The 71,178-nt window shown below is 38.1% G+C and overlaps 4 protein-coding genes and 1 non-coding gene across 7 annotated transcripts; 1 reads left to right on the forward strand and 4 right to left on the reverse strand.

Moving 5' to 3' along the window:
• Nucleotides 1-6,332: 6,332 nt before the first annotated feature.
• On the reverse strand, nucleotides 6,333-12,030 carry ATP5MG (ATP synthase membrane subunit g). The gene is made up of 3 exons (XM_006912757.3): nucleotides 11,740-12,030; nucleotides 7,852-8,012; nucleotides 6,333-6,564 (listed from the first exon to the last, which is right to left on the reverse strand). Exons 1-3 carry the CDS (start codon nucleotides 11,789-11,791, stop codon nucleotides 6,466-6,468), a joined length of 312 nt encoding a protein of 103 aa, XP_006912819.1. The 5' UTR covers nucleotides 11,792-12,030; the 3' UTR covers nucleotides 6,333-6,465.
• Nucleotides 12,031-13,684: 1,654 nt separating this feature from the next.
• UBE4A (ubiquitination factor E4A) lies at nucleotides 13,685-44,684 on the reverse strand. Of its 2 annotated transcripts, none has more exons than XM_006912758.3 (20): nucleotides 44,553-44,684; nucleotides 39,929-40,091; nucleotides 35,965-36,135; nucleotides 35,063-35,175; nucleotides 34,134-34,286; nucleotides 33,187-33,346; nucleotides 32,751-32,953; nucleotides 32,357-32,548; nucleotides 31,109-31,442; nucleotides 29,850-29,970; nucleotides 27,970-28,274; nucleotides 26,798-26,930; nucleotides 25,577-25,764; nucleotides 24,032-24,132; nucleotides 23,804-23,917; nucleotides 22,248-22,422; nucleotides 20,051-20,231; nucleotides 19,469-19,616; nucleotides 17,756-17,913; nucleotides 13,685-16,539 (listed from the first exon to the last, which is right to left on the reverse strand). In XM_006912758.3, the coding sequence occupies exons 2-20, from the start codon at nucleotides 40,047-40,049 to the stop codon at nucleotides 16,413-16,415; spliced, it is 3,198 nt and encodes a 1,065-aa protein (XP_006912820.1). In that variant the 5' UTR covers nucleotides 40,050-40,091; nucleotides 44,553-44,684; the 3' UTR covers nucleotides 13,685-16,412. The 2 variants fall into 2 exon arrangements, with proteins under 2 accessions (XP_006912820.1, XP_024903204.1); XM_025047436.1 differs by lacking the exon at nucleotides 13,685-16,539 and adding an exon at nucleotides 16,646-16,858.
• TRNAE-UUC lies at nucleotides 18,945-19,017 on the reverse strand. The gene has a single exon. It is a non-coding gene; the product is annotated as a tRNA-Glu (tRNA).
• Nucleotides 44,685-53,704: 9,020 nt separating the features above from the next.
• On the reverse strand, nucleotides 53,705-61,116 carry CD3G (CD3g molecule). 2 transcript variants are annotated; one of them, XM_015590104.1, is made up of 7 exons: nucleotides 61,031-61,116; nucleotides 57,135-57,158; nucleotides 56,472-56,705; nucleotides 55,739-55,870; nucleotides 55,039-55,082; nucleotides 54,566-54,645; nucleotides 53,705-53,957 (listed from the first exon to the last, which is right to left on the reverse strand). In XM_015590104.1, exons 1-6 carry the CDS (start codon nucleotides 61,083-61,085, stop codon nucleotides 54,580-54,582), a joined length of 555 nt encoding a protein of 184 aa, XP_015445590.1. In that variant the 5' UTR covers nucleotides 61,086-61,116; the 3' UTR covers nucleotides 53,705-53,957; nucleotides 54,566-54,579. The 2 variants fall into 2 exon arrangements, with proteins under 2 accessions (XP_015445590.1, XP_006912821.1); XM_006912759.1 differs by having other exon boundaries at nucleotides 54,562-54,645.
• Nucleotides 61,117-64,202: 3,086 nt separating this feature from the next.
• On the forward strand, nucleotides 64,203-69,315 carry CD3D (CD3d molecule). The gene is made up of 5 exons (XM_006912760.1): nucleotides 64,203-64,397; nucleotides 65,797-66,015; nucleotides 66,462-66,593; nucleotides 66,905-66,948; nucleotides 67,167-69,315. The coding sequence occupies exons 1-5, from the start codon at nucleotides 64,343-64,345 to the stop codon at nucleotides 67,230-67,232; spliced, it is 516 nt and encodes a 171-aa protein (XP_006912822.1). The 5' UTR covers nucleotides 64,203-64,342; the 3' UTR covers nucleotides 67,233-69,315.
• Nucleotides 69,316-71,178: the final 1,863 nt, after the last annotated feature.

Raw genomic sequence — 71,178 nt, forward strand, 5'->3', positions numbered from 1 at the left:
GTCCCAAACCAAGGGCCATTTGGTGTCAGTGTTTACCCTCAGAGCAGTGGAGATAAAATTTGGAGACTTGGGTGAAGTGGACATTAGTTTCCCTCATGTAGTAGTAATGTGGGTATCATATAATAAAGCATACTGCTACTAGCATATTCAAGGCAGATAAAACCATAACAGGGTTCGAGGTAAAGCACTGATGCTCAAAATATCATTCCTGACTTTGTATTAATTTGGTGAGCAATACTTTTTAAATTTTAAACTAATCCTGAGCATACATGGCTTTCTTTCCAATACTCTCTCTGAAGGTCATTAAAATCAGTAACCATTTTTCTATTACCTTTGAATTCACTGTTATTGCAGAATTATAGTTATTCATTTGTTCTATCAAGTTCCCTACCCTCTTGAGATCCAGAGTGAGATGACATCAAGGTAAAAATGCAGGCTCTCCTTAGAGGAAACAATAGCTATTTTAACAAGCAGGCTATAATTCAAAAATATACAACAGTGTTTTAATTGTTTTTGGATTTGACAATGCTGGAATGTATTTAAAAACATAGAGTCTCTAAAGACAACCTTTCTTACTTTGTGCAAGAAGTCCAATATGTAATTCTTATAAAAACCCATCCAAAGATTGTATGGGGTAAATCCTATGAGGAAAAGTATGGTACTATAAACCTATATATGATGTGCTTATTTTGGCTCTATTAAGAATATAAATCTTGAAGTCTGGGCTTGGCAAAGAAAGGAGTTACAACGATCAGTTCCTAAGGAATTTCTGGGATTTTCAGATTTCAGGCTAAGTCTTCTATGAAGGATCTTCTTTTGCCAACCCTCTTGTTTTTCCCTCTTAAGGCCTTATGTAAAGGCAGCCCTGTACAAGCCTTGCTAGGTAGGGAAGGGCTGCTAATCAGGAATCCAAATGTTTTAGAGTTAGAGGTTGAGATGCAGGAGTGACTCAACGGGCATCAGCTTTGTAAGCAGTTGAAGCCTGCGGGCCTTCTACACTCTGCTGTTTATCAACCCAGTACCAAGCACAGTAAGAAGAGTTTGTTGTTTCATTGTTTGAAAATATACTATATACAAGCCAGATAATGTGATAGGCTAGAATTACAAAGGTGATTTAGATACTGTACCTTCCTTAAAAAGCTCACAGTTTAGTAGGGAAATAAATAAATGTAAATATATTATTAGAGTGCAATTATGTGTGCTGTAACAAGCCCAACAGGAGGGCAAAAGCAGTTTGGGAAAATCAGAAGACTTTTCAAAAGATATCATTAATAGGTTTTGAAAGAGGAACAGAGACGTGCCAGGTAGAAAGGGCTGGGATGAAGGCAAAGGGAACAGTATTTACAAAGGTATGGATTCATTAATGGATAAATTAATTTATTCATCACATCTGTATTGAATAACCTCTATGTGCTTGGGGCTTGGGATTTATCAGTGAACAAAACAGATTTTAAAAAATGTCTGCCTTTGTGGGGCTTGCATTTATTTTAGCAAGGTAAAACAAACAATAAACATAATAAAGCAATAAATAATATAGAATGCGAATTGACATTTGGGGGAAAAGAAATAAGGTAAGGAAAAGAATATGTGGCAAGAGGTTTCTTGCCATTGTAATTTGGGTGATTGGGAAAGCCCACACTGAAAACATTGAGTGAAGTGAAGGAGCCAGTCCTGGGAATAACTTGGAGAAGAGCATTTGAAGCTGAGCAACCAGGAGTTGTCTGGTGTTTTGAGGAAGAGCAAGAGGGCCAGTGAAGCAACGTGAGAAAGGGGAACAGTGGCAGGGGATGAGTTCAGAGATGTAATAGAAAGCCAAATCTCATTGGGTCTTGTAGTCCACTGTGAGAATTTTAGCTTTGAGTCAGAGTGAGGTGGGAGCCATTGAAGGGCTCTGAGCAGAAGATCGATGTGAAGAATAGACTGTAGACAGGCATGTGTGAAAGCAGTCTATTTAAGAGGCCATTTCAGCAATCCTAGTGAGAGATGATAGTGCCTTGGTGTTAGCTGAGGTGGTAAGAAGTGGTCAGATTCTGAATATATTTTGAAGGTAGAACCAAAGAAGACTTTTTCATGGATTGATATGGAATATAAGAGATAGAAAAGTCAGGATGACTCCAAAGGTTTTAGCCTGAGCAACTGAAGGATGGAGTTGACGTCAGTTGAGAGGGAGAAAACTGTGAAACAGGTTTAAGGTGGGGATGGGGAAGAAAATCAGTTTAATATTGGGTGTGTTAATTTTGAAATGTCTATTAAAAACCCAAGTGGAGGTATCAAATAGGCAGTGGCATATATTTCTAGAGTTCAGAGTAGAGGTATGGACTAGAGATAAAATTAAGTATCATCAGCATATAGATGTTAATTAAAACCATGAGACTGGATGAGATCACCAATGAAATGAGTACAGACAGAGGAAGTAGTGAGCCTTATCTTTGGGATATTCCAAAGACAGAAGTCCAGGGAAAGGAGGAATCAAAAAGGAAAACTGAGATGTGAACAAAAAAGTAAGGAAGAAGAAAGGCTAAAGGAAAGTTGTGCAAGTTAAATATATCAAAAAGTACATCGAACAGGAGGAAATGCGCAGCTGAGTCAAATACTGCTGAAAGGGCAAATTAAATGAGGACTGAGAAGTGACTTGACAATGTGTAAAAAGGCAGTTTCAGAGGAGTGGCAGGAATGAACGCCTTATGGGAGTGGATTTACGAGAGCAGGAATTGGAGGCAGTGAGTATCGATAACTTTAGAGGTGTTGTGCTGCAAAAGCTGATTTTGCAAAAGATGAGCTAGATAATGATCATGGTTCAAAGAAATACAGTATGAGTGTCAGATAGTATTAAGTGCTTTCTTAAGGTTCTGATCATCAATATAGTGAGATGAGCCACCTTGTTTTCTCCAGCTATATTCAGCTGAGTCCAAGTGCAGAGCAGGGATGTAGTTTTGGCAAATGAGTACAATGGAGTGAGAGGCAAGTCGAGGGTATATTCAAAGAGAGTGATCATGATTGATACATAAATAAGCTGAGTAAGGAAGGAAAACTGATCGAGGAGGTGAGGGAGATGGTAATATTTCTAAGATTCCCAGTGCTGCTGCTGCTGCAGTCCAAGGACTGCATACTTTGAAAACTACTGATCCATGTGTGTGTTGAAATTGCCAAGAATTAAGTATTTTGGACAGTGACAGTGAGCCCGGAGGAAAAAAACTTTCAAGAGTAGCCTGGCAATTGGTAGAAAACAATCAGGGGCAGTGAGCATAAAACCTGATGACGAGATTTAATTAAGTCAGAGTTTTTATGGGGACTGGTTAGAAATTGTGCAGCTGAAACAACGGTTGGTAGCAAAATGAGATTAAGGCAACATTAAAGGCAGATTGTTAAGGGCCTTGCAGGTCAGTATTTTATTAGTATCAGGGTCTTTTATTTGGTAGGCAGGTCTAGTGTAAATTCCTTGCTAAGGGAATCTCTGGTAGAATCACTACTGTATTCACCTCACGTGATCACAATCGTACCAATTGATGTTCTGGTAGAAATAAAACCACACTAATTAAGAAATATTAAGTTCTACAAAGCTAGATGTTGCTATGTAAGATTAGGTGGCCTGACATCTGATGAGACAATGAAGCTGAACAAGCTTGACAAGCCTGAGAATATACAGAAAGTAATACAGAACGAAACTGTGACAATACAAAGTAGCGAAGTCTAGAAGGTGGTCAGGAGTAAAGTCAGGGTAGACTATATAACATGGGATCATCACCTGGGCCCAATTCGTGGTTCCATCGCTTATAATTCATGGGATCCCAGCCAATTCATGCAACATTTCTGCTTAGTTTCTGACTTGTTAAATGGGTCTATCATTTATGCCATGTGCCTCAAAGGAAATTTGAGGGCTAAATGAGGTAGTCAGTGCAAGTGCTTTGAAAAGGTACAGTGCAATATAAATATAAAATATTTAAAAAGTGTTGTGCCATCTTTAGAAATACTGAGATACTTAGGTATGAGAAAAGTGGAGAAGAAACATCCAAAAACAATGCCGAGGTGTATAGAACAAAAGATCAAATATGTAATGTGGAGTTTCACATTCAACGTGGTCTTAAAGCCTCATAGAGGCTTTGCTGTTTGACATCTATGTTGAAGCTTATTTTCATATAGCAGTGTCCTTAGGAAGCATACCTTTGGACCACAGTGACTGATATTTGTCTAACTGGCTTGAACTTCAACAACTATAATCTCCCGTCACGAAGCTTACTATCTGTATTTCTACAATGAGTAAAATGCAGGACCACATGCAGTCTCACATGTACCTAGTGCACGTTTCTATCCTAGCTTTACCTGGAATTGATATTGCTGGCTGATGATACACTACAAACTGAGGGCAGGGATGGTGCCCTGTCAAAATCTTTCGATGGTTTTACATTCAGTCTTTAAGATAGTCCCATCCTTAATATGGCATAAAATGTACTTCATGATCTGGTCCCCTTTACTTTTGGTTTTACCTTACCATCCTCTGTACCTGGTGATTCAGCCATACATAAATTCTTTCAGAACCTCCAATGTGCCAGACTTTTGCTGACTTAATAGCTTTTGCACAGGCTGTTCCACCTGCCCAATGTGCCTTGTTCCTTTCTTCTTGGCTAATTCTTAAGTGTTCTGGTTTACTTTAGATATTAATTCTTCTGACAGCCTCCCTTGAACTCTCTTCTCAAGTCTGGGTTAGACTCTTTCAAGCATTACCTTCCACTCCTCTCATTATCACACTTCCCACATTTTTGTAACTGCATGCTTAATTACCTCTCAGCTGACCAAACTCTTGTGAAACAGGTATACAGTCTTGTTCATGAATGTTTCTACCATTTAGCACAGGGCCAGATTTATAAGGTACGCAATAAATATCTAAGGTAAATGAAATTGTTAATGGTAAACACTTGGCACACACAAATTCAGTGAAAGATAGCCTAAATAGTTTTCTATTATAAGACATTGGGGTTTAGGAGGGCAAAAAGTAACAGGCCTGGTGAAGTGGTCACTTCAAGGAACCCACTGCTATTTTAACTTACAAATATTTTGTACATGCACTATTAGCCACCATACATATATCAGAGATGTACTGTATGGCAGAGGAGGAGGAGGTAGTAGTGAAGTGAGTAGTAAATGTTTATTTTGAGAACTTTCTGGGGTGACCATGTGGTTAAAATCACATTACAGATCATAAAAAGTTTTTGGTTAATTTTAATACTCACTGCATGAAATAGAGAAACTCATAAAGATCACCATTACTGTAGTAATATCTTTTTCAGTCTTCTGCTATGCATTTTTTAAGTTACTGAATGCTTTTTGAAAGGAGGTAGTTTCAGTTTTGACCAACTGTTTATGCAGAGGCAGTATTAGGAATAACTTCATATTTCAGAAGAGTAGCAGTCTCTACAGAGACTTTCTTGTATCTCACTTAGAAAAGCTGTGCCCTTTTTAAAGCTAAAGCAGCAGTGCTCTAAATGCAGTGAGTAAATCTGGGACTGATTGTATAAAAGTTCAATACGATTAAAGGATTAATACTATTAATACTATATTGTGAGCCATGATGCTTTTCCAATATGCAATCATCTTCTGGTTATCATCAGCTGGTACTGCATGTTTTGCAATGGCTACGAGAGAGTTACAAAGGATTCAACAAGTACCGATGAGCCATTCATAGACGGTAAGATGCCCAGAAAAGCCAATGAATAATTAAGTCTCTCCTACTCCTCAATAAAATGGCTCAAGAAAACTACTGATAACCAAACACTTCTATTTATTTCAGGACATAATATACTTTTTAGACCCCTGGATGATACTGAGTTATAACCCTGTATAAATAGCCACAGGGCATTTTATTTTTGTAAAGATAGGTTCTAAAAATCATAAAACCAGATAGACTAATAATACAAATATAAAAATTAGATTAAAAATGTAGGTCACAGCTCTTATTCACTCTGTCCTGGAATTAAAGATGTTACAAAGATACATACTTAGAACACCAACAAATATCCCAATATTTAGACATAGGTGTTATCACCAAAAAGGTCTTTCTCTAATTTTAGCAAAGAGAAACCATCCAAATTTTATTCTTTATACTACTGACATGATTTGACTTTGGTACATGGTATTACTATTTCTCCTAGCAAGTTCTAGTTTTCTCAAGGCCTTTTGCAGAAATAAAATATATTTTCAACCTTCAAATTAAAATGTTATCTTCATAAATATATTGTACCAGGTTAGTATATTCACATATTCTTTCCAATTTCAGGCTAAGCAAAAACAGGCAAAGCAAAAGACAATCTAACTTAATTTCAAGAGAAACCATAACATTTCATCCAGTGTTTTATATAGAAAACATTGATTTTGACATTTCTTATTTTATTCAAATACCAGTCTGCTCATACATGATCCAAGAACATGCAAATAATAAACCAAAAAGAAACAGATGTTAAAGATTGATCTTCAAACATTATAGCCAATGATGCCACGCTTCCCTATGATCTCGCCAACATAAAACCACATCCACACCTCGGTGGCCACCAAACCATTCAGCAGAGCTTCCTGAAAAAAAGCATAAACTTTAATGTACATTTTTCCTTACATATTTAAAACTGTTCTTTTCCAGGATTAAGTGACAGAATATGAAGATGCTATTCAAATTAGAGGGCAGTTTTAGTCAAAGTCAAGAATTACTGATGTTAACTTTGTTCAACTGCTGAGAACCCTTGAACTTTCAATTATGTAAGGTAAGTAATCCAGAGCTTATAAATTCTTTCAAAGCATTCTTTAAAGATCTGAACTGACTTAACACTTTCATTATTAGTTTATGAGACATTTTATGAGCCCTAACAACAACCCACATCCTGGAAATAGCTAACACATTAAGACGGGCATTCATATGAATGGATGGCTATGCTATGGGAAGGCAAGTCTCTGAATAGATATTTCTGTCTGGCCAAAATAATCAAAAGACAAAGGGCTCTGGCTTCTCCTTTAGACATCATTTTTATTAATTTATTATCTGGCTTAATTAACCCTTTCCAAGTATTCAGTTATTACTCAGTTTCACAGATCAACGTTCCATTGCCCTGAAGAGAAAAAGTACACACGTAGTTCCAGACAAGTTACACAAAAGCGCAAATATGGTAAAAAAATATACCTTTCTACAACAAAATTGAGCCTTTTCCTTTTAGTACCTGGAAGTGAATTTTCCCCTTCAAATTAGACCAGAAATATTGGAAGTTTCCTGAAAAATAACCATACTGTCCAAGATATAGGCACTAAATAATTAAACAATAATTTAGTTATTTAGGGTTTTTTATTCTATGCTTGGACCACAAAGCAAACATAAAATACAAGTTCCAATTCTTAAACTCTAAATTTTATCTTCACACAATTCAATATTATATGCTTGCTAGGTTTTGGTATTTTTATCTTTCATATGAGTGTTAGCTGCCTGACTATGATATATTCTAAGAGATCTTTGGACCAAATTGGGAATAGTTACTACAGATGGAAAAAAAAAAGTACAGAATCAGCAAGTAAGCCATCCTATTTTAATATACTAACCAAAATAGGATGGGAAAAAAAAGTTGCTCAATAAAAATGCTCACTTCTTTGTTATAAGATTAATAGGAAACTAGGATATATAATAGCCCAATTATTACAACCCAGATAACAAAATTAGAGACGTAAATATCTTTCTTGGCAGTCAAGAAAGAGATTATTTCTCATTATGTTGGTTTCAGCCTCACTGGAAAACATATACATTAATCAAAATGATCAGAAAAATCCCAAGGGAAGACATTTTCTGTTATGTACATACGTTTTCATTTAGCCCATAGTTACCTTAACTGTGAGCTGTTTGAAGCTACCAGTTTGAGCGCTATTGACTATTTTTCTCAAGCTCTGAATAGCTGTAGGGATCTCAGCAGGGGTTGGAGGAACCAGTTCAACCTTGGCATAGTGCCAAAATGTGGCCAATCGTGGCTTTGAGTAAGTCACAGCAGCTGGAAAACAAAACAAAACAAAACACCAGGATGAACTCACTAGAGACCGAAAGAAGCAGATGTGTGGGCTGGACACAAATATTTATTCATGCATCACATTCATTCACCACTTGTACTAAATGTGCACCCGGTGTGAAAAGTCAAAGCTGCTCCCTGGTAACAAGAGGCTTTTAAAGATGAAGAACACCTGTGTCACAGGGCAGTTCTATCACCCAGGAAGCTATAAGCACATTAAATTATGCCAGAACTTTACCAGTGAGCAGCTAGAACTGTTACTTCATTTATGACTGGCAAATCTAGTTAACTGGAAAGTCACTATAAGTGACTTTCAAAACCAAGAAAACAGCAGCAGTGTAACTATATTTTCTTGGTAGAGAGACCAGAAAATTTGAAAGAAGAGGTACAGAAAGGGAGGGAAGGAGCTATGTAGAATGGTATACTTAAGAATAAGATTAAATTTTGTCACAATATTGGCCACAAATCCAGATGGAATTATATCAGCTAAGTATCCACTTTTAGTGTCCTCATCAATGTGTACTGGATTAAATATTTCTTTAACAAAAGCACAGTTGATCATCCTTCAAAACACCTTAAATAATAAAAATAAAACCTACACGTATTGTTAAGGGTAGCCAAAACTTGAATCTATTACTAAGCTGAAATTCCTCAAAGTATTTACCATTTCAGGAAAAAAAAGAAAAAAAAGATTTTTAACAACTACTATAGATGTGAGACTATGGTAGTGATTTCAGCAAGAGAAAGGCATTTTATTAAAAAAAATTACAAAAGTAATAAAAACACAAATGCGTGAACATTCATACAGTGTCCACTGTTCAAAGATGGATCCAAGGCTCTTGGTACTTTTCCTATTATTAGTTTCACTACTCTTAGAATTATGATCTCCATTATCCTCTGTGCTTAGGGCCATGGGTCAATCTTTAAGCAGACATAAAGCTCTAAGAAATAGTGCTAAATCGAATTGCGAAAGCCTGAAGACTGGACTATCAAAAAGTATCTCCCTAAGACATACAAATGGCCAACAAATATATGAAAAGATGTTCAACATAGCTAGCTATTAGGGAAATGCAAATCAAAACCACAATGAGATACCATCTCACACTTGTTAGAATAGCTATAATCAACAGGACAAGTAATAACAAATGCTGGAGAGGATGTGGAGAAATAGGAACCCTCATACATTGCTGGTGGGAATGCAAATTAGTGCAGCCACTATGGAAAACAGTATGGAGGTTCCTCAAAATACTAAGAATTGCTCTACCATATGATCCAGCATGGATCATAGTTATTTGCTTCTTAGTATTTTGGAGAAATGGCTGACTCTAAGGCTAGGGCAGGGAAAGTAAGAGTCTGAAGCATCTTGTAGTGCCAGGAAGTAAGGGGGTATGCCAGAGGGACACAGGTGCAAAAGTTGAGAGTTCTCACCAAGAATGCAACAAATTGAGCAACAAAATAAATAACATACTCTTGGAGGTATGGAGTATGAAATAAATGTACATGAGTCCATACAATAAATGACTGAATAAATAAACGGGGAAGAGGTAAATCTTTCTTATAGAAGAATTCCATTTAAATGTATGTAGACACTCCTTCCTACAGGAGATGGAACCTCTGCTGCTGGCTGCATCTACCCTTCTCCCCTCACCCCCTATTCCATACATTGTGGGTTAGACTTAGTTATTTGCTTCTAAAGAAGAGTTAGGAAAGGGAAAAACAGTGAGTGACTCTACAGTGGAGAAACCTAGCAAACATTATCTTAACCAAGTGATGAAAACTAATTTCACCAGCGACATTATATGGGTATCATGTACGATCTGATATGTGTGTGACTGGAGCACTTTACTTTGTGGTATTCTTTCTCAAAATCCATACTGCCAGATTAATCATGAGAAAAACACCACACAAAGCTAGATTGGGAAACATCTTTATAGGACACTCAGGTACCTACATAGATACCTTAAGACTGTCAGGGTCATGAAAGATAAGGAAAGATTGGGAAACTGTCACAAACCAGAGACTAAGGAGACTGACAACTCAATGCAATGTGGCACCCTGATTTGGTTCCTGGAACAAAAAGCAGAAAAACTGGTGAAATCCAAATAAAGTCTCAAGTTTAGTAAATACAAAAAAAAAAAATCATACTCTATGAACTTTCTGAAGAAGTTTGATGATAAAACACTTATCTGTAAGATTCTTTGTCCACCAGGGGAATTAAGAGATAGTGAATTTTGTTAGATATTTAACATTCACATTTAATACACTGAGTTATGTTATCAAGCAAAATATAATTCCACTTTAATATTCTGGCCCCAGTTGAGTTCTCCTTTCTGAGTGCTTTTGGAAGAAAACAAAACCATTATCTTTCAATTAATCTTAATAATAGAGGGAAAAATTTGGCTACTTTGTAATAAAGTTACTTTTGTATTACTTCTATTTTTGGGATTTCATTATTAAAATTAGTTTACAATTCCCCAACACATGCCACCTAAAATATGTGAAAGCCGTGGGAAGAAAAAAACCTACTTGAAACTTAGAATGAAGCTACTATTCCTTCTCTTTTTATTTCTGAAAAATTGTAAATTATTGTTGTAACAGATACAGCCACTTATTATCTTAGTAAAGTTGCAAACTTAAGTTCTTTGGTAAAATGTCTAAACTAGTAGACTGTGGGGTTTTGTAGGAGGGGAAAATGGAATATTTATAGGATCTACCACTGTAAGGCCTTCGATAACACATTGTCTGGCTGCAGCTGGAGAAAATAAATAAGAAAATACCAATACTGCAAAAGTTTCAAAAATATTACAGGTATTTAAAAAGTTCCATTCGCATTTCATAATCAAATTTGAGCGAAAGCTACTTAAGAATTTTGCACTTCAATCACTTACTAGAATATCGTACATCTAGAGAAGAAGCTTCCATCAATTTAACTTATCTCACCTCTGGAATAAAATGAACAGCTTGCTACCCAGCAGACAACTGAAATATTTACTCACAGAGCATACCACTACTCGGGGCTGACTATTCAGGGTTGTTCCTGAAATACAGCTGTCTACCAGTAAAGCTTCAACTTTTTCAAACGTTAAAACCCCATTAATACTAAGCCGTAATAACAGATTACTGTTTACACACGTGCCTTTCTGTATTTACTGGAACAGGGAGGGATACTCTTCCCTGAAGCCCAACTCACCTAAAAATTCCCTCAGAATCTAGCCAGGACAGAGAGCAAACTCAACATTCAAAAACTCATCCTACCTTAAAATTTTCTGTAGACTTTCAAATACTCCATTGAGAACGAGACAACCCGATGAGGCCTAATTTATGTCCTTTCACATATCGCTGCATCCTCCCACCCGCTTCCCTAGCTCTTCCAGCAGAGCCTTGTGCTCCACATTCCTGTTCTTAGAGATCTACGGGGGAATGTAATGGCGGCAGCCGCTGGGCAATGTCAGGCTTACCGCACACTACCTCCCTTCACTGTGGTAGTTAGAATTCAGAACTTCTAGGGTCTATAGAGAACTCTTACTGCAGGCCAGGGAAGTAGAAAGCTAGAGAAGCCGAAAACCTGCCTCCTGCTCTCCCCATCTTCAAGTCGTTCCCGCCCCGGCTTCCGCAGACACCGCAGGGTCCCACGGCCCGCGTCTTCCTCTCAGGCTCTAGGCATCCCGTCATACCCTCTACCTTGCTCGGCAGTCTGACGCCGCGAGCTCACCGTTTACCAGCGCCGGGGCCTTCTCCGCGAGGTTACGGACAAACTGGGCCATAGTTCTAGGATGCGAAGTCCGTAGCCTCCAACGGCCGATTGAATGTCACCCCCCGAAAGGACCCATCGAAGGACCTCGTTCCACTTCCAAGGTCGGACCTCCTCTTTCCGTGCCGGTCCAAGATATTTAGGCGTCCTACTGTCTCTTCCGGAATTAAGCTAGTTAATTTTGCTTCTTTAGTCACAGAGGAAAAAGTGGATACGAAAAGATGGAGCAGAATACACATGGAGAACAATAGGATTGCACAGAGAAACAGGCATTTCTTGGGGCAGCCGCGAATGGAGGCCTCCGAGGCCGGCGAATGGAGGAAAAGCGCATGCGCCCTGAGCCTTCCTTGCTTTCGGTGACGCCGACCTGAGTTTTTGCCGAAGATGCTTTGGCCCTTTCTGAGAACGTGGGGAGTTAGGGCTGGAATGCACCGCTGAGCTTTTACTGGACCAACACGATCATTTTACAAAGGCAGAGAGGGTCCTAGGACAAACATGTGAAAGTTGGGGAACCCGACTCAGCCTTTCTTTGGCTGATTTTTTGTAGTCCCGGTTTTCCCAGCATCCTCTATCAGGATTGGAATCCAATTCCCCTAATTCCCTAACCAGCCACAAGGAACTATTGCAGATATGAAGAACAGAGTCACATTTACTGAGGGCTTCCAGTATGCCAGACATTTTGGAATTTAAAGAAAACCTGTATATTAGTGTCCCCATTTAACACGGGTTTTGACAAAAAGCCACAGTTAGCGGCAGAGTTGGGGGATCTGAAGAGGTTGCAATCTGAACAGAAGGGACATCATTCTCAGATTAGACATGGTGATCTGGGAAGATTTCCTAGAGAAGGAGATCTCTGAGTTGATGTAAAACAACAGCTATATACCTCAGAGTTGAAACTTTATAATTTAACATGACTGTAAAAAAAGATGTTAGGAAAGTGGCATTTGATGAGAAAAACAGAATTAATGTACCCTGGGGAAGCCTGAGCAGAAGTAAAACTGACTGATGTAATGGTTAGAGGGAAAGAAAAACTAGTAGCCGAGAGCAGCATTTTTCTCAAGAGAAGTCAATTAAGGATGAGAAAGTCGATTTGGAACTATGGAAGCATTAGCTAGACCAGTTTCAAAAAATAGAAGCCTGAGGAATGAATGAATATGGCTATAAAGGAAAACAAGTCAGAAAACCAAATAGGAATGTGGAACTCAAGGGAGATTGAAGATAGAGAAGGGGATTGACAAAATCTCTGATGAGGCAGGAAAGAAGGCTGGAGGAATTGGAGCAGCCCTGGAATGGTGGGGCCTTTTCCACAGATGGGATGATGAGAGAATTTTGAAAGTGGAAATTCTGTTACCTTTCCAGTGAAGTAGAAGATCATCTGAGTGTAAAGGATAAGTGGGAGAGTGGGAAAGAATTGGAGTTTCTTCAAATAGCTGGACTAGCTGTTAGGGACACGCAGAAGGGTTATTGGGCAACGTTAGAAACCACAAGTTTGTGGCCGCATCACTCTAAAGATTGTGTCATTTTTCTCCAGTAGTAGTCTGTAGCTTGAATATTAAAGCAGAGGGGATGGCTTGGTTAATTTAGGCTGAGGTCTTACGTGGCAGAGGTACAGCAACAAGGGGCAAGAAAGGGAATGTGACAGTAAATGATTAAAATGAAAGATCTGGGGTTTAGGCCAGATGAAACTGAAGCCAAAAGTTAACTGATAAAACATGCCCAAGACTCATCTTCTGAAGGTAACTCCAGGGTCCAGAAATTATCTGATGTGGTAAGGCAGGTTAGGTCAGCCATGTCACAATTTGAAACTACCTTTAACAAAAGTGAAGGTCAGAGTCTTCTAAGTTTCCAGAGGGATTTCTGAAAATTGCTAGTAGCCTTTAATATTGTAATAAAGTGATAACAAAGGTAAGTCAGGTGTTCATTTATTAAATACAGGCTTTTACCAAATACCCCCAGGCGAGTTTGACAAGAAATTACTTTCCTGGAATGTTTCAAAATACAGCTATGTTGATCAAGTTTTATTTCATTCAAACTTTTTGTTGTTCTTCATTTTCTTTGTTTCTAGGGTGTTTTCCTGTTTAGCAGTTAGAGCATGTGCATTATTTCCATCAACAGGGCAGCATCAGCCTCTAGTTGGTAAAGGTACCCAGTAGACTTCTGCTCTGTGCAATGGCTGCTTAGCAACCAGTATCACATAAAGTAATGAAGCTTTTGTAGAGTGTGATACCAAACAGCAACTGGCACTTGCACTTGCACTATTAAAAAACCTTTAAAATTTCTTTCAGTTTTTACTGAATATCCATTAAAAAACCATATTAAAAAAACAAACCCAGATTGCTTGATAAAACCTAATTTTCCAAGTTTAGTATTACCCTCTTAGCAATATTAGAGCTGATTAGAGTCTTCATTTTCCTATCATATTCCAGCAAAGCCAACACATAAAACTAAATGTCAGGAAGTCTGCCCTAATAGCTTTAGGGCTGCTTCTGAGTTCAAGATAACAAAATACCTCTTTATAAGCTTCTAAGTGCATATACACATTGTGTTTTATGAAGATGATAAATTTTTAGTCTCATTTTTGGGATGTTTTTAAATTACTTCAAACAAAGAAAAAAGGCACAGAGGACACTTGGTTTCTTACCAATAGTGGCCTTAAGCCACACACTTGCCTTCGTGATGAGTTTAAAGATATATTCAGCAGCAATAATGGTGCCATAGCCATTCATAAAAAGTTCCAGGAAAAGGGTTTAAAAGAAAAAAAGCTTACCAGAAAAGGCTTACAATCTGAAGACTAAATACAGAAGTAGAATACAGACACAGATACAAGAGGCAGCATAGAGGTTATTAACTAGAAAGCTGCTGGGAACAGCTTGCCTTCTGAGGTTTCGTGGCCATTTCTCCTCTAATTTTCTCCTATAAAACTCTGGTCTTTTCCTCACTTCTTTTAAAAATGAAAACATCCTATTAGATTGGGTTTGGAAGATAAATCCAAAAAGGTAGAAGCTTAGTTTATAAACAGTTCATCCTCAGAGAAGTAAAGGAGAATAAAAAATATGTCATGAAGCTCATTTTAAGAAAACAAAAAAATTCTCCCAACCTATGCCTTAAAGGCTCAGGGAGCACACTGAATTAATATCTTATTCTCTGGCATCTGTAAGATTCACAGACTTCTTTTTTCATTTACATGCACAGCAATAGGCAACATCTTTATATCTAGTGTGGGATGCCCTCTAATTTGTGACTTTCCAGATGATACCATCAAAAACACATCAAGGAATGTTTACAGAACCTTGGAGTATCACAAAACTGCCATCTTATTTAAAAGATGTCATGGTTAATGATAATGTCCTCTTAATGAAGCGATGACCCCTGTTTCTAGATCATACCACTTTTCTTGTCACTTATATCTTTGGGCTTAGTGGAACAGCATGTTAAGCTGAACAAATGAGTAGGGAACCCAAGCTCAACTTGTAAAAGTGGGGTCTAGCCACCTACTAACTACTAAGTGGGTATTTAAAATGGTTTGTGGACAAGGTTGTGCTCAAATTCCTACTTTGTTAATTGATGACGTAAGAGTGAGTTAGAAGCAGCTCTTAGAATTAAGGTTAAAAGCCCAAACATTAACTATATATATTTTATAGTCTCAGAATTTTGTCTAGAATAAGTGTGTTAGTGGTCACACACTGTATACATCTTACCATGAAAGAGATAAAGTGGCAGTTTACACTAGACCGATATGAAAAAAGCACATGGTGTGTGTGTGTATACGTATACAGACACACATATATACTGTTGATAGTAATGTTTTAAAATAGCATTTTTTTCCTGCTCACAATATTTGTTGCCCAATTTTTCAACTCAAGCAACAGATTTCCATAAGCTAAAAAGGGTCCAACAACCTCCTTTATTCTTTCACCTCAGAATTTTTTGAATAAAGTGTCAAAACTGCAAGTTTGTCTTGTTAATCCCCCTAAAAATATTGCAGAACTAAGTTTTCTGCAGTAATGACAACCCCATGGGAGTGTCCTCCAAGGTATCTTTTGAGTTATGAGATAATTAAAATTAAGAACTATCAACACAATTGTGTAAGATTCCTTTTTTTCATTTCAACTATCATCATATTCAAAGTCTACTCAAACATCAAGGTATCTGCTTTTATGTAAAAGGTTGTTCTGTAACACTGCAGAACTGTAACAAGGAAAAGAGCTGAAGTCCAGGTCATGCAGACTGATAAATACCTTGATAACACAGGACTTTATGATATCAGCTGTCACTGAAATAGGTGACATCACAGACTTACAAGCAGTGCTCACCAAAGATGTTTGAGTAGTTACTGAAGAGAAATAGTAAGGTGGCAGGAAGTTTTAGTATTTGAAGTTAATATAATGTAAGGTAGGAAAAGGAAGAAGAATAGGAAAAGAGCAAACAAAGGATAAAAATTAGTGATTTCTAAACTTGGTGATGCTATAACTATAATTGTAAAGTTCTTAGGAAACTTAATTATCATAATTTGAGCAAGAGCAGTTTTCTAATTTAGTAAAGAAAGACAAAAAGGAACAGAACCAGAGAGAAATCACAAACAACTGTTTATCTACACTCTGGGGTTAGTTTTTGGTTTGCTTAGGTCACAGTATTTATTCAAGTTGCTCCTTTTGTTGTTTCCTCTCTGCGAGCCACCGTTGGATTTTTTCTTTTAGTTCTGTGTTTGGCCGGATCTGGTCCATGGTGAGGGGACTACGGTTAAAGGGATCTGTTTGGTCACTAGGACAAAAAGAGAAAGAAAAATGGGTTATTTCCATAAGTTCTAACATCTTAAGCAAAAACAGAACACTTGGAGAATCTCACTTTGAGAATGAAACTAGAGTGCATTATAACTTTGAATCAAGTGCTGACTTGAGGTTAGAGAGAATGAGATGAGAGAGAATGATTCAGATTTTTTTTTTTTTTTTTGCAGATTATTTAGCTACTTTGTCTTTTTGCTTCTTAACAAACTTTATCTCAACATTGTTGTTCAGATGATAAGTGATTCGATTTTCCTCAGGCAGAGACCCTGTACACTCATGCCAGCATGAAGAGCTGTCTGTATTAAAAAAAAAAAAAAGAAAAAATAAGAGCTGCCTGTAGTTTCGGTGACAAACTCTCAAAATAGAAATAAATTAACTGTTAAAGGATAAAGCCTTATAAATTGACACTATTCGGTAAGCTGATTACTATACAAGTAAATGAAGATTATGGTTTCCTGACAGTCAAGGTTTACAACATACTTTAAGGGCTAATATATTTCCTTTTTTTAAATTCTGAGGCCACAATAAAATATAATTTTTCACTGACACTTTGAAAAAGACATACCACCTAGCACAGCATCATGCATGTAGTGAATGTTTAATATCAAATATCATGAAGTAGAAAATCCTTTTTTCCCTAATATTTTAAAAATAGTATTTCTTTGAATTTGGGTCAACTTACATAACTTAATTTTAAATAGGTAGAGTCTCTTTGTACCTATTTCTACATAATGCTGCACTTAAAGCAGGCATGCTGGGGAAGATTCTGGACACCATGGCTGAGTACAACAGCAGTAGTAGAATGTGGATTAACCCATTTGATGAATATAGTGTGAAACCTGAATTTTAAAAAACCTGTCTTTTATATTTTTATAACTAAAATAAAATTAAGACAATTTTCAAGTCAACTGATACTCCAGGTTGACATATTTTATAACATATGTTGACAGAAATTATTTCCTTAAAGAAGGAGATAAGGTTAGCATCAGCGTTTCTCAACAGAGTGTCTTGTTTTGGATGTTTTAAATCCTTAACAATCAAGTGATACAACTCTACCAATGCCACCCCAATACATTAATCAACAATATGGGGTACCTACTGTGTACTGTACTGTATTAGAAATCTGAGAGAAAAAATGACAGCAAACGATCACACATCTGTACTCTTCAGGCTGCTTTTTTGGGCTGGCATACCTGAGCAAATGTCTGGCAATGGTGGATCTATCCACAGTGACTCTGGAAGATGGCAGCACCACAGGATCAGACATCAGTGTGCTCATGATGGGATCCAGAAACTCATCACAGGCATCTGCATAGGTCTCCTCTTCCTGTTGTTGGAGGTCTGCTAGAGACTGAGCACAAACACCTGGTAGTTGAGGTGAATTCAGAGAGCAGCTGAATTCAAACTGCTCAACGATCATATCTTAAAGCAGCAGTTCCCAACCCTTTTGGCACCGAGGACTGGTATGCCATGAGAATCTAATGCCTGATGATCTGAGGTGGAGCTGAGGTGGTGATGACAGCACTGGGGAGCAGCTGCAAACACAGATGAAGCTTCACTCACTCACCCGCTACTTACTCCTGCTGTGTGGCCCAGTTCCTAACAGGCCACGGACCGATACCGGTCTGAAGCCCAGGGGCTGGGGGTCCCCTGCCTTTAAGGGTCAGTAATAACTATTTATAGTGATGGTGACAAGTCTCAGCTTTATTTTCTAAACAAGCCAAGATAGATATTACAGGAGCAAATTTAGCATTCAGCCCCCAACTCTGAAACTTCAATTTGGCTCAGTGGCTAGCAGTTTTGACTAAAAATGGGTTCAAGTGTTAACAAGAAAAGAAACACATCACATACATCTTTCTGGCAACAATCCTGTTGTAATTGTCATAATTCAAAAGGGCAGGGGATAAAGGGTTATTATTTGAATAATTACAGAGTCACTCATGCAGTCTGTGTATGAAAAGCAGTTTCCGGTTTTAGATACAAACAGGTATAGGAATTTAAAAGTGGCTTTAACGTTTGATTACTTCATGACTCTAGTTCCTCAGGGCCCCACATGGCTAAGCTCTATGCAAAGATAAAGCCCAATTCAATAAATAACTCAATGAAGGGAAGATTGATATTAACAAGGAAGGTTTTCTATTAGACTCTGTGCCATGATTTTCCCTTCTTCATAACTAATAAAGCTCTGTCACACTCCAGCCAAAAGAATTAGCTAAAAATATATTATTTTAACCTTTATTTTATTTTATTATTATTTATGCCTACAGCATCTGGTCTTCCTAGGTGGTCTCCCATGCAAGTACTAACCAGGCCCGACCCTGCTTAGCTTCTGAGATTAGACATCAGGCTTGTTCAGGGTTGCATGGCCATAACCATGGATTGTGGCTCCACTGGGGCGTGAACTCAGGACCTTCTGCGTGAAAAGCAGATGTGCTAACCGCTACCCTATGGAACCACGTCCTAATCTTTAAAATATATGGCTATTCCCATATAAACCAACTACTAAACTACAGAGAACAGAGAAAAATCATTAAAAAACAATGACTAAAAACCACTCATCTTGAATTTTATTCTAAAAAGTTCTTCTGTATTAACGTCATAGATTTTAAAATCCAATGGTAACACTGCAGAAAAGTTTTCATGAAAATAGACAACAAAATCTGTACATTCTTCTCTTCTTAGTAGAAGCTTCTTAAATCAATTTTCTGTTCCTACCCTCATGCTGAAAACAGTAGTATTACAAATATGGTAGTTCTAGTTATTGACTGACCAGGAAGAATCATGTTTATATTTTCTCAAGGCAATGCTTCTCCACTGCCCGCGAAATAGGGTAAAAAGCAGAATAGCTGAATAGACAATGTGATTTTTATTGAACATGTTAATAAACAAATTATCCTCCTTCTCACCTTGATTCTCTCTGCTAAGTTGCTGAAAGCCACAATCATATTTCCAGGCTTATTTATTTTCTTTAGGACTCTGACTGTCTGTGCAAAGAGAGTTGGGGAATAGGAACGCCCATCCTTGGGCACCGTGGCACAGAAATTTTCCTCATCCCTGGAAGAATCAGCATCAGAAATAAACAGAGTATCAGAGGGTAGGTCAATGAGGGAGATAACAAGCTGACTGAGAAATGAGGTTCCCCATCACTTATATGCCGTGAATATTCTCTTGATATAGAAAGATTTCTTCTAACTTTTAGGAAAGAAGCCTATCAAGTTCTGTGGCCTTAAAAGAATACTGATTTTCCAAACAACCAGCAGAATACCTTTGCACAGATCAAGGCAGAATGTTGGAAATTCTAAACAATGCCCCACAGATCATACAAAATCTCATTACTTAAAACTATAGAGGATTCTTTCATCGATCAACTAGAAATGAATGATTTCTTTTCTATTTCCACATAATTACCAACCAGTCATTCCATTATCAAAACCCCAAATTAAAACATTAACACCCCCTCTGGCTTGCCCAATTTAAATCTCGGATACCCAAGATTTAAGTAGATAGTGCATATATCTGATACGAGCTGTTGGGGTTTGAAGTCAAATTCACTGAAGTCCTTGACTTTTAAGGCCCCCATTTTGGGGCCAACCAGGTGCTGCAGGAAGTAGTTCAGCATTGAAATGATGCGCTCAGCCAGAAAAGGATGCACGAAGAGTGATTTAATCTCTGGAAAAAAAGCCAAAATCAATGAAAACTCAATTTATAAGCAATCATTTACTTATGTCTTAGAATTTTACTTGGAGACCTCTTGGGACTACTTTTTTAAAACTGATATAAATAATAAATTTTTATTGCAGTAATATTAGAAATTATAGACTAGCAAAAGCAAACAAAATAAAATACAAAAACTACCACCAAGAAATAAACACTGGTAACATTTTGCTAATACACTTGGCCCTTGAACACAGGTTTGAACTGTGTGGATCCACTTATATGCAGATTTTTTTCAATAAATACTGTAAATGTTCTCTTCTTCACGATTTACTTAATAACATTTTCTTTTCTCTAGCTTACTTTATTATAAGAATACAACATATAACATATATTACATACAAAATACGTGTTAATCAACTGTTTACATTATCAGTAAAGCTTGCAGTCAACAGGGGGCCATTTAGTAGTTAAGTTTTGGGGAGTCAAAAGTTATATGTGGGTTTCTGACTGCAAGAGGGGGTACCCCTAACCCCCATGTTGTTCAAGGGTCAACTGTATATATTTTAACATAATTTTGTGAGTTTGTTTGCTTATTTTCAGAGAACCTATCACTAAATCTTTCTAAACTCTCCACCAGAAATGTAAAATTCTCATAAGATCATTTCTAGCAGTTTTGCACTTTTGGAAATGTTCTTTCTGGAAGCTTCCATCTATCACTCTAATCTGGACTCCTTGCTTTATAGGTCTGCTGTATGGTGGTCACACACAAGCTCCTTCTACCAGAATTCTGGGAACTTCCTTTGCATCTCTCTCATGGGATTCCACCTTCCTCTTTTGGGTTTATTCCCTCATTATGATGGAGCGTATCTCTCTGTAGCTGCTCAAGAGAGATTAAACTGGAAATAAATTTGATACTTTCATGTCTGAAAATGTTCTTATATTCTACCCTCTAACAGAATTGATAGTTTGGTTGGCTATAGTATTCTAAGCTGAAAAAAATATTTCCCATCAGGAATGTATTCCAACTTCAAATGTCATCGTAAAATTCAAAGATATTCTGATACTTAAATCATTGTACATGACCTGACTTTTCCTCTGAGACCTTTTAGGATCATCTCTTTACCCTGATTTTCTGAAATGTCACAATGATATACCTTAGTGTGGGGTTTAAAAAATTCCCTGCACTGGACACTTGGTGGCTCTTTCCAATTTAGAGGGTTTTAATCTTTGGTGATTTTTTAGTGTTATTTCCTTGATAATTTCCTCCCTTCTAATTTTCTCTTTTGAGACTTCCAAATTGATCTGTTATTTTCTTATCCTTTCTCTTCTAATTTCTCTTTCTGTTCTACTTGCATTGAAGAGTTCCTTGAATTTATCTTCTGACACTTCTACCGACATGCTGTATCTTCTTAACACTCCGAGATTATAAAGCTTTAATTTTTCATTTATTATCTGTGTTTCACAGTAGAGGATTTCTCAAATGTGTGGTGATCCTTGGTTATTTCATGTGTAATCAACATAAAAAATTATTAATGAGAAATAATTCTTTTTAAAATACTAGTCCTGCAGTGTGTACTTACTTATAACACACTTTAATTCAGACTAGCTACATTTTAAATGCTTAATAGCCACATGTAGCAAGTGGCTAAGTGGACAGTGCTGCCCTAAGGGAATGGAAATAAATATCTCTGTTTGATCTACTGCATTTAACAAGAGTTAAAAATATTTTTCTGCTTAATAATTCTCCCAATCTCCCCAGAAATATTTATATTGCTAACTTGTCCTTAAGAAAAATGATACCAACTTATACTTTCTGGTAGCTGTGTAAGGTGGCCATTTCTTCATTTCCATGCCAACAATGAGCATCATCATTCTTCCTGAAGCTTCTCTAATGATTCATTTCCCACTCAGACTGTGAAGGATATTGTCACCAGAGTCTGAAGTCTTAGTTTCAGCTGAGCTGATACCTCAAATGACGTAGAACTTGACCACTACGTGTTTTGGGAAAGCACTGCTTTGTTTCCTTACCTGATGTCAGAAAGGCAAGGGTACCAATTGTTTCATTGGACATGATGTTATGGAAACGTGCTAGCTGTCCAAACATCTGTAGGCCCGCTTCCTTCTCTCGGCGGGCTTCTGGAGTCAGACTATCCCATTCACCTCGGTCCTTCTCAATCTGTTGAATCTTTATCTTGCTCAAATACTACAGAAACCATAAGTAGAATGTATCAAAGAAGAAAGTGTGGTTGAAGAGAAGATGATATTTAAGAAGTCCTATTTAAAATCTAGTCCACTAAGCTGAGAAAATAAGGGACTATGGAACATAGGGCTGAAGCTTTGAAAAAAAATTATGGAGAAAAAAGAAAAGAAAAAAAATGTGGCTCCGTATAGATTTGCTTCAGCCTGGGTAGATTTTATTGGTAATTCCCCTAAAAATATTGAAGTCTGTGAAATAGAAAAGAGGATAAATAGTATAATATATGAAATCCAGGCAAAAACAAAAAAGTCTACAGTGACAAAAAATTTGAATCCTTCCTGAAATTTGGAAATAAAACAAAACCACCCCCAAAACTGCTTATCAAAAAACAAAGCTTTATCAAATATGCAGGATATCTGGAAGAACCTTATTTAAAACCCTCTCTCTTGCTGTTGTAGCAAATGTGTTAAACTTACAGTCCCATAAAAATGCCATCTGGGTCATTCTTTGTGTTACATAGCTCTTGCTTCGAAGGGTCTATTTATTAAGGACTTGTTCTTGTTTTCTAGGAAAATCTATTTAAAATCTTAAAGTAATAGATTATGAAAAAGAGGAAACTTTTCTCGCAAATTAACTACAAGTTGCTGGGAGATCGTTAATCAATATGAAGAGCTCATGGCTGTCCAAAAGGCCACCCTCATGATCTATCTGTTTCATCTCCCTTTGGATTACCGCCCTATTTTATATGTCGTAGATAAGGGAATTTTTTATAGGCGCAACAGGCAGCTCCATAGGGATGGTTAAGGATCTGATATACTAAAGGATCTAAGAGGCACCCAGCTGTATACTTTGTGAAACTCATGTTTCAAATATAGCTAGAGATTTGGGAGTCACTGGATAGATAAAGAGTATTGACAACTTGAAAAAATAATCCAAACTAGAGATTATTTTTTATAAAAATCAGAATCTCTTAGGAGAGAGGAATAAGAAATTGTCTTAGTGAGCCACTGTTACTGATATGTTGGGATGGAAAGAGTCACTGACCAACCACAAGATCCTGATTTCTTCTGCAGTGCTGGCCTAATTAGTTCTGCCAGTGTACCTTGGTTTGGCCTTATCACGCTTTCTTTTCCACTCTCTGCCAAAGTATCATTCTAGCTCTTGAGTCTTCAATGGGCCTTGATCTTGGTCTCTAATAGAACAATAACTATCAAGCTCTGTAATGGTAAGGTTGGCAATACACTACTAGCAAATTTTTGGTGTCTAAGACTGGCACTAGAAGCATAAGAATTGCTCTATTATGATTAAGAGGTAAAAAGTATGCACTGGTCATAATTCGATGGTATAGGAACAGTTAAATCTTTTTGTTTGTTTGTTTTGTTTTTACCTGTATGGCTTCATCCAAAAGGAAGATGGCATCATTCATTAGCAGGTTAAGAAAGCGGAGAAAAAGTGGGGGATTCATGGCTTCCAAATTCTTAGAGGCATAGTCAGCCAAATCCTGTTAAGTCCCAGCCCAAGGGAAAACCGTTTTAGTACTGAACCACAACTTACGGGGGCTTATCTGAAGCAAAACTCAGACAACTCGGTTTTAGTTTCACAAAAACTCTCTTACCTTAATGCTTTCTCGATAGGTATCTGTTCCCCACATATACCTTAGGATGGGATACATGGGACGGCGATAATTAAACTTCTGTTCAAATTGATGGGGGTCTCCTGGAGTAAGGTAAGAGCAAAAAACCAGCAAAAGTGACATTATTAGAGAACGAGTAAGAGCTTATGTCTATGTGTAGCTATTTTTCTTTATTCTGAATGTGTCAAGGCTATTGACAAAATCTGCCTTGGGTGTTTATAAAGGCATAGAGTTATAGCCAAGGGTTTGCTTATTTCTTTACTGACAGAACAAGAGGGAGACAGATGTAAAGAATACCTTACACAGAAAAAGACAAGGACCAAGCTGTACAATAAAAGCCAAGGGAAACAAATGCTTCCACATCAAATGTACAGTGCTTATCAGACTCTGAATGAAGCCTTTGAGCCGGCCATTGTGGCAGTGACAGCCATGTGCAGAATGGGATACTAAGTAATCCCCACATTCTTCATAGATAATATGCCAACTGGGTCGCCAACTGGTTCTTGATTACTCTGAAAAATCAGGTCAGAAGCTAAAACTCTAAGGCTTATACTGCTTTTGACATACCAAAGGTACCATGAGAGCACTATAGGAAGAGCATGGGATATGGTGTCAGAAGACCCAGGTTTTCCTTCGGGCTCCACACAATGCAAGTCTATTAACCTTTTGCAATTTCCACTTCTTTAGAAATAAGACAGGAATTACAATACAACCTCTACTATTACAACCCTTTGGCTGATTTAATAGTCACATAAATGAGATAACTACAGCATTTTATTGTGCAACTTCTTATACATTATGAAGATTTGCATGTACTATCTCACTTACACATCATTTCAACCCATTTTACAAAAGAGGAAACTAAGGCGCAGAGGTAAGCAACTGACAAAGCCAAAATCCAAATACGGAAAGGCAGTCAATAAAATGTTAAATGTCTCTTTAAATGTTAGTATTTATCACTGGATAGTAGGACGTAGCCTTTAAAAGGGGTCATAAGTAACTGCTTAATATATCTTGTTTATTGGTTGAGATGGTGTATGGTTTACTCAAACAAAGCATCTCAAGGTTAGATCTCAAAAGGCCAAGAGAGAAAAGGAATATTGCCTGCTTTATTCTTAATCTAACAATTAGATTGTTAAGAGAGTTAGTCTGGATAAAAGACTATCTCAACCACCACCCTGTCCCATTATCCACTATTTTGAATTTTGAGGCAGAGAAAAATAAAGACCCAGATTTTAATTGGACAGCCTGATTTGTTTAGTACAATTTAATCAAGTAATATAATAAAGTTGAGTAGAGTACATCTTTTTGAGGATCTATGTTCTCATATATAAAATAAAGATAATATGGTAAAACTTTCTGGATGGTGACAAATGAGACAATGTAAAAAAAGCACTTATTAGCATCAAGGCTGGCACATAGTAGGAATTCAATAAATGATGGCTGATAACATTTTTCTGACATTCCAAAACTGATCAAGCTATGAAACTTCGCAAGTATCAGCTTCTCAGTTCTAGATTGCTTTACCTGTAAATTCAATGTCCACGAAGACCTTGATTAGTGCTTCTGCAAGGTGGGGTGCATAGGGAAAGTTGCAGAACACACGCTTCCGATGGAACACACTGGATACCAAGGGATTTGGGGTCTGATCCAGGTGGGGCATCACTGCTTCCAACACCTCAGCCAGTTTGGCTCTGAGGTGGGGATTCTTCATCCTGCAAATAGTGCAGAAAACAAGCTGAGCAGGCAGAAATTTAACTACCAAATTTGTATAGCTATTCTCTCCACAGGAGCCAAACATCCTATACCACCATTGCAGAAAAGAACAGGATTCTGCAGTTTTAAGTCTTTCAATTTCTGAGGGATAATGCAGGGGCTACTATTTAACTTTTGAGGTCATAGCTTACCAAGCATTAGGGTGAATGCTTAGGTTTCTATTTAGTGTTTAGCCATTCTGCTTACTGCTCTAGGATAATGCATTATTTACTGCTTACTATTCTGTTTCATCTGGGATAAACTTGCCTTTGCAAGCTTTCTGAAGGCAAAGGCCAGAATATAATTATTCTACATTTCTTATAATGCATATTGTGTGTGCCTAATAAGTATTTGTTGACTTATGATTCTCCTTAGAGCTGCTCAGCTCAGTGAAGGACTGGCTTCTATCTACTTCTCACTGACATGATTCCAGAGATCATGGATTTTTCCCTTTGTGTAGCAAATCTTCACTTATGTACACAGTTTGTTTCCTTTGGCCTAAGCACCAAAAAAATCAAGAGAAGCAACTCTACAGGTCAGTGAGTATCTTCCTTTGGGTAAGTGGACTAGAAGTTATGAATGAGAAGACCTGAGATCAGAAAGCATTTACCTAAGTTTACTGCTTGCTCACCCGACTCAGGATTTCAAGAGCAAACTTTATCATATAATTATTAGAAGATCATTAGCACCTGGCTGCCACTGGTAAGGTTTCTGGCATTAAGGTAATTATTTTAACCAGGGACTAGCAGTGGGATTCCCATCAGGTACCTTACATGCAAGTTCAAATTCTCTGTGGCCAAAGTCCTTTGCTTATCATGTTTCTCAACAGTGGAAGTTCTGGCTACCTAATAGGGTGGTCAGGTGATTCATTAATGTTAACACAACTGATGAAGGCAACCCTTATGACTCAGATTTGTTTATTTCTTGGTTTAGAAGTCTTCTAAACGTTTTGAAGCTCTAAACAGTGACAGGGTCAAACTTTTAGCACTTCACCTTTCTATGCTTCCAGTGAAAATGGTGATAAAGTAAAGAACATTTTCCAGGGAATCTGCTGATGTCTCCAAGATGTCATCGGCAAAGCGGCGGAGAAAGATGAGGAAATCGCCTAGGTTATCTGCAAAAAATTCTGAAAAAGAAGATATTCATTGGAATTAGCCAAACATCTGATTCTCTGTACATACAAATTCTACACTGTATTTAGTCTCCAGAATGGTCCTTGCCTCCTAATACTCAAGTCCTCTTCCAGGATAGAAGATACACCACCCTGAGGCATACAGAAGTGATGGTATGTTATTTCCATGATTAGGTTATAAAAGCCAACGGCTTCCATTTTGGTCACTTGATCTGGGAGAAGCCAGCTGCTATACTGAGCAGTACTAAGGAGAGACCATGTAGCCTGGAAAAGAGGCTGGCAAGCAACTGAGGTCTGCCAACAACCACAGGACAACACCTGTAAGCAGATCCTCCAGCCCTTCTCGGGTCTTCAGATTCCTATGGCCCTGGTTGATAGCTTGGCTGCAAATTCATGAGAGATCCAAAGTCAGAACCATGCAGCTAAGCCACTTCTGGATTCCTGAAGCCACAAAAACTGTGTGAGATAATGTTGGTTATTTTAAAGTTGCTGTGTTTTGGGTTAATTTATTACTCTGCAATAGATGACCACTACAGTGATCAAGAACATATAATCTGATTTTGATGGACAATATCTGCCAACCTCTCACCAACATATATCTATCTATACAATCTCCCTTCTGGGTTAACAGGAGGTGATTACGACTAGCACAGGGAGATTTAGATAAATTTCTAACTTGAACAACAAACAATATTAATGATAGAAACTAACATCTGTTAAAAAAAGTTACCATAGTTACTTTGCCAGTTAAAAATAGTTTCCTTAATGCCAGTTAAAAGCCTGACTTCCCTTAGTCCTTTGAAGACTATTTTTTGATGTGCATAGCAGTGAAGATGAAGACACAAGGCTGAGGAAAAAGCTGTCAGTTCCCCAATACTTTCACCAGTAGATATTATCCAAAAGTTTGAGTAGCTTCTTTAAAAATAGTTGAATGATAACTAAAGAAGGGTATTTTGAGGATTAAACTTCCAAAGTGACCCAGTTAAACTTGGATGGCTATAAATAAGAAGTTCCCAAGGGAGAGCCTCCTTACCTGGTACATAAGCCAAAGAACTGTAGCCATCTGGCAGAGGGAAAGTTAGCTCTATCGGCTGTGAGCCCTCATTGCCTATGGCCAGTTGAACTAGTAGAACGGCCATGGACACCTGCAAATTTAGGCAGTTTTGTAGCATCTGTGGCTCAGTCATAGCAGTCTTGGTAGAAAGATAGATGGTCATCAGTCGTTCAAACTGTTCACGGAGGTTGTCAGCAGCAGGACTAGAACTCTGCTGAGCATCCCGCCAAGCAACCTGCAGCCGATGCAGATTTTGGTTGATTTTTACCATCTGATCATGCAACCTGCCCCCAACAAAGCAGAAGAGACTGGGTCAGGAGGCTCATAAAGGGGCAGTCAAATATAGACCATTCCAGAAATACAAATTTTCATTTATTTATTCTAGTATTCTAGGCTGTAGGGAGCTGCAATTGTGATGACACAGAAGGCACTCACAAAAGTTACTGACAAGACAGAGGTAGGGGGCCTACCACTGGGAAAATGTTACCAAATATTCAACATAATCGAAGCTAATTACAAATAGATAACAGCCTTCGGCTGAAATATACAATCCAAATAACAGTAACTTGGTTGAGCAAGGTGTCAAATGGGCTATTATTATGTCAAATAAATAACTAGTAGGTAAAGTACAAGACGCCCAGTTTATAGTTTGACAATACATAAGTGCAATACATGACTGCACTTAGATGTGGTTATATGGACAATCTTCCCATGGTTAGAAAAGAACTAAGCTGGTGAAAAAGGACTCTAGATTAGTAATGACCACATGTAAATGAGTAGCCTGGAATGCAGCCTGAGAGCAGCAGCTTCCAGCTCTGTTGTTTAATATTACATTACTTTTCACAAAGGATCAGCCAAATGTTCTCTAATGAAAGGAAGACCCATAATTCAATGTTATCTCTATGTATACAGTCCAAAATCATCTTTGGCCCTGTAGATAATGTCTGGGGTTAACCAGCCTATATTGGTAAACTAGATCACATTTATTCCTGTGTTTGAATGCAGGCAGTTGAACAGGTTAAACACATGCTGAATTGTTATCTATTATCTTATTTAAAATGTCAATGACAGAAAAACTATGTAATGAAGAAATAATTTCATTTTCTCAGATACTTGCTAAGTTTTAAAAAGTGCTCTGTGTCAATTTAAGTATCCTGAGAAAGTATTAAAAATTGCTATCCTCCATACCACTTCCTATCGACTATAGCTATGAGGGAATAGCTGTTTTCTCCCATTATTTATACTTATAGTCACAATCGGCTAAATCAGAAGGGGGAAAAAAAATCATAGAATGACATATAACTAGCTAGAACCACACCACTTTTGGAGGACAGACACTCTAATTCTCAAATTTTCACACTTCTAGAATTTTCTTTATCTCTGAAGTTTTATTGATCTTATTGGAATCCCTTATAAATATTTCTTTAATTTTGCCAATTTTGTTTCTACACCATAGAGTACAGCTTGGTCTTTTTTTTTTTTTTTTTTTTACTTCCAGCTTGGTTTTTTTTTCACCAGGAGTCTTAAGTAATGAAAATTCAAGAGCAGAAAGTGAAATGTTAAAACAATTCCACTTTCATAGATGACAAGAGAAAGACAGTGATTTAAAAATTTGCAAGTGTAGAGAAAAGTACTAGTGTGTCTTTAACTTTAAAAAGTTTAACAGGTCAAAAATTAAAAATAAATTCAAGGTATCTGGACAAAGCCAATTCATGTAAACACAAATGTATATAATGCCCTTTCCTGTTGTATCCTAATGTGAGCCTTCAGCAGAAAGAGAGTATATATATAGACTCACTTTCAACTTCCCAGTTATCAACCCAACTGAACAGTTCTTTCCTAGAGACATCAAGAGTTACCTGTGAAATCCCAAGTACAAGGTATACTCTGTCAGGACAAGGTTCTCTGTTACGAGGTTGTAGTTCTGGGGAAACTTTGGTTCCTGCACAGCTGGGATCAAACAGGTTTCTTTGTCCAAACCTCAAAGAAGTTGAAAGGAACAATAAGTGATTTGCTACAGATATCTATCTTGGTTACCAGTGTCCCGTTACTGTAGTTCAACTTCCATACTGCCATCAGTGATATATATATTTTTAAAGTAAATGTTCTTAAAAACAAATCTTATCACATTACTATTTCCTTGTCTAAAAATATATTTTGGCTTACCACTGTCTATAGAAATGCAGTTAAATTTCTTTAGCAAGATCATGAAATCACCAAAAATGAAAAGGAATGATACATAACACTGTAGGTTACAAGGTTACAATGGATCATTTGTATCTATTTTGTGCTTCTGTATTTAAGATCTGCTTTTGAACGTGTATTATTTTTATAAGAGTTATAAAACTGGGAGGAAATACATACACCAAAATTAAGCATGATTGTTAGTAGAATTATGAAGGATTTTCTTTTCACTTCTCTGTATTGTTCAAGCTTTTTCTAATCTGGTCCCAAATCTTCTTCCCCAGACTCATTTCCTGCCATTCATTCCTCTACTCCTCCCCAGACCTACCCCTTGCTTTAGCACTGAGCTTCTCACTGTTCCTGAATCAAGCCTTTCTGTAGCTTTGTACCTTTATAATTGTTATTTCCTCTGTATAAAGTGGGGATTCTTTTGCTCTTCTGCCTGATAAACCCATCTTTCAAGACTCACGTATGAAAACCTCCAACTTCTGTAGAATTTACTACTCACTCCTTCCTCTGTGCTCCCATACTTTAGCCCTACACATTATGATTATCTGTTAATATATCTGCCTTCTTTCAGAGTCTTTGAATTAAAAAAAAGGGACTGTACTTTATTCATTTTTTAAAGAATGAATGATACCCAAGGCTGGCAAATTTGGAGAGAAGGTCTCACTAAAGCACACATCTAAAAGCTACCAGTTTTATTTTTAAAAGTCTGTCCTTTAAAAATTTATTAAAGCTCTTCTTTCTGCCTCATCTTCTTTGAGAAAGAGGAACCTTTGTGAGAAAGGATTAAGGAAATGAATGCCTTAGATGTCACACTCTCTCTCTCTCTCTCTCTCTCTCTCTCTCTCACACACACACACACACACACACACACACACACACACACACACACACACACACAATTCTGGGAAGCCCAGTACTCCCCTACCTCTCATGTGTACATTTTTTATTTTTCGTTCTTCATCATTCAACTCCTTCAGAGCACAATAAGTGGGATTAAAGGTGAGGAGCCGAGAGGATCTGGGTTTGCAAAATGGCTGGCATAGCTTCAGGAGAGCAGCACCCAGATTCAGAAAGAAGGCATCCGAGGCATACATTTGGAAGAAGATTTCTGGCATCTGATTGGCCCAAATCTTGGTGCGGCCTGCATTTGCATGCAAACAGTTTCCAAGCCAGGACAAGATACAGTGTTTGGTTTCTGGAGAGAGCTGGAGTAAGTTCTTCAGCATCTGGTAGATCTTTTCATGGAACTGAGCCATGAACTGTTTAACCAGAAAACATAACCACAGAACATTCCAGTTTCACAATCCTAACATTTGTTACTCCCAAACCATAGCCGCTGACAATTTCCAAAAATATGCTAATCTTAATCTTTTCCCTCACTCTCCTTTACCTTATCCCCCAGTTCTGACTTAAAAAAAAAAAATTTCTGGGCACTTATGATTTCCTGATGAGCTGCCAAACTGCAGACAGCATTTACATAGCTTTAGAGTAGGGATCGGTAATCTTTTTCTGCAAAGAGCCAGATGATGAATATTTTCGGCTTTGCAGGCCATATGGTTGGTCTCTGGTCCAACTATTCAACTCTACCTTTGTGGCATGAAATCAAGTCATAAACAACATATATATGAAAGGGCATGCCTGTGTTCAATAAAACTATTTACAAAAAACAGATGGCAGGCAGGATTTGACCACTGCTGTAATTTGCAAACTTCAGCTTTAGAGTTGTGATGATGGGAGATTTAAACTACCCCCAATTCAACAATTTACTGCCTTATATTGGCCAGACTTCTATAATTTATGCTAAGAAGCCCAAATAAGAGGACATAGGTGGAAGTGGGGATAGGAAAAAAAAAAGTTTTGGTTTATAGACTGGAATTCAGTCAGATTTTAGGCACTAAACTTATAAGAAATAGTTTGGTAAGAAAAATAAGAGTTAAGAGGAAGATAGGGCAAAGAATGGCAGCAGCTTATTCTTAAACTACACTAAAGTTTACCCTTGGCTCTTAGCGCATGCTAAGAAGAGGGTAATTTCTTTACATAATTATGGTAGAAAGCCAATCAGATCAATGTGCTTTCCCAAAGAGGCTCACGTAGCCTTATGTGCATCTGTATCCTGAGATAATTCTACTTAATCTAAGATCAGGGGGCTGGGAAACACAGTAAACAGTTCCACCTGATGGATATTGGCCTCTTGTACTTTGATCTCCTGGGGACTGGAACGAGATGGATTCAAGAAGTAGCCATGATTTTCTACTATGCCCGGAGTCTTTAATAAGCAGGAGATATTCAGGATTATTCCCAGCAAGGTCTTCTGGTACATCTGCCCATTGCTAGGGTCTTTGGGCTGAATGTATTCTACAAAAACCTGTAGAAGACAAGTTCAACTTATTCATCTGTAGAATGAGGTAAGTATGGTAGGGTGAGAGGGCCTCAAAGAGTTCAGTTTATACAACAACCAATTCATTTTCCTCTTATTCAATAAGTAATATTATAGTGCCCTCAGGATAGGGAAGCATAAAGTATTAAATATCCAGCTCAACCGTTTATATACCACCTTTCAGACCTACCTTTGCCATATCCTTTTGCCTAGTGAAATAGAGAAGAATATCCAGATATACATACAACAGGATCTGACAGAGTTCTAGATCTTTTATTCGGCCCAATAAAATATCAAACACTGGAATCATGACTTCTGGAAATGTTCGCACTTCTTCGTCCAATATCAAGGCTTCAATGACCTCTTCCAGAAACTCAGTAACATCTTCAAAATCTAACAAAAGGCAAATAAGAGAGAAAAAAAGGCCACAGGAATTTTTATATGCCTTTACACACTGGATCTTTACTCTTCTGATACTTTTGATAATTCACTGATATTCAACCCCAAAGGTCTTCTCTAATTTATACTGGAACCACAGTGGCTCTGAGGCTTTCTGATGCAATTACAAGAATTTTAAATTTGGAAATCAAAACGCAGAAGCCCACAGATCTTGCTTATATACTCACGGGCTCCTTGGATAGCTTCCAACATCAAATCTACCAGTTGCTCATAGATGTTTTGGTCAACATAGATTTCTGGAGTGAGGAGAACTGTTCGTGTATTGGACACCGTGAGATTCCTGCACTGAACTGCAAAAGGTAGCAGGTTCTCTGGAACTTTGGTAATCTGGAAACAGTATAAAGAAAAGAGGAAAGAGTCTAGTTCTATGACCTGGAACGAGGGTGGGCAATAGCAAAAAGAATGGAACAGACATTGTATCCCAAAACAATATTGCTCTCCTGTTGATGCTTGAAAATTCATGAGAGTTCATTCTTTCGTTTAAATAATCACCTCCTTGTTAGAATTCCAATCCTGGAAGTGACCGAGCTTAGCTTACTCTAATATTTACACATTACTGGAAATGAATTCATCAGACCTTTTTTTTTTTTCAATTGTATTATTAGTTTCAAGTATACAGTACATTGGTTAGACATTTATATAGTTTTATGAAATGATCACCCTGATTACTCTGTCTTCCCTCTGGCTCTACACAGAGCCCTTACTACTGATTAGCTCAACTACTAATTTGTACTTCTTTAACCCTTTGCCGCTTTCTCCCAGCCCCCTGTACCTCTGCTCTGGCCGTCACCAGATTGTCCTCTATATTTGTGAATTTGTTTTTGATTAGTTTTTTTTGTTCCTATCAGATCTTTTTTTAAGGGTGTGATTTTTTAAAGAGGTTTGTGGAAAGAATAAGAGGCACTGGTTCATTGGAGAAAGGGGTGGTCCCTAAGCCACAGAAAGGAGATTAACATTTTAGAAGACAAACTAATAGTGCCTCTGATATCTGGTTCCAGATATACTATAATGTATATAAATTGATATAAAAGACACTGATCCAACTCTCTGGCTTACATGTTAACATCATCCTCAAGAGGACAATATAGTACTCAATGGGAATTATTATTATTACCTCTTCCTTGGCTCTTTGGAAGCAGGAATAAAGGTAACAAAAAATGTGACTCTCCCCCGCATCTCGATCAGCAGAGAGATTCAACGTTGTAGAAGAAGTCATGTTAATCAAGTGGTTGCCTGGATCTTGAAGTAATAAGCGAGCGAAGACGGCCTATTAAAAACAAATTTTAAAAAATGCTAAACCATTGCTAAGTTAACCTTAGAACATTAAGATGTGAAAGGTAATTCTGACTCAGGTTACTGTGAGAATCACAGAATATAGAATGAAGGGGAAAATATGACCCAGTATCTTATGAAGCTCAAGTGTTTAGTATAGCCCCTTCCACAAAGTAAGCATTAAAAGAATATTTGTTGACTGGTGTAGAGAATCAGCAAGTAAATTTGTATGTGAAATTTACTACTGTTGGATTGCTGAGCTCACTCAGACTTATATAAAGATAAATTAAACATACAAAGTTAAACTACAAGTTGTCGTGTCTTCCTTAACAAACTTACTCTTTTAATGTTAATTAGGCACTTATAAGGTAAATTGCCTGTTTTAATTTTGGAAAAGATATAAAGAAGAAAGGGACAGGCCTTGATCTTGAGAACTTAAGTCTAATATGTACATGAAAAAGCCACTACATGAGACAGAAAGTGACAATTCCCATAGGAGATGCATAGATAGATTATTCTAGGATCGCAGAGGACAGATAATAACTCCTACCTGAGAAGGCTTTGTAAATGAGATGGCATTTTAACTGGGTCTTAAAGGATAAGTGGATTTGGACATGTGGCCATTGTAGATAGGAAAATTCCAAAAGAGGAGCACCATGAATAATATAAGAGATGGACGTAAGCAAAGTCACAGCTGGAGAAAGGTGAGCAGAGTTCAGCTGCATGGCTAATTTTTGCTGAAGGCATATATAAGGAACATAAGAATGGTACCTGCTCAACATTGTTCATATCAAGCCAGTCTTGATCTTCTAGGTCTACAGCCATTTCTTCTAAATACACACAGCGGCTGGGGATGCCATTCCCACTTTTCAAGCTTGGGTCACCTGGGAAATGGTTTTAATCTGGTAGGTTAAGGATAACACTTCTGTTTTGTAACAGACAAGTGATCCTGACAGCACTTCTCTTCAACTCCAAGTTAGACTCAGGTGATATGAGAATGATCTCGACATTCAAAGCAGTACGTAAAGATTTATATCTTAAAGAGCATGGGCTTGTTATAAACTTAGCATCATGACATTTTAAGAGTAATTCCCAGACATCAGCACTAACTTTGGGTTTAACTACAGATAAGGCACAGAGGGAAAACACTGATACCACTTGAGGCTTTCACCTAAATGTTTAGGTCACCTCTTGAGAAGAGAATGGATTTGGCTACCATTCCTATTTTCCCTGTAGGGTAGTAAAGGCAAGTAGCTATATGGTCTAGCCCGTATCAAAATGGGAATGACAGTTGTATCTGTGTATAAATACTGATTTTAGAATCAGTATTCTGATTCACATCAAAAGCTTTACTGAGAGAAAAGGTAAACAGGGTTAAAAGGGGTCAAATAGTTGATTATGGAATGAAATCTAACTTTGGGTGAACACACAATGCAATCTATATATGACATACTGTTGAATTGTACACTTGAAACCTATTTGATTTTATTAATCAATGTCACCCCAATAATTTTTAAAATAATGAAAAAAGCTTCACTGAAATATAAGCTGTGTTCTAGGGAGTACGGTGGGTTTGTTTAACCATTAGATACAACAGGTTTCTAAGAGCAAGTCCCTAGCCCAAGCAGAAAGGGCAGAGTAATGAATAGACTGGCTGCAAGTCTGTAACTCACTGTTGTCCAGAGTAATGAGGAAGATCCTTTGGATCATGTGATTGATGTTGAGTTGCTCACATAATAAATGTGAACGGAATGAGCGGCTAATCTCAGCCACCGAGTAATCAAATTCATCCAGACTCTCTGACACACTATTATCTGAGTCATCCAGGCTAGCTGGGAGTTCATCTGCCAAAAAAGGTAAGCCATTAACAGTTACACTCCTCTCTTTTAAGAGAGAACCAAGCAATGATAAATGTAATCAAAAGGAGGATAATTTTGGATGTGAAACCAGTTAATCAGCTGATTAGTGAACATCTCAAGTCAGGTAACATCTTTTTTACCTGATGTACATAACATTACTTAGTTTCAGGTGTACAACATAAGATTTGATGTTTGTATATATTATGCAGTGATCATCAAAATGTCTAGTTAACATCTGTCATCATACATAGTTACACTTTTTTTCTTGTGTTGAGAACGTTTAAGATCTACTCTTATCAACTTTAAAATATGCATTACAGTATTATTAACTATGTAGTCACCATGCTACACATTACATCTTCATGACTTATTTTATAACTGAAAATTTGTACCTTTTGATGCCCTTTCATCTATTTTACTCATCCTAACCCTTGCCTGTTCTTTGTATCTATAAAAATTTTTTAGATTTCACATATAAAGTGAGATAATATGGTATTTATTTTCCTCTGACTTATTTTATCTAGCATAATTCTCTCTAGGTCCATCTATGTTGTCACAAATGACAAGATTTTATTTTTATGACTGAATAATATTCCAGTGTATGTATATATCACATTTTCTTTATCCATTCATCTGCTGATGCACATTTAGGTTGTTTCCATATCTCTGCATCTGAAAATAACACTGCAATGAACATGGCGGGGTGCATGTATCTTTCTGAGTTAGTGTTTTTGTTTTCTTTGGATGAATACTCAGAAGTGAAATTACTGGGTCAAATGGTAGTTTTATTTTTAATTTTTTGAAGAATATACTATTTTCCATAGTGGCTGCACCAATTTACACATGGCAGGCCCTGGGCCCTCCCAGCAGTGCTCAGAGGAGCTCAGGCTCCAGGGAGTCCCTTTGCTGGTGTTGCTTTTTTGATAATAGCCATTCTAGCAGGTGCGAGGTACTATTTCACCATGGTTTTAATTTGCAGTTCTCTGATGATTAATGATAACTGACTGCCTTTTCATGCACCTGTTGGCCATCTTTGTGTCTTCTCTGGAAAACTGTCTATTCAGATCTGCCCACTTTTTAAGTGGATTATTATTATTATTGATATTGAGCTGTATCAGGCAACATCTTAAGTACAGGATTCTAAAATCTCTGGCTAAATATCCTACCACATTTTACAAATCAAGAGTTTTATTCTTTCTATTCATAATTAATTATACTCCACATTGCAAAAATAAGCAACATCATTTCCCCTATAGAATTGTAGTAACAAAGAATTACGTAATAAATCAATATGACTTCAATTATTTTAAATGTCTTTTTCTTGATTTTAAGAGAATAGTTATTTTAATAATTCCAAATTGTACAGGAAAATATCATGTAAAAAGTCTCCACTGAATCAGTTCCCTATGGACAACCCCTTAACTTAGCAAAGTGTTTCAGATTTTTTTCCTATCCTGGTGCTAATGTTTATTACCATGATTTTTAGTTTTTTTAAAAAATAGGATCATTCTGTATCTACTTCTTTTCAGCTTGCTTTTCAAACGTAATCAGCACCAATACCTTTCTGTTAGGTCATTTATAGGCCACCTCATTCTTTTCAACAGCTGCATTGTATTGCATTATAATACACACTGTGATTTATGTAGCTACTTCTCAACTGCTAATATTTGGATTAACAATTTTTCATGATTTCAAACAATAATGCACTGAAAGTAACCTACTCTTTTTGTACACTTGCATGAGTATTTCTATAGGCTAAATTCACAGAAGTAGAACTGCTGGGTTAAGGAGCTTGAACATTTAAAAGTTAACATATACTAACAAATTACCTCAGAAATACTGAGCTAATTTACATGCCCACCAACAGTATATGAGAAAGTGCCTGTTTAAATCTTCACAAATTTCATAGGTAAAAAACTATATAATTGTTTTAACGGGCATTTTTCTTATTATTGAGACCAGATTCTTTAATCATTTAATTATCGTATACAAATTGCTTGTTCACATCTTTTGTTACTCTTTTCCTATTGGTTAAATCCCTTTACTTTTTTATAAAGCAACCTGAAAGACTGCCTCTCAGAATGGCATTCACACTTTTATGAGTATAAAAGTAGTGCTGTTCACTAAAAGCCCCACCTGAGTTTGTATTGTTTTTTTTTGCTACAGACAAAATGGTTATTCTGAAAGTCCAGGGAAAACTCTTGGAAGAGTTGCTTCAGTGTGGTGAGTTTAGTAAAAGTGAAGTTCAATATAGGAGGCCAAAGGTTTTGGCAGAGTATTAACTGCTAGTGGAAAACAGGTTAGACCTGGTGGCACAATAAATTCAGTGTAAACAAACTAAGATGGTAAGGCACCAAAATAGCAACAGAAGGGCATGTATCTGATTTGTCCCCACAGCCTGGTGCCTACGATGCTTCCAATTCTAGCCAGCCTTATGTCTGTTTATAGCCAGAAGGACAAGCATTTTGTCACTCATATACTATTAAGTTTTCCTCTGAACTCTACGTGTGATGGGAGCTAAGAACCTATTTAGCAAAATTTCCCTGAATTGCATACTCATAAATTTTATTTTCCCCATTTCCTATTTTTGCTATTCCTCACTCTCCTTTCTCTCCTACGATCTCCTAAGGTTTCTCATTCTGCGCCTATATCTCAGAAATCAGGGGAGATTTCAGAGACTGAGATCCAGACATGACTCCTTTATCATGTTAAAAAGTCAGCATTAAGATACACTGCCAGATTGTCTCCCGGCCTCTCTGCCAAGTGATTATAAATATAAAAAAAAAAAGTCAGCATAATATTTATTACTCCCTTGCTTTGTCCACTGCTCTGTCTACTATTCATCTGTCTTGCCCTTACCTCCTTTTTATTCAATCCTAATCAGAGAGCAAGGCTACAACTCAGCTATACATCTGAACACTTTTAAAACAAACAAAATAAAGGGAAAATATAAACATTTCTTCTTTCCTAAAAAGAAAAAAATGCTATTATTCTTTTTGGAAGTAGGAGAAGGGGAGCAATTTCTGGCTTCAAAGATTCTGAATACCCTCAGAAGACTAACAAATTTGAGAAACATCATCCTAATTCTTCTAGTCTATGTGTCACCTTATAAGGCAGAAGCTAAGCTTGATCTCGATTTTGGTCCCAGATGAGGAAAACTATTTTTTTGATCAGTGAGATATGATTCAGATTTTTTTCACATTAAGACTAAGGATCAGATTTTCTTAGAAGTCTGTTCTAATAGCAGTAAGCTACGATAGTGGCCATTCCATGGGGTGGGAGAAGCATTTCACTTGAGATAGATGGAATCACTAGGCTTAAGAACAAGTCTCATTTGTCTATAGGCCAAAAAGCTTTTATAATTCTTCCTTTCACATATATGCTTTCTATAGCTGCATGTGACTTGTTTTCCATACCTCTGCCTACAACCTCAGTTTCCTATGTTAAAAAGATTTATTTAAATATCTTTTATTAGGTGATTTTTAAACCAAAACAGCTTGACAGTCTGGGATCACGACTGGCATCTGTTACTAAGGAACCACCTGTTATCTGGTCTCTTTTTATGCAAGAGAGAGGACAGGGAGGAGAGGACCCCAAAACAAAACAAACAAAAATGAACAAAAGCCCTTCTCCCAACTTATGCCCTAAATAAACAAACAAAAAATAACTTCTGTCCCAAACTTAAATTCCAATTGCAATTCAGGACTCAAAGAATACTTAATTTGGGAAGACACAATTCTCGGTCATCTCATCTGCTGCTACTGGCTCCTTCACTTACCAGATTGCTGCTTCAGCTGCTCTTTTTGGATTGCAGCAAACTGCTTGGCGTCAGCCAGGGAACCAAAAAGAGCAGCAAAGGGGTTACTTGAGATGTTGTTGTTATTCTCCTGGTCTGTCATTTCACTTCAAAGTGTCCTCCATCCAGACCTAGGGGGGAGGGGCTATAGAAAGGACAGGTATTAGACACAGAAGGTGAGATAACAAAATAATTGTAATATACCCATAGTCGTTTCTTTTCTCAAATACAACACATCTTAAAAGGCTTTGGGTAAGACTTCATAATTCCTGTTCCAAGATTCAAGACACTGTGGAAAAATGATTACAAACCTACCAAATGGACAAGTTGGCCTGATTTGGGGGTAGCTAAAACCAAAAAGCTTGCAAAACATTCTGCTGGAATGCATTTATCTGTTGACATGTTTCTACTTGCTATACTGTTAAAAAATAGGTTAAGCAGAAAGAATCACTGAAGTCAAAGGGGGAACTTAACCTATTAATAGTAACAACAATGTGACACTTTAAAATGATACCAAAAGAACTATGATTTCCCACAAATCTCTATGCTGGCTAGCTAGGTCTCATTTACCCTGAGCATAGGTGGCACTTGCTCAGGCTTCTGTTACTTTATTTATTGAAGCTGGGAATTCCTCAGCTACATATAAACTAAATGTAAGCCTTTATCTAACACATGGAATGACAAATCAGGATAGGAACCAGATTAGCGGTATGTGGGTTTTATATATATATATAAAGCAATCTACCTCTACTCCTAGGCTGTTACAATTACTGATATTTCCTCCACTAAAAATGAAATGATCTTTGCTTAATTCTGTATTTAACTTTCACTGTTTATCTGATTTTTTTACACAAATTCCTAATGTGTAATATGAAACAGATATATATCTTAAAGGTATTAGTGGAGCTAACTGAGCCTGCATTTGCACTCTTCTGGTTATATTTCCTCATTCAAGAGCCAAGGGGACTCAGTGGCACAACAGGATGAGCAGAGCTCCCTGAAAGGCTTTCTCCCGTCTGAAATTTTAAGGCCACAGCATAGAAACACAACCCTGAAAAGCATGTGAAGAGACAAAGGGTATGAATATTCTACTTACAAGGATGTTGAACTGCTCTAAGAACAGAGGCCTTAGAAGGGATATAAGGGAAGGAGACAAAAGATCATTCAGTCAACTTTTAATTTACTGATGTAAAACTCCTTACTGAATCATATTAACAAAAGCTAATGCAAGTCATAAAAGTTACCCTTATTTTTTGGGAGGAAGAGAGACTGTAACACTTTTTGACAATTCTCAGGCATCTCCACCAGTCTGCTTCATGTTCCTCTGTTGTGTTTTCTGCTTAAGAGCTAATGGCTAATTAGCTGTAATGACTTAGGCAGACAATCTAATCTCTCAGCATGGTACTGGGATTTACTGCTTCAAGGAATTGAACTGTTAGATGTGGCTCTACGTATTTTATTTTTTGCTATGTATAGTTTAGTTGAGCTTAATAATACAAAAAAGATAACATATTTCATGTTGAAATTAACATCAATCCTGAAGAGGACTTTCTCCCCATTTAACCACAGCATAAAACTTAATTATTGCCCCTAATTCATATAGAGGTACCAAGAATTACCTCATTGTTACTTGACCACCACCTCTATCCTAAAGTACTCTGAAGTCCAGAGGAATGCAAAAAAGTGTAGTAGCTTTTGTTATATTGCCACTGCCATCAAAATATCACCCTTTTTTTCAACATGGCACCCACATTTTTTCCTTGGGGATCCATCTCATTCCCAGTCCACATGTTTAGAAAGAGACGACCTCACCCAAAAGCTCCAGGAATGGGCATATGAATTGGCCTTGCCTAAAAAAAATACAGCATTCTACGGCCAAAGTGACTGACTCAGGAGTGGGTACAAGACCCTAGCAAGGCCTATCAGATTTAGGAAACACCAGCTTCAAGGCCTTTTGCTGAATCTACAGAAAAGGGATTCTTTTTTTCCTGATTAAGTTGCTAGGCTGGTTAAGATATAAATGTGGAGTGGCCATCTTTCCACCATCTAGAAAAGGCCCAGCCTAAGTCAACATATAGGAAAACAGAAACAAAGGCTGGAAAGAGTATTTTCAGTTATAAAAGCCAAAACAGATTTCTCTATATTGTGTAGCAAGTTTAAATGGGTTTAAAAAAACACAACTGAAAAGAGTTCAGATTAGAACCAATGAGATGCGTCACTTGCACCATCTATGCAGAAAGGAAGTACAGTAGACCTCTGAAGAACATGGGAGTTAGGGAGCCAACTCCCTATGCAGTGGAAAAACCACTTATAACTTTTGACTCTCCCAAAACTTAACTAATAATAGCCTAATGTTGACTGCCCCTTATCAATAATATAAACAGCTGCTTAATATATATTTTTGTTATATTATATACTGAATTCCCACGATAAAATAAGCTAGAGAAAATAAAATGTTAAGAAAGTCATAAGAAAGAGAAAATACATTTACAGTACTGTACATAGTTATTGGAAAGAATTCCATGTGTAAATGGGCTGGCACAATTCAAACCCATGTTGTTCAAGGGTTAACTGTAAGTTGAAAGGAATATAGAACATATGATAGGCTCTTACAACTATCAAGAGAGATAAAGAAGATTTATCATCATAAATGGCATTATTTCCTTTTTCACTGTCACATTATATAAAGAAGCTGACGTCTCACTACATTTTATCTATGTTTTAAATAAGATTTGTAACTTTCTGCATTGTATTCCTAATGCAGATCTTCTACCTTGCTAGACTGTAAGCAATTGGAGTACAGGTTCATATCTGATTATTTTTTCTTCTGTGTCTAGCATTATATATCACAAACACAAAATCCCAAATAAATATTGATTGATTGATTCAATCTTACATATAATTACTCCTGACCTTGTAATCAATAGCAGCACCATGAGGCTACTTTAATGTAAGAACTTTACTATGTGTTTTGGATTGAGGTGGAAGGTCAAGCTGTGTCAGACACGTGGCTTGATGGTATTTCAGTATGTGTACAATAGAAAGTGGACATAAATCTGTTGTCATCTCTGCTTTCTTTTTGAAAAAAACGCTTTTTGCATACCTCACTAACCCCATATTTTTCATTTGTACTTCAAATCTGTTTTTCATAGAAAAAGGGCTAACACCATGTAACCACTTATAGAAAAGTTTTACAGGAAAAGGGAGGACTATATCATTTGATGAGAACCTCTGTGGAGATGTCAGTTTAGATTTGTTCAATGGTCTCACAAATGTAAAAAGATTATCCAGATAACACCCACTCCAAAAGAAAGGTCTTATGAAATGGAACCTTGATATTTTGTCACTGGGAATTTATAGTCTGCTATTTTCAACTGCCATAGGGAGATACAGCACTATCCTATTGTTAACCTTTGGGATGGTACAACTACCAATCTTTAAAGCTTTTGAATTGGATTATTTTTTAAAGTCCTCTTTAAAAATAAGTTTCACTTTGATATACTTGCTGCAAGACTCTACATCTGTGATAGCTGTCTATTTCCAGTCCTACAAAATCCTCTCACTCTCCCCTGATTCAATCTTGTTTATAATCTGTACTGCCAATCCCTTAACCCTTAAGGGTCATTGTCAGCTCTTAAAGAAGTGAGCACACAAATGCTTAACTTCAGACTTGTCATTGCTTTTAAACAGAAATATCTGGTGTACTTTGTAAAACTGAGATTGTCAAAATCAGGCTCTATTAAATCATACTCCATAAGGTCTGTCCTGGTAATACATACATCAAACAAACAAACAAGCAAAAAAATTTAAAAATGTTTTCATTGCTGTATGTTCCACCCAATGATCCTCTCAGGCTCCTCTAATGTGGCAACAGATTCTTCCAACACAACAGCAAGCGACAGGGCTATTAAGTCGAAAAGCAGATGGCATTTCTTCCTGGGTCTCATTTTATCTCAGGAGGGCTCCCATGTGAAGCCAAAACAGTTCATGGCAGCGAGACTAAACACGTTCTTGCTCTGGGAGTAAACAACTGAAAATACCAATCAAATATAAGCTCCCGCGCCGTGATCAGTTTTAGAAGTGTTCCATATCTAATTGCTGAGGGACCATGAAGCTGAAAGCCAGGAGAGTTTTCAGTGGTGAACTGATCACTTTCCTTAAGAAATGTCAACGCTTTGCCATATGTTTAAACACGCCCACCTGCTTAATCTCCTCTGGCATCCGGCTATCTATTGTCTACGCTTTATAATTTCTCCCTCTAGGTTCCCATGAGGGCATCCGGGCAAGGAGAGAGACATACCCTCTCGACGCAAGTTCCACAGCAAGGCAGACAGAGCTAATGCAAGGCCAGTATTTAGGCCTTTTCCCGGAGGGGAATGGCAAGGAGGGGAAAGATGCGGCACGTAAGGGGTTCCCAAATCTGACAGGGTTGAAATTCACGAAGGAGAGAGTCAGTAGTCAGGAAAGTACAGGACAAAGAATTTGGAGAGGATTAAAGTACAGAGGCCTGGACCCGCATTCGACCAGGAGAAACAAAACAAAACAAAACAAAACACTGCAGACTTAATGATCGTCTCCCCTTCCCCCGGGCTATTTCCTCTCTTACCAGAGCCTGAAGGGCCAGCAGCGACGACACACGACAGTCTCAGTGGCCGAAGGGCTCCCACTTCCGACTCAGCAGGGCAACCGGAGCTTACATCATGATTACGCGCCGGCCTTGTGGAAGCTCATTTGCGCGCCGGAAACAGGGTGTATCCCTCGACGCGGAAAACTGGCGCGCAAACACGCCCAGGGCGCAGGCGCTACCTGATTGGCGGGAGGCGGAAGTGGCCTTGCGATGAGTTGGGAGGGTGGGGCAAAAGAGTGTGCTGCTTGGGGCTTAGTAAAATATGAGCATGCCTTGGAAACCGGTGTATGGCAGGCAAATATGACTTAGTGATCCCCGGCACTGCCACAACTTCTGTGGGCGTCTTTCTATTTTCCCTACTGGTCTTATGTCCTTTTGAAGTGATTTCATAGATGGTTAACCATGAAGGAACAGCACTAGCATTAACAGCAATAATTGAAAAATTTGAGCTCTTAGTAGTTGCTAGGCAGTGCACTAAAATTGCTATTTAAAATTTTAAAAAATGATTTTTCAAATTTTCAATTATAGTTGACATACAATGTTACATTAATTTTAGGTGTACAACACAGTGACGACATTTATGTATCTTATGAAGTGATCACTTTGATAAGTCTAGTACCTCTAGGACATCATGCATTATTATTACAATATTATTGACTATATTCCTTGTGTTGTACTTTACAACTCAATGGTTGTATTTATAATGACCAATTTGTAGTTCTTAATCCCTTCACCTTTGTTGCTCATCCCCCAAATCCCCTCCCATTTGGCAACCTTCAATTTGTTCTTTGAATCTGAGTTTGCTTCTGTTTTGTTTGATCATTTATAAAATATGCTATGTTTGATTAGATTTTAGTTTTCTTATCTGTAAAGTGGAGACATACATCCTTCAAGGTTACATAGAGGCACACAAAGGGATCGACAGTGGCATACTTTTTCAAGAGTTAAAAGTACTATGCAAATGAAAAGATAATTCTAAGAAGGAGAGAAAATATTTGTAAATCATATACAGCAGTGGTCCCCAACCTTTTTGGTACCAAGGACTGGTGTTCTTATGAGAGCTGAGGAGGTGATCCTAGTGCTGGGGAGCGGCTGCAAATACAAATGAAGCTTTGCTCGCGTGCACACTGCTTACTTCTTGCTGTGTAGCCTGGCTCCTAACAGGCCATAAACCGGTACTGGTCTTTGGCCTTGAGATTCAGGACTCCTGATATAAAGTATCTCTGCCAAGACTCCTAATGATTAGTACCGAACCCTGTATATACCATTTTTTAAAATACATACCTATGGTAATATTTAATTTATAAATTAGGCACAGTAAGAAATTAACAATAATAACTAATAATAAAATGGAATAATTATAATAAACTGTAATTAAAGTTATGTGAATGTGGTGTCTCTCTCCCAAAATATATTGTACTGTACTCACCTTTTCACTAAAAGAAGCGCTTTATGGCTTCTCTTTGGCATATTCAAATTGCCAGCATCACTACTCTTGTGTTTTGAGGACATAATTAAGTAAAATAAGGCTTACTTGAACATAAGTATGGTGATACCAACAGTTGATTTGATAACAGACAGATACTAAGTGACTAATGGGTGGGGTGCTTCTATAGTATGTATTCACTGGACAAGGAGATGAAGATGACTCACATCTGGGCAGGATGGATCAAGAGGGTGCAGGATGCAGAAGGATGATGTGAAATTTTATAAAGTATTCAGAACAGGATACAATTTAAAACTTATGAATTGTTGATTTCTTGAAGTTTCCATTTAATATTTTCAAACCATGGTTGACCGCAGTTAACTGAAACTGCAGAAAACCACAGAAAAGGGGAACTGCTGTATCTGATAAAGGATTAATATCCAGACTATACAAAGAAATCCTACAACTCAACAACAAAAAACCAAACATTATGAAAACTGGAACATAAGTGTTTGTAAGGATTTGGAGAAATAGGAATCTTTGTGCATGGATGATGGATATGTAAAATAGTGTAGAACTTTGGAAAAACTTTGGAGATTCCACAAAAAAAATAGAAGTAACACATCATGCAGTAATTCTACTTCTAGATATATACCCCAAAGAATTTAAAGCAGGGACTCAAACAGATATTTGTACACCAATCTTCATAGTAACATTATTCATAATAGCCGAAAGGTGGGAAAAAACCAAAATGTCTGACAGATGAGTGGGTAAGTAACATGTGGTATATACATACAATTGACTATTATTCAGCAATAAAAGTGCTGAAATTCTAATACATGCTACAACATAGATGAACCTTGAAAACATGCTAAGTAAAAGATGCCAAGACAAAAAGAACAAATATTGTATTATTCCACTTACATGTGGCACCTAGCAAAAGCAAATCATAGTGACAGAAAAGTAGAATAGAGGTTAACAGGGGCTGGGAGAAGGGAGAAATGGGGAGTTATTGTTTAGGATGATGAAAAAGTTCTGGAAATGGGTAGTGATGATGGTTATACTACATTGTGAATGTACTTAACGCCACTGAAGAGTACACTTAAAAATGGCTAAAATGGTAAATTCCATGTTATCTATATATTTTTAAATATTTTTTAATTTTTCGATTATAGTTGGCATACAATACATTAGTTTCAGGTGTACAACATAGTATTTAGACATCTGTGTAACTCATGAAGTGATCATCCCAATAAATCGAGTGCCCCTCTGACTCCATACATGTTGTTACAATATTATTGGCTATATTCCTTGTGTTATATCTTCTATCTCCATGACTATTTTGTAACTATCCATTTGTACTTCTTAATCACTTCCCCCTTACCCCTTTTTCACCAACTCCCCAACTCCATCCCATCTGGTAACCCTCAAAATGTTCTCTGTATATATGAGTTTGTTTCTATATTTGTTTTTTTTTTAATGCAATCATATGGCATTTGTATTCCTCTATATGACTTACTCCACTCAGCGCAATATCCTGTAGGTCTACCATGAAATACCTTTTTCCATCTCATTACTTTTAGTCTTTGTGTGTCTTTTAATCCGAAGTGAGTCTCTTGTAGTAAGCATATATAGAAGTCTTGTTTTCTTATTCATTCAGCCACTCTATCTTTTGATTGGAACATTTAATTCTTTTTCATTTGAAGTACTTATTGATAGATATATAGTTATTACCATTCTTTAGATTTTTGGTACATATTTTTTCTTCTTAAAGAAGTCCCTCCAACATTTCCTGTAATACTGGCTTGGTGGTGATGAACACCTTTAGCTTTTTCTTGTCAGGGAAGGTCTATCTGTCCTTAAATTCTAAATGATAGCTTTGCTAGTAAAGTAATCTTGCTTGTAGGCCCTGGGTTTTCAACACTTTGAATATTTTGTGCCAAGCCCTACTGGCCTGTAAAGTTTCTTCTGAGAAATCTGCGCCAGTCTAATGGGAGCTCCCTTGTAGGTTACTAAGTGCTTTTCTCTTGCTGTTTTTAAGATTCTCTCTTTGAATTTAAGCTTTTGCATTTAAATTATGATGTGTCTTGGTGTGGGCCTCTTTGGATTCAACTGATTGGGACTCTCTGAACTTCCTGGGGTTACTTCCTTTACCAGATTAAGGAAGTTTTCCATCATTATTTCTTCAAATAGGTTTTCAATTCCTTGCATTCTGTCTTCTCCTGCCGGTACCCCTATGATGTGAATATTGTTACCCTTGATGTTGTCCCAGAGGCTTCTTAAACTACCTTCATTATTTTGGATTTTTTGTTGTTGTTGTTGCTGTTCTGATTGGATGTCTTCTGCTACCCCATTATCTAGATTGCTGATTCGATCCTTGGCTCATCCACTCTGTTGATTCCTTCTAATGTACTCTTCATCTTAGATATTGCATTCTTCATTTCTGCCTGGCTCCCTATTATGTTTTCTATTTCCATTTTTAATGTTTCATCTCTTTGTTAAAGTTCTCACTGAGTTCATCTATTCTTCCGCTATGTTTCCTGGGCATCCTTATAACCAGTGTTTTGGACTCTGCATCTGGTATATTGCTTGCCTCCATTTTAGTAATTTTTTTTTTTCTGAAGCTTTGTTTTGCTCTTTCGTGTGGAGGCATGCTTCTTTGTATTCCCATTTTTCCTGTCTCCCTGTATCTGTTTCTATGTATTAGGTAGGGGTCCTAAGTTTCCCAGTCTTAATAGAGTGGCTTTATGTAGTGGGCTTGTTGTGGGGCCCAGTGGCACAGTCCTGGGAGAGGTTCAGCTGCAGGTCAAGTTCAGCCACAGTTTGTGCACCTCCTGAACCTTCTGGTAAGAGTCACCAAGCAATCCATATATGGCTGCCACCTGTACTAGGCTTACAGGTGCTTTGAGGGGCCAAGTCTGAAACCAAGGCTGGCTGCCATTGGTGTGGAGTTTGGGGTTGCTCAGCAAGAAGTACAAGGCATGCTGAGGCCAGAAGCTGCTTCTTTGGGTTTTGTAAACCTTGAGAGATTTTATGAAAGTTCATGGCAGGAGCCAAGACAGCCCATTTGTATGGAATAAATCACTGGAAGCAACTTAGGTGGGCCCACAAGTTGGGAGATTTGGAGTCTCAGGGAATCCCCTGGGCAGAGTGATCTGTGTTATCCAAGTGGAAGGCGACTCTGGTACAGTGGTGTCTGCATTTACAGGCTGGGATGGGGGAGGGCTCAACAAAGGAACAATGGCTTCTGCCTGTACCTTTGTCCAGGAGAAAGCCACCCCCTCCAGGCCCTCACCCTGAAGCCTGACAACTCAACACCTCCTCACCTTCCTGTATGTCCTGGTGCCCCTTGAGCAGCTGCCCCAGCACTGGAGCTCAGAGTGAGCAAGTCCATCAGTGAGTAAGGCCGGGCACAGGCCCTTTAAAAGGAATGGTCTCCAACTATCGCAGCCCTTCATCTCACTCAGTAACAGCCTTGGCTGGTTCATAGCCAGAGGTTGTGGGGACTTCTCTTCCCAGCATGGGAAGCCTGGGCTGGGGTGCCCAGTGTGCAGCTCCTCAAGTGAGGGAGGTGGCTCTGCAGCCAAGATAACTCTCCCGATTCTTGATCCTCACACAGTTGTGGGACCAGGCCATTTAGCATCTCTGCCATTTTGAGATGACCTGTTAACAATTTTTTGTTCTTAGTTGTAGGGTTTCTGTTCAGCTAGACCTCAGGTGACTCTGTGTGCCAGTTGCTCTGTAGTTATAATTTTGGTGTGGTTGCTATACGAGGCATGCACAACCTCTACCTTCTACGCCATCTTGGCTCCATTTATTATCTATATTTTAAAACACATGCACACACACATACACACACACACACACACACACACAGTGCTTTGCAATCTTTGAGTGCCTATCTTATTCAAGCATTCTTGTAGTTCCTGAAAATACAGTAATAAAAAAATCACAAGTCTTTTTTTTCCTGGAGTTTATAATCTGGTGACAGTTGAGTGGTAATATATTATTTAAAGTCAATGAGCACAAGATGGATCATTCAAAAAATAGTTCTGGAATAACTGGGTAGCTATGCAGTTTAAAAGTTAGTAAATGTGTTAGGCCTTTACACTAAAATTAATTCAAGATGGATCAAAGATTTAAATATGTAATACAAAACTATAAAAATGCTAGAGGAATTCATGGGAGAACGTTTTAAAAAGAATAATCTTAAAATAGAAAAAGACTTTTCTAAATATGGAATAACCTAGAAGCCATAAAAGACCAGTGAATTCTATTATATTCAAATGTTCGTAAAATGTGCATAAACAAACCAACCATAAGTAAAAAAAAAAAAGAAAAGGAAAAATATTTGCAACTAATATCACAAAGAATCCAGTTTCCCAAATATGTAAAGGATTTTGCAATTCAGTAAGAAAAAGATCAAAGAATATGATCCTATATTTCATGAGAAGGGAAAACAAATGATTCAATCCTATTTTTAATAAGAAAAATGCAAATTAAAACTATGCTAAGTTGCCATTTTTTACAGATTGACAAAGTTCAAAAAGTTTAATAATACACTGTTGGAATATGTATGGAGTATCGGGCACTCTTATTTTTTGTTTGGGGAATATGTATTGGTTTTACCTCTATAAAGTACAATTTGGCAATTTTAATAAAATTGCAAGTACAAATACATTATTACCCAAAGCAATCTATAGATTCAATATAATCTCTATCAAAATATCAATGGCATTTTTCAGAGAGCTAGAACAAATAATCTTAAAATTTATATGGAGCCATAAAAAAACCCAAATAGCCATGGCAATCTTGAGAAAGAACAAAGTTGGAGGTATCACACTACCTGATATCAAACTATACTACAAACCTATAGTAATCAAAACAGCATGGTACTTGCATAAATACAGATACATCGATCAATGAAACAGAATAGAGAGGCCAGAAATAAATCCACGCCTATACACTCACTTAATATATGACAAAGGAGGTAAGAATATACAATGGGGTAAAGACAGTCTCTTCAATAAATGGTGTTGAGAAAATTGAACAGATACATGCAAAAAAGAAGCAGCTGGACCACCTTCTTATACCATATACAAGAATAGGCTCAAAATGGATTAAAGACTTAAATGTAAGACCTAAAACCATAAAAAACTTCAGAAAAAAACATAGGCAGTAAACTCTCTGATATTACTAACAGAATCTCTTTTCAGACATATCTCCTCAGGCAAGGGAAACAAAAGAAAAAATAAAGAAATAGGACTACATCAAACTAAAAAGTTTCGTTCAGCAAAGGAAACCATCAACAAAACAAAAAGACAACTGACTGTTTGGGAGGAAATATTCACTAATGATACATCTGATAAGGGGTTAATATCAAAAAAATATAAAGAACTTATACAACTCAACAACAAAAAAACAAACGAACCAATTAAAAAAATGGGCGGAAGACCTGAACAGATACTTCTTCAAAGAGGAAATACAGATGGCTAACAGATATATGAAAAGATGCTCAAGGTTGCTGACCATCAGAGAAATGCAAATTAAAGCCACAGTGATACATCACTTCACACCTGTCAGAATAGCTATCATCAATAAATCAAAAAACAACAAGTGTTGGTGAGGATGTGGAGAAAAGGGAACCCTCTTACATTGTTGGTGGGATTGCAAATTGGTACAGCCGCTATGGAAAACAGTCTGGAGGTTTCTCAAAAAATTAAACATGGATATACTTTTTGACCTAGCAATTGTACTTCTTGGTATTTATCCAAAGAAAACCAAAACAATAATTCGTAAAGATCTATGCACTCCAATATTCATGGCAGCACAATTTACAATAGCCAAGATAAGGAAGCAACCTAAATGCCCATCAACAGACGACTGGATAAAGAAATTATGATTCATATATACAATGGAATATTACTCAGCCATTAAAAAAATGAAATCCTACCATTTGCAATGACATGGATGAACCTAGAGGTTATTATACTGAGTGAAATAAGTCAGACAGAGAAAGAGAAATACCATATGACTTCACTTATATGCAGAATCTAAGGAACAAAAAGAACAAACTAATCAAAAACAGACTCGCAAATATAGTGGACAGAAGAGATGGGGGTTTAGGAGCTGGGGGGATAGGGTGAAGAGATGGCTAGGTGGAGAGCCAGAGGAGAGGAAGAGCAATTAAAGGAATGATTTTATAAACTATATAAATATCTAACCAATGTACTGTATACTTGAAACATTTAAATAAATAAATTTAAAAAATCAATTTAAAAATACATTATGGCCCAGTAATTCCGTTTATTTGTATTTGTTACAAATAGTCTTAAGCATATTCATAATCTCATTTATTGTTAGAACTAAAACTATAAAACTTTAAAAAGTATAAAAAGAAGGCACAGGCAACATCTTTGTGACTTTGAGTTTGGCAAAGATATTTTAGGTATGACACCAAAAGCACAATCCATGAAAGAAAAAATGGATAAAATGAACTTCATCAAAATAAAAAACTTTTACAGTTCAAAAGATACCACTAAAAAAATGAAGAGACAAGCCACAGATCAGTAGATATATTTGTAAATCATATATTTGCTAGAGGACTTGTATTCAAAATAGGTAAGAACTTCTACAATTCAACAAACAACAAAAAGTAATAAGACAACCCAATTAAAAAAAAGATTTGTATAGACATTTCACTAAAGATATGAAAATGGCTCACAAGCATGTGAAAAGATGTTCAATATCATTAGTCAGTAGGGAAATGCAAATGAAAGTCATAATAAGATATCATTTTATACCTACTGGAATGGCTATACTAAAAATAAAATAATAGTAACAAATATCAGTGAGAATGTAGAGAAACAGGAAGTCTCGCCCATTACTGGTAGGAATATAAAATGGTACAGATGTTTTGAAAAACAGGCAGTTTCTTAAAAAGTTAATTATAAATTTACCATACAATTCAGCAATACTGTTGATACTCCTAGGTATCAACCCTAGAGAAATGACAAAATGTGTCCACAGGAAGACTTGCATGATAATGTGTAGAGCAGCATACTGTATGATTCCATTTACATGACTGTTCAGAAAAGGCAAATCTAAAGAGGCAGAAGAGATTAGTGGTTGCCTGGGGCTGAGGGTGGGAACAGGGAGCTGACGGCATTAGGGATCTTAAGAGAGTTATGGGAATGTTCTAAAAGTGAGTTATGGTGATGGTTGTAAAATGGGTAAATTTGCTAAAAATTACCGAGGACAGGTGAAATCACTTAAAATGAATGCATTTTATAGCATATAAATTATACCTCAGTACAATTATTTTAAAAAATGACATTTATACAATATTAGTCATTGCAGCATTGTTAAGAGCAACAGATTGGAACCAATTTATATACTGGTATAAAATAACATGTTCAAGTTTCATTAGGTGAAAAGTACAAGATATATAGTATGATACCACTTGTGTGAGAAAGGGGAAGGAAGAAAAATGTATACTTAAGAATTTGCTTATGTATGCCTAGAATACCTCTGATATATGATACATTATATGTCTTATGAGGATATATAAAGAACAGCATATTGTTTGCCTCTGGAAAGGGCAACTGGGAATGTAGGTGGAGGGAGATCTTTCAGTGCATATTTGACCCATGTGAATTATGACATGCAAAAAGTAAATAAAAAGTAAAATGTAAAAAAAAATATTCAAATGGAGTTATTGATCTTTTCATTTTTCTTTTACAAAACTATTACCTCCCAATAGGTGGCACTCCTGAAACACCATACATATTTTTTACTTTTATTTTATTTTGAGAAAACCCCAAATTTGCTCTGGTGGACTTTCTTCTCCATTTGTCACCTCTGGGAACTTTGAGTCTAGATTTAGGCCTGAAAGTTTCTCTGCTAGGAGTGCTCCAAAATATACCACTTTGTTTCTGAAAACTAAGTAGAAAGAACACCTGCATTAAAAAAAAAAAGAAGAAAAAAAAAGTTACAATTGTTTCAGAAAACCAAATAAGGCTTGGGCCCTGACTGAAACTTCAGGTTAATTAAATCAGAACTTCTGATTGATTGATTGATTGCTTGATTGAAAGGTTAATATACGTCAGTGGTTCTTAACTAGGGGATATTTTACCCCTGAGGGGACACAATATTTGGAGATATTTTTGGTTGTCAAAACAGGGGTACTGCTGGCATCTGGTGGCTAGAGGCCAGGGAGGCTGCTAAAAACCTTGCAATGCACAGGAGAGTCCCCTCACCACAAAGAATTATCTAGTCCAAAATATTAATACTGTGTATAATGAGAAGCCCTTATATAGAATTAAGATTAATACTGAGTAACTCTATTCTGAGAGGATTTAAAGATACACACAGCTTTCATATTTTCTTAGGCCGAGAAAATTATAGCTGGCCATGTTTTTTGATATGGGCCTCCACAGTCAACCCCTACCCCGCCCCAACATGATCTTTATAACTGTTTGGAGAAAAGAGATAGACTTGGCAGCAGTTAGTAGGGCAGGTAATGCAAAAGCTCCGTCTTAGATATGGTGTGGAAGGACACACCTACTCTGAGTCCTGAGCTCAGTTCTTCCTCAGTTTGTTTCCTTGAAGGTGGCTGTATTGATCATCTTCTCGATCCTTGAGGGGCTAAAAAAGAGCACAGTCATAAACTCATTTTCTCCCATCCTTAATGAATTAATCTGATGCATATTTACTGAGTGCCTTTTATGTGCAAGGCTTTGGAGTGGGTGTTTTGTGCTCCTGGGGGCAGAAAGAGGAGAAAAAGATGGAGGCTTTGTGGATAGTTTGTGGGTCTCTCTTGGTGTGTTCTTCAGTTTTTCTCACTAGATCCTGACCTCTTCTCTCTCAATCCCCCTCTTTATTTCATTCATTCTACCCAAAGGGATAACTATGCCATCATCTGGTACATCCTAAGCAGTTCCTTATCCATGTAGTATCTTCCAAATAACCTGCTCCACCTTCAATTTCAAAATTTTAAATCACTACTAATTGTAGCAATGTCCCTTTTATTCCTCTTACCTGATAGAGCTGGTCATTGGACAACAGAGTCTGCTTGTCTGAAGCTGCACAAAAAATAAAACACACATATACATAACATACATAAGGTAGAAGGGACAATAAGTTGAGTTATAATCACACAATAGAGTACTAAATAGCAATAAGAATTAGTGAAATACACCTGCATATAACAACATGGGTGGATCTTACAAGCATATTGTTGATTAAAGAAGCCACACACAAGAGTACTTACTGTATGAGTCCATTTACAAATGGAAAAAAACCAGGTATAATTAATCAATATTGTTAGAAGTCAGGATAGTGCTCACTTTTGGGATAGATAGAGTCTGGAAGTGACCACAAGGGGAATTTCTAGGTTGTTGGTAATATTCTCTTTTTTAAACCGGGCGCTGGATTCACAGGTGTGTTTGCTTTGTTTGTTTGTTTTTTTTTAAAGCTGTATGCTTATGATTCATGCACTTTTCTGTATGTAGGTTTTACTTCAATAGAGTTTTAAAAAACACAGAAGACAAATCAGAGGAACTTGAATCTTGAGACAGGTAAATATTCTGTGAAAACAGAGTATCCTTTTCTCCTGACTACAGAGAGCCTCACCCAGCTGTGCACATTAGCAACACATGCCAGCTTAGTCTCTTCTTTTGGGTCTATTTTGGTAGGAAGAAAGCTGAGGGTCTCATCTCATCTAAGGACATTCTTTTACCTCTTGATTGGTGAACTCCATCCTGTCCAGCAATGAGGTAGACCCCAACAGCAAGAAGAAAAATGCTGATGATTTCAGCGAAGACAAAGCCAGACACAGTGGCTGCACTCAGCTCAATGCAACTCTGACACACTGTGGGAAAAGGAAGGGACAAGCATTCTTCAGGGTGTGAAAGTTATTCTTCTGGATCTTTTTCTCCTGCCTACCAGCAGTAATGCCCTTGTCTAGCTAGGGCAGCAGGCTATCCTTCTGCAGGTTGTATGGCAAGGGAATTGCCAGTGAATTGGACTAAGAATGCAATACTTCTCGATGTTTCTCTGTCTCCCAGGAGTCATGGGGAAGCCCATGTGGTCTTATTACCAGGAACTATGTGAACGAGAAGGAAGATCAGATCCCTTTCTCCATGCTCAGTTACCTTCTACATCTCACTGCTGCTCACCTTGTAAGCTCCCCTGTCTCCCCTATCCACCCTAACTCAGTTTATATAAATTGCTGACTGCTCCAAACCATAGGGCCTACCCAAAAGTAAACCAGGCTTTCAGGACTGGCTATACTTTTCCAAGAAGCTGGGGGAACTGTCTTGTTATATTCAAAAAGAGGCAAGCTAAGATGAAGAGAACTGGCTCTTAAATCGCTGTTTAGCCTCTATTTTCACACTCACTCTGGACGGGAAATCCCTAGCACCAAGTACTGCTTAATTTTCACAACAAGCAAACCAAAGGGGCTTACGTACTTCTATAATACACTTGGAGTGGTTGTGAACTGTTGTTTGCTGTTGAACACCAATATGTTCCTCGAGGGTTCTTCAAACGACTTCCCAGATTCCATGTATCGTTATTTTTTTTTTGAGATAGTGAAATTATTTCCTTTCTATCTTTATACCATTTGATATTTTTATCTTTCGATTTACAAATCAGAAGTACTGAACCATCTTCTTGATTCTCATCCACTGTTATTGAAAGTTCTCCTGAAAAAGGAAAATCCATGATCCATTAAGGATCTTTCCTCTGAAAGATCAGGATATCAGAAGAAGACCATTACAACAGTGCTTCTCGAACTTTAATATGCACATGAATTGCATGGGAATTTAGTTAGAATTTCATGTTCTATTTGATAGTTCTGGGGAGAGGCTAAGATTTTGCATTTCTAACATGCTTCCAGGTAATGTCAATGCTGTTGGTTCATGGATAACATTTTGAGTAGTGCCTAGCTGCTAGGGTCCTGTTTCTTCTCCAAGAACCAGACAATTAATTGCTGGTCATGACTGGCCACTGATTTGGTTGAAAATAGAGACATTCACTATTTATCACTCATTATTCCAGAAATACTGTTGTAGGAAGCCATATTTTCATCAACTTCCTCAGAGTTTGAGCATAGGAAGAAGCCATTTCCCTACCTTGTTCTGATTGGGCAATAATACCTGTAGAGACAAAAGAGAGACAGAGGATCAGCTGGAATGGAATCATTCAGATGCCTTGAGATATCATTTATATGGCCATTTGAGGCCAAGATGGAGAGAGATCCTAATCCACAGGAGTAGCTGTATCTATATCTATGTTCCCGGATTGTAGCTTAAATCACCAAAGTGAATTCAGCGTGTTGTATGATAAATAATTTGTCTAGTCTTTGTCCTGGGTTCCTGGGAGGGAGTTTCTAAACCTTTGGAATTTCATGAGTGCTAGAATTGCCTTTGTTATTCTTGTGGGCCTTTAGACCAAATGTGAGTTTATGCTAATGACATGACTCAGGACAGTACTGGTCAAGACCAACTATGTGACCACCAAATTGGTACTTAAAGCTCTGGGAGGGCATGGGCACTGGAGATCAAGTTCGGTCACATGACCATTGATTCAATCAATCACGCTCTTGTAATGAAATCCCAATCCAAACTCTGTGCTTGGTGAACACATCAACGTGCCAGGAAGATGATGTATTCTGATTTGACAGGGAAAGGCATAGAAGTTCTGTGTTCAGGAACCTCCCAGACTCCACCCCATCTGTCTCTTCATTGGCTAGACCTGATTTTATTTTTATAACAAAACTGTAATTGTAAGCATAGCGCTTTCCTGACTTCTGTGAGTTGTTCTAGCAAATTATCAGACCTGAGGTGGTTGTGAGAACCCTCCAGATTGGTAGCCAGTTTGTCAGAAGTGTAGATATTCTGGAGACCCTGAAGTTGTGCCTGGCTTTTAAAGTGAGGGCAGTTTTGTTGGTGACTGTGCCCTTAACCTCTGGGGTCTGATGCTACTAGAGTTAGCATCAGAACTGTATTGCAGTACATATATGGGTATTGCCTGGACAGTCTGGAATGTTCTGCCCCTTTAACAGCTAAAGGCCTGGCAGTGAGAGGATGTGCACTAGCTAAAGCCTTTTAGAGCTGAGTTACTTCTAAAATCTTCAGCCTAGGTGATCCATTTCTTATAGAAACCCTGGATGTTTTATGAGAAGCAGCTATTCAATTGACCTCAAATCTGTCTCAAAACTCAGGGTAGTAGAATTGCATGGTAGATGTACGACAGAGAATTCTAGCACTGGAATTCAGTTTGATTAAGTTTAATTCAGACATTTACTGAGAACTATTATGTTCTTGATATGATTATGCAGTGTGAAAGAAAAGGGTGGTGATATGAAGAACTAGTTGTTGCTGCCAAAGAGTTTACAATGAAGTGGAAAAATAATGTAATTAACATAATAAAACATAAATAATTATTTAGTACTTATATGAATACATGTGAAAGGGAATAGAAACTATTGATTTTGCCCAAGGGTGAGTGACAGGGAAAGCTTTAACAGATAAGGTGACTATTGGCTGGGCTTTGAAGAATGACTAGGAATTCACCAGATGGAGAGAGAATTATTGAGTGAAGATATAGACTTGGAAAAGGACAACAGAGGTAGGTAGTGTGGCTGGAGGGAAAAAATGGATCCAAATCAAAGCATAATGAAAATAGTTGGAAGGAATCAACTGTCTTAAAACTTCACACAGGGCTGAACTATTTATGAATAGTACTTAGCACAGTGCCTGGAACATGATAGGAGTTTTATGTTTGTTGAATGAATGCATGAACAAATAAATGAGTGAATAAAAAAGGCAAGAAAAGCAGTTAAGCAGATTTCAAACTAGCTCTTCTCTTGACTACCTGGTTGCCATGAGAAGGACAAAGAAGACCCTCATTCTAACTCAGATTCCGTGGGAAAGAGGATCCAACTGATTGCTGACATCTTTTAATTTTGCTTATCTGAGTCTTATTTTGTTTTAGGACTTGAGAGCTCATATAGCCCAATTTCCTAGGTTGACTGCTAAGAGAACTGAGCTCAGAGGAAGCAGACATTGCCTAAGTTCACACAGCTCATTGGTGGCTGAGCTCAAGTTTCCATTGCTCAGCTCTGTGCTCTCTGCCCCACACAGGCTTTTAGCACTGCCCCTCAACCTGTGTTGTCTTCCTCCAGTCCCCTCAGAAATAATTTTGAGCTCTCACTGTCCTCTCCAAGTTCCCCACTCAACCATCACCCAGCTCAGTTTCAGCAGGTGGCATCGCCTCCCTCTTAGTTCATTGAGAACATAGATACTATAATGATCCTTTCCCCTTCGTCTTCCTTTCCATCTACAAGCTTATCTATGGCTGAAGTCATCTGTACTTTCTTCTAGTCTCAGAGGGTAAGGCTGCCTTCTTCTCTGTGCTCTTGACACCACTCTTGACTCAGTTCTTTCAACATCAACTCCAGGATCTCAATTTACTCACTATCTTCTCCTTTAGCCTAGAAATATGCTCAACTTCCTCTCACACTCAAAACAATTTCTTTTTAGACTCTATTTCCCTCTCTACTTACCATTCAAACTCTCCTCCTTTCTCATCCAAACTTTTTAAAAGAATAGTCTACACTTGCATCTCTTTATTGCCTGCCTTTACTTTCTACTCCTTTCCATTTCGCTTCTACTCACACAACCCCAATGAAGTTGTTATAAATGATCCATGACCTTTATTTTACCAAATTCCACAAACTTAAACTTTTAAATATATTCTTATATAAGTGGATTGCTCTTTAATATCTCATACTTGCCGCGGTCCAGCCACGACAGGATCCAGGGGGCCCCGAAGGTGGGCAAGGCGTCGGCGCGGGAGACAGTCGACTACACAGCTCAGAGGCGGTGTGACACTGTTCCGTTTTATTGTGATTTGAGTACAACTTTTATACTTTTTATTTGGCATTTGATTATACTTTGTTGTTAAGGTAGCAGGGAGTTAATTTCTGTGGTTAGGCGGAGCAGAAAATCTTATAGCCCCCTCTTAATAGGATCATTTCTAAGAAACCAATTATCCCTAAACACATGCCACGTCCTCGTACTTGACGATGCATTCCTTGAAGCCTCTGTCCCCATCTCCGGACCTTGTCACGCAGTAGGGTAGAAAGAGGACGCGGCACATACTCTCAGTGAATTTCTCCTTCTGGAAGCTCTCTACTTCCTTGGTTTCCTTGGTATTGGACTTATCTGATTATTCCAGCTTTTTAATCATTCCTTTATCTCTTTCTTAAAATAGTTTTTCTCTAATTGCCCCTTAAAAGTTGGTATCCTCACAGTTTCTTCCTCAGCTCTCCCTTCCTCATATCTCATGTGGTACTTATTGTGATTTCAACAATTTTCATGGTGTTAGCTTCCTCCATTCTGTGGAGAACGATCTCTAGTCCAGACTGTAGGCACTGGCCCAGTTCATCCACTTCCTGTTGGATATTTACAACTGAATATTCATACAGGCATCTTATACTGTACCTTATATTCAATCTGGAAACAATGAAACTTATCTCTTCAATTACTTTATGAGTTCTTTAAGACAGAAGGTTTTTTATTTATCATTATATATTCCTAGCCTATCACTTATACTTGTTGAGCAGTTCATGAACTGACCAACTGAGTGAGTGAATGCTTCACAGGTTTACACCTAACCCCAGCTCTGAGTTAAAAAATCATATACTTTTTCTTTTCATGTTCCTGGCCTGTGCCCTTTTGGGCTACATTCAGACCTAAGATGGAGACATCCGGGTCCCCTCTCCAGGCACTTAATTCCTATGTTTTGATTCCTCAAGAGGCAATGACCCTAATTCTGTCATGGGACACTACTTCTCTCTAGCAGAAAACAGTAAGAGGCTTCATTTTTGCTCTTCCTTCTCTGAATTCTTACGTAACAGCTGAGGTAGGCTAAGGTTAGAGATCCCAATATTTTTGTACCCCTGGTGATGGCCTCTTCCCTTGAGTATTTCTTCAGACTGCCAGACCCGTTAGTGGGCTCTTACCTTGAAGAAGAGAGATAGCCAGGATGAGGCCAGCCAGATGCTTCCCCTGCTCCATGTCAGTCAGTCTCTGTCCTTTCCTTACAAAAGCACTGAGTAGCCCCAGCAGCAGCAGCTAGCTTGGCTCCGCCTACCATTATTCAGGCTGGGGCCCCTGCGAGAAGACAAGAACCCAGGCCTCCCCCTTGGCTTCAGTGTTGGCAGCTGGGGTCTCAGCAGGGCTGCAGGTGCAGATGTCTCTTGCTTTTCCGTTAGGAAGTGAAGGGTAGAAGGTGATGGGAGAGGGAGAGAGTATTGAATTTCCATCTTAAAGACGCTGGCTTGCACAGAGAACTGCCTTGGGTGCTGGGTAGGAGGAGGTAGCCTGGGCCGCTTTCTTAGCGAGGGAGGTAAACATCTCTGCCACCACTTGCTGCTGTTATTTTAGCCAGTTGCTGCTTGTTGCTAGTTGTCACTAGAACTAATGAATTCAGGCAGGAACTCTCAGATTCCCAGGGCTGGAGCTCTGACAAGAAAGCCATTTCAATCCAGGTCCTCACTTAGGAATTTTTCATCGTCCTTTTAAGATGAGATAATCAAAGGGGTGTCTGTCTATGAGGATAGGTAGGACAATTCCAACAAGACACGGCATACATTTTCAAGGCCCAAGGCCTGACCTGAGTTTCCAGGATCTTGGTACCCTGTCTCCCTCAGTCAGTTAGTCAACAAACATGCACAGAACTATTGTTATGTGCCAGACACAATCTAGGTATTGGAGATACAGAAGTAGGTGAGACATATATGATCTCTGCCCTCAGGTAAATTACAGCTCAGCTATGGCAGTATCAAGAGTTTCAATCCCCACAGGCTACAGAGGAAAAAATCCATTTGTCTCCTGAAAGGCTCAATTCTGCCTGCGAGTCCATCATATTGTTATTAATAACTATTTTTTATTGAGCATATATAATATCTCAGGCACTATGTAAACATTTTGTTCAAATCCTTATCATGAATGAAGAATACATGGAATCAACAGTGAATTAGATGAAGCAGAGGATAGAATCAGCAACTTTGAAGAAAAGGTAATAAAAAACACCCAAGTGGAACAGCAAAAAGAAAAAAGAATTTTAAAAAATGAGGGTAGTCGAAGGATCCTCTGAGACAACATAAAATGTAACAACATTCACATCATAGGGGTACCAGAAGAAGAGAGAGAGTAGAGAGAAAAAGCAAAGAATTGAAAGCCTGTTTGAAGAGATAATGGTGGAAAACGTTCCTAACCTGGTGAAGGAAATAGACATTCAAGTCCAAGAAGCACAGAGAATTCCAAACAAGAGAAACCCAAAGAGGCCCACACCAAGACACATCATAATTAAAATGCCAAAAGTTAAAGACAAAGAGAGAATCTTAAAAGCAGGAAGAGAAAAGCAGTTACTTACCAAAAAGGGAGCTACCATAAGATTGTCAGCAGATTTCTCAACAGAAACTTTTCAGGCCAAAGGGATTGGCATGAGATACTCAAAGTGATGAAAAGCAAGGATCTACAACCAAGATTACTCTCCCCAGCAAGGCTATCATATAGAATTGAAGGAGGGATCGAGAGCTTCCCAAATAAAAAGCTGAAGGGGTTCATCACCACCAAACTAGTATTATAAGAAATGTTAAAGGGACTTCTTTAAGAAGAAGAAAAAATAAATAAAAAATATGAATAAAAAATATTTCAAGAGAAAAAAATCTCACTGACAAAGATAAACACATAGTAAAAACAGTGGATCGACCAATTCTAAAGCTAGTAAGAATGTTAAAAGGCAAAATTAGTAAGATCATGTGTGATTACAACAATAAATTAAGGGATACACACAAACACATAACTGAAGAAAACATAATGATGAAAACATAAATGTGGAGGGGTGAGTAAAAACGGTAGTGATTATAGAATGTGTTCAAACTTAAACAACCATCAACTGAAAATAGACTGCTATAAACATAGTTTGGTATATACGAAGCACATGAAAACCATAAACCAAAAATCTGCAAAAGATATGCTAGAAATAAAGAAAAGAAATCTAAACACAACACTACAGAAAGTCATAAATATACAAGAGAAGAGAGCAAGAGAATAAGAAAGGAACGGAAGAAAAACAATCAGAAAAAACTAAATAAAATGGCATTAACTATATACCATAAATAATAAAATCTTAAAATTTACAACATGGATGAGCCTAGAGGGTATTGTGCTGGGTGAAATGAGTCAGACAGAAAAGGACAAATGCTACATGATTTCATTTATATGTAGAGTCTAAAAAGCAGGATAAATAAACACAACAAAACAGAAACAAACTCCTAGATATAAAGAACATTTTGATAGTTGTCAGATGGGAGGAGAATTGAGAGAATGGGTGAAAGAGGTGAAGGGATTAAGAAGTACAAATTGGTAGTTACAAAATAGTCATGGGGATGTAAAGTACAGCATAGGGAATATGGTTGACAATATTGTAATAGCTATATATGGTGTCAGGTGGGTGCAGGACTTATCAGAGGGATAACTTTGTAAGTTATATGACTGTCTAACCGCTTTTTTGTACACTTGAAGCTAAAATAACATTGAATGTCAAAAGTAATGGAAAAAATTAAAAAACAAAACAAAACATCTTATCCTGATACTGAGGAAATAAGACTCTAAAAAATTACATGAGTGTGCAGGCCCAGAGGAGCAGTATTGGAGCCAGAATTCAAATCTCTGGCGGTGTTGGGCCGGGGGGGTGGGGTGCGTTCCAAAGCGCAACCTTTCCACTGGTAAGAAACTCCTTAGTTTGTTGTCCCAGGTTCCCCAAAGAAAGACCTTGGCCAAGATCCCAAGAAAGATCAGGAGTGGGAGGAACTTAGCTGGTATGGGATGAGGGTCACAGTTTTTCTTAAGTTTTGACAGGTGGCAGTTTTAGGTGGCAAGTAAATGTACTTATGTTGTTCATAGGAACTCTGAAGTTCATATTTTTCATCAGTGACTCAGGAAAGGTCATCCTAAATCTCCTTTTACTTCTTAGGAGTCCAGGCAATCTTTTCTATAGTCTCTGCTTTCCCTTTCACTCCACCCCTAAGCTTTCAGCTCAGAGAGAGAAATTTGCACCTGCTTCCTTCCTACCCCACCCCCAGCTAACCCTTACTCTGACAGTCTCCTATCATCAATAGCAGAGAACAGAGAAATAGGCTTATTCTAGTTCCTCCCCCACCCTCTACTTTTTCCGGTACCAGTGAGTCTGCTGGCGGAGGGCAGCTCTCATCCTAGCTGATAGATCTGTGACCTGGGTCTATCTACTGAATGAATTCTGTTGGAAGATGGAACACAGCAGGTTTCTGGCTGGCCTGATATTGGCTGCCCTTCTCTCCCAAGGTAAGGCTTCTCCAGGTGGGCGGGAGCATCTAGGAGAAGGGACCTGAGAGGGACATTACCACCTGCAGCGAGGACAACTTGAAAGTTCTTCTCAGTGCTAGCTTTAATTCACTAGGCAGGGTTGTCAAGGAGGGCAGGATGGAATGTAGGGCAGTGTCTGAGAAACAGGCTTTTGGCTTGACCAGCTCTAGTTAGAGGTGCATCTTGGCCTTGGGTATCTTGCTGCTTTAAGAGAAGAGCTAACTTTAGGTTGAGCATGAGGGAAGGCAGATTTGGGGTAGGAGAATGACCAACTCATCCCTGTTTGCCTGGTTTTAAAACTGATAGTCCAGGAACCTCCTTGATCTCAGGCAGACTGGGATGAATGGTTATCCTAGGAATCAGCTGTTTTGGGACATCCAGCATTTTCACTGGAAACAGATTCCAAATAAGATATGAGTGTAGGATGTGAAGTATCCGATGTACATGTTTCTCCCAGAGTACACACACATATATTCCTGACCTGCTTCAGAGGCATTGGGATTTTCTAGAGGATGTTCTTATATCCAAATTGGTAACAGAGTGTAAAGCTCAGGGAGAATGTAGATTCCACTTTTCCTCTGGGTTTTGGTGGTGTTCTCAGTCAAAGCAATTCAGTAGATTTAGAAAGGTGCTGTGCATACTTCCAGCCCTTAAACTCTCCACAAGACTTGACTTGTGTGGATCCCCAAGAATGGATTTGATAAAAAAAAGTTTTTTGACCCCTTCTTTTAAGCAAGTGTAGCACAACTAAAAATCTTTACATGGAATTTGCCCTGGATCCCCTTCTGGACCGGTGGGCTGGTAAGTCATACTAGCTTTTCTCCTACCCCCAATCGTTATTGGCCCTGGGAAAAGCTTTAGTCAGTGAGAGTTCCATTCTCTTGGTAGTTGTTGGAGTAAGGCAAAGGGGGAGGAAAGAGGAGGGAGAGAAGCTGAAGTGAAAGTGTTGTAGGTAGCTGGGAAGTAGAATTAGTTTTCCTGGAGAAAAAAATGTGGACACCTCCAAGTGAGGAACATTTTGCCTTTCCACATCTCTTGGATGCTTCAGCAGCCTATGCTCCCCTCTTATTTCTAATCAGTGGTCTGAACACATTTCCAGGATGGTTCTTAGATCAACCCAACTCTACAGTTCCTCTTTTGCTCTGTATCCATCAGGGCCTGCCCTCTGCTTGAACTGCATCCTTGTGCCTTTCCTGACCCCTGCAGTTCATGGGGGAGCATCCCGAAGCCTTTCTCTTGTGACTTCTCTCTCTTTTGCTGGAAGCCTTAAACTGTCCTAGACTTGGAAAGGAGTCCTTCTTAAGTATGAGCCTCAGCAGAACTAGGAGTCTAGTTTAGACCAAAGTGCTGACTCTAGTCACGGTATTTTTTTCCTTAGTGAGCCTCTCCCAGAATCTTGTGGATGAAGTTGAGGACAAAGTGCTTTTGAATTGCAATAGAAGCACCATATGGCTACAGGGAACAAGGGGAAAACTGTCCTCAAACGACCAAAGTCTGGACCTGGGAAAACGCATCCTGGACCCACGAGGAGTGTATCTGTGCAATGAGACATATGAAAACAAATTCAAATTATATACTTTACAAGTATATTATAGAAGTATGTGCTGCCTGAACACTTTGGGTTGGAATGGATGGGGCCTCTGGATATGAGAACTTTCTAGCTGGAGGGGGCTATGGTGGAACAATCTGTTCTCTAAACAAACTGGGGTTACTCTTATAATAGTACAAGCCAGAGTTTGGGAGTTTGAGAGAACTTAACTGATGGAGAAAGAGAAGTAACCCAAGCCTTGTGATCCAAGCAGTAGGGGCTAAGTTGAGAGAGTGATTTGGTCTCCTGCCTTATTTAAATTCCTATAAAGCTGAGACTACTTCTTGGCTCTCCTTAGGGATTCCTTGGGATGAAAGGAAGAGGTGGCTATAGCAAGGTCAGCAGCAGGCCTCTCTCCAAGAATCTTAAGTTGGGTCTTGGCATGAGAGGTCTTGATGCTTCCTTAGGAGGTAAGGATGGTTTCCACCTCTCTTCTTGCCTCCCTTCCCCCATAGTGTGCCAGAACTGTGTGGAGCTGGACTCAGCTACCCTGGCTGGCATCATTGTCACTGACATCATTGCCACTATCCTCCTTGCTTTGGGAGTCTACTGCTTTGCTGGACATGAGACTGGAAGGCTCTCTAGGGGTAAGTGGAAAGGACAGAATGTGTGTGTGTGTGTGTGTGTGTGTGTACATGAATGCATGTGTGTTGTGGATGTAGGTGTGGGTGACTGTGTACCTGCTAAGGAATGGGGCTGGCAAGTGGGTTGTGTCTCATTTGGGAATCATTCCTGCAGTCCTCATAAGTGTTTTTACAACTGGTTATTGAAAGAACTTGTGTCCCCATATTACTCACGCAGACTTCTGAGGGTGTGACCAGCTTCAGGCCCCCTGCAGTGTTTGTGGGGTCTCACTGTCTCATCCTCCTATGCCCTTTATAACTCTCTTTTAAACTAGCTGCTGAGACTCAACATTTATTGAGTAATGACCAGCTCTATCAGGTGAGTCCAGAGGAGAAAGATGAGAATGGGAGGAGGAGTGAGTGGGGATGGAGAAACTGACACTAGGTGTTATGTGCATGTACGAGGGGTCCTAGTGGGGAATTCACTGGGGGAGGGTCTGGAAAGGTCAGGTATAAACTCTCATCTCTGGGACCCACTGGGGTCCTCCCCAGGAGAGTTCTGACTCTGCCACACTATTTCCCCTTTTCATCTCTCAGCCCCTTCGTGATCGGAATGATGCTCAGTACAGCCGTCTTGGTGAAAACTGGCCTCGGAACAAGTGAACCTGAGATTGGTGGCTTATAGGAGCATCAGTTATCAACCACACCTTCTCTCTTTGTTCAGTCAATAAATATGTCTTCTTTCACTCAGCAGGCGCCTGGACTTTTCAAGCCTCCTGAGCAAGGCATGGGAATTGTCCTGCCTTGTTTGGGTCCTTGCTCTCCCTGCCAATCTGTATCATTCCTTCATTGCTTCCCGTCCTCTGCCCCACATGAACAGTCTAATGGACAGCTTCTCATCACTTTCTGCCTCACTGGTGTTTATGGCCTGGTGCACTCTCTTCAGGATCTGCCCCCACGTACTCCCTCGCTATTTGTTGTCTCCAGTTAGCCCCCCATTGTAACCCTTCCTGGGTTTTGGCTTCTTCACCACAGCTGAGGGTGGCTGCTGTGTTCAGGGACTCAGCCGCACAAAAGTTTCCATGACATCACGAGCGGAGGTGGTAGAGACATCAAAGGCCTTGAGACTCACTTCTTATCAAGATGCAGAGAATGTGTGTGAGAAAGTCCCACTTCTGCTAAGGGGCTGGCCTTGGCTTTTTAACCTCATTGTGCAGTAGCCACTAGCTGTGAGAAGTCTTAGCCTAGACCCCTTTAATACCATTTATCTTACTTTCCCCAGAACCTTTGCCCCTGTCTCCTGCAGGATAAACTGGCAACAGAAACCCTTCATCAATTAAATTTCCACTCACTTGGAAAGCTGGAGTTTGAGACTAGGTGGGGACTTAGGATATTTTCAATGGATGTCATCTTTGGTTTCTTTGGTTAGTGGGTTAGTGGTGGTTCTGAATCTTTGAGAGCCTGAGGGAATTGTTAAGAATATAGACACGTGGGCCCCACTTTAGGCATGTAGTCCCTGAGTAATTCTGAAACAACCCCAATTCAGAGTCCTTGGTTTAAATGAAGAACTGAGGTCCCTTACTCTGTGTCCTTCATGCCTGTTCCTGTCTACCATAGGTGGGAACCTCTCCTTTTATTCTCTGAGTAAGAGTAGTTTAGTGAACTTGAGGACATTTAAATGAGAGTAAGCATTTTCTAGACCAGGGTTCCCCAAAGAAAAAAGAATTAAAAACTATATTGCCAGAGATCTGGATGATTCTGACCACTATCTCTTCACGATATACACAGACCTCAATTTTGGTAGAGACAGAATGAACTTCCAATTTACAACAGATGCTGCATTCATGGTTATGATTTATTCCTACCCTTTATATCCCTACTACCATAGTCCTTCTAACCCTAGATCTTGCTTTCACACTGAGTACCTCCACTGAGCAACCCTTCATGGCTTGTATTGTACCAGTGCTTGTATCCTTTTCACACACTGCACACTTCCTTTCACCTGATTCCTCATATGCCTTTATATCCCACCATACCTCTCACTAGTTCTCAACATTGGCCGTATGTTGGAAACTCTTGGGAACTTTAAAAATACTGGTTTCTGGGTGATTCCACCCCCAGGAATTCTAATTTTATTGGTCTGGAGCATCAGGACTTAAGTCGATTTTAACAGGAAGCCAAAGTTGAGAAAAACTGCCCTCCCTCCATCTGAGCCCTTCTAGAATCTTGTGTCCCTTATGGCTCTATTTTTTTGTGTGCTTTTAAAAAACAGATTTACTGAGGTAAACTGACACAAATAAACAGCATATATTTAGCGTAAAATTTGGCAAACTTTGGCATATGTAGCCCACTTGTGAAACACTACCACGATCAAGATAATGAACGTATCCAACACTTTGAACAGTTTCCTTGTGCCCCTTTGCATGCAATCCCTCCCCGCTCCCTCTGCTTATCTCCACACCCTCCAGGCGACCACTGATCCACTTTCTGTCATTACAGATTAGTTCTCATTTTTCTATAGTTAATATACATGAAATAATATATTATGTACCCTTTTCTGGTCTGCCTTCTTACATTCAGCATAATTATTTTGATATTCATCCATCTTGTTGCATCTTTCAATAGTTCGTTCCTTTTTTGTTGTTCAGTAGTATTCCATTGTATGGATATGCCACAGCTGTTTATACTATCTGTTGATAGTCTTTTGGGTTGCTTCCTGGTTTTGGTTATTACAAATAAAGCTGCTATGAACATTAATATATGTCATTGTGTGGACATATGCTTTTATTTCTATTGGATAAATACTCAGAGGTGGAATGGCTGGGATACAACTTTTAAAGAAAGTAGTTTTGTTATTCTAGTTCCTTGGCATTCCAATATAAATAGGCTTCTCAAATGCTTACTACAAAATGCCTATTGGCATTTTGATTAAGATTGTACTGAAATTATAGATCAATTTGGGGAGAATTGATGTCTTAATGATGAGTCTTCCAATCCATGAACATGTCTTTTGTCAGATTTATCTCTAAATATGTTATTTTTTTTATGTTATCATATATGGTACTTAAAAATTTTCAATTTCCAATTGTTCATTGATAATATATAGAAATATAATTGCTTTTTGTAAATCAATTTTTACCCTGAAATCTTCCTAATCTCAATTATTAATTTTAGTAGTTTTTGTTTTGTAGATCCCATTAGATATTCTACATAGATAATCATGTAGTTTGTGACTAAGACAGTTTAACTTTTTTGTTTCCAATCTGGATGTGTTTTACTTCAGTTTCTTGGCTTATTACATTAGTTAGAATCTCCAGTATAATGTTGACAGGAGTGCAGAGAACATTCTTACCTCATTTGTGATCTTAGAGGGAAAGCGTTGTCTTTCAGCATTAAGCATGATGTTGGCTGTAGGTTTTTTTTAGATGCTCTTTCACAAGTTGAGGACATTCCATTCTTTTTCTAGTTTGTTGAGAATTTTTAGCAAAAATAGTTGAGCATTGTCAAGTGCTTCTCTGCATTGATTAATATGTTTACATGGTTTTACTTTTTTAGTCTGTTAATATGGTAAATTACTTTGGTGGCATGATCTATTAAACCAATCCTGCATTCCTTGGTCATTATATATTTTTCTTTTTATATATTATCAGATTATATTTGCTTAAATTTTATGAAGAATTTTTGCATCTATTCATAAGGGATCTTGTCAGCAGTTTTCTTGTAATGTCTTTGATTTTGATATCAAAGTATATTGCTTAGAGTTTGCCACAAAATCTGCAAAGTGGATTAGCAGGCTGGAGATGCAGGAAAGAGATGATGTTGCATCTTGAATCTAAAGACAGTTCAGAGACAAAGAATTTTCTGTTCCTCAGAGGACCTCAGTCTGTTTTTTCACAAGGCCTTCAACTGATCGGATGAGGCTCACTCATAGTATGGAAAGTATCCTGCTTTACTCAAAGTTTACTGATTTAAATGTTAATCTCAACTCAAAAAAACCTGTACGACAACATCCAGATCATCTAGATTTGTTTGACTAAATATCTGGGTACCGTGGCTTAGCCAAATTGACACATACAATTAACCATTATAGAAGATAAGTTTAGATGAGTTGGAAGTATTCCCTCTTCAATTTTCTGGAAGAGTTTGTACAGAATTGGTATTATTTCTTTCTATTTAGGTTATCTATTTCATCTTCAGTGAGTGGAGAGCCTTCTTTGTCTTCAAATTCTATCCATCCTTCCCTTCAAGGCCCAGATCAAGTCTCTCTTCATCCATGGAACTTTCCAGACTGTCTCATTTCTCAGTCCCTCCTCAGAACACCAGCAACACTGTAGCACTAACAAGTGCTTAGTCACATTTGTTCTTCTGCTGTTGTTTAACTTTTTGCATGCCTGGGCACTGTTATATGACTGCAAGCTCTTTGAAGACTGGAACGGTTTATTTGTGTCTCCTTAGCATTTAACATGGTACTTGCCTGCCACATGAGTGATCAGAAGAGCACTCATTGAAGGAATACCTAAACAATCACATACAGAGCTCTTAAGTCAGGAAAATGGAGAGCATTCTTCATGATCACAGTTGGGACTGGAGCTGAACATTACTGGCTGCT

This window comes from Pteropus alecto, unplaced genomic scaffold (genome assembly GCF_000325575.1).
Source record: "Pteropus alecto unplaced genomic scaffold, ASM32557v1 scaffold224, whole genome shotgun sequence".
Taxonomy (NCBI): Eukaryota; Metazoa; Chordata; class Mammalia; order Chiroptera; family Pteropodidae; genus Pteropus; species Pteropus alecto.

Excerpts from the sequence above, each read along its gene's own strand:
- UBE4A (XM_006912758.3), bottom strand. The coding sequence starts at position 40,049 with ATGACAGACCAGGAGAATAACAACAACATCTCAAGTAACCCCTTTGCT. Across the intron at positions 31,443-32,356 it reads AAGAGGCCAATATCCATCAG|TTCATGGCTCAGTTCCATGA; the intron begins GTGGAACTGTTT and ends CTGGTTAAACAG. Across the intron at positions 19,617-20,050 it reads ACTATCTACTTAAATCTTGG|GGATGAGGAAAATTTCTGTG; the intron begins GTATCCGAGATT and ends TGATTCTTCCAG.
- CD3D (XM_006912760.1), top strand. The coding sequence starts at position 64,343 with ATGGAACACAGCAGGTTTCTGGCTGGCCTGATATTGGCTGCCCTTCTC. Across the intron at positions 64,398-65,796 it reads GGCTGCCCTTCTCTCCCAAG|TGAGCCTCTCCCAGAATCTT; the intron begins GTAAGGCTTCTC and ends TTTTTTCCTTAG. Across the intron at positions 66,016-66,461 it reads TTTACAAGTATATTATAGAA|TGTGCCAGAACTGTGTGGAG; the intron begins GTATGTGCTGCC and ends CTTCCCCCATAG.
- ATP5MG (XM_006912757.3), bottom strand. The coding sequence starts at position 11,791 with ATGGCCCAGTTTGTCCGTAACCTCGCGGAGAAGGCCCCGGCGCTGGTA. Across the intron at positions 8,013-11,739 it reads GGCCCCGGCGCTGGTAAACG|CTGCTGTGACTTACTCAAAG; the intron begins GTGAGCTCGCGG and ends TTTGTTTTCCAG. Across the intron at positions 6,565-7,851 it reads TCAAACAGCTCACAGTTAAG|GAAGCTCTGCTGAATGGTTT; the intron begins GTAACTATGGGC and ends GCTTTTTTTCAG.
- CD3G (XM_015590104.1), bottom strand. The coding sequence starts at position 61,085 with ATGGAGCAGGGGAAGCATCTGGCTGGCCTCATCCTGGCTATCTCTCTT. Across the intron at positions 55,871-56,471 it reads ACTCCAAGTGTATTATAGAA|TGTGTCAGAGTTGCATTGAG; the intron begins GTACGTAAGCCC and ends CTTTTCCCACAG. Across the intron at positions 55,083-55,738 it reads TGGAGTTCACCAATCAAGAG|CTTCAGACAAGCAGACTCTG; the intron begins GTAAAAGAATGT and ends TTTTTTGTGCAG.